Here is a 67986-nt window from a genome sequence, read left to right as displayed (position 1 = left end):
GCTGTTAGTTCTGCTTCTTGTGCAGACTGTTTCGGTGGAAGTGGTTCTGCTTTGAGAGTTTCAGATTCTGACACAACTGCATACCCTGTATGGAAGTTACCTGTGTCATCTGCAAACCTACTACCATCTATAAACAGCTCTAAATCTGGATTTTGAAGTGGTGTTTCGGATACATTGGGTAAGCCTACCGTTTCTTGTAAAATGAGCTCTGTACAATCATGTGTGTCTGTAGGGAAAAAATTTGTGTGTGTATCAGTGTCCTTATTCCCCCCTTCAGACTCGAGAGGTAGCAGTGTAGCTAAATTGAGAGTCTGAAGCCTAGCAAATGTGATAGTAGAGGGGAGCAGCAAAGAACACTGCAGCCGCAAATGTCTGGCCATGGAGATGTGTTTTGGTTGGACCTGGTTTAATATCCCATAAACATCATGTGTAGTTTGAACTGTGAGTGGATACTCTAGGACAATTTCTGATGCTTTGTCCAACAATAGTGAGACAGCAACAACTACACGTACACAGGTTGGCGCTGCTCTAGCTACGGGATCTAACCTTGCTGAAAGATATGCAATTGGTCTTTGTTTCCCTGCATGCTTCTGGGTAAGAACTCCTGTAGCATGGGAATCAACTTCTGCAGCCATAAGCTGAAACGGTTTGGTGTAGTCTGGTAGCCCTAACGCTGGAGCTGAAACAAGGGCATCTTTTAATTGTTGGAACGAAATCTGACCTTCTTTTGTCAACAAATAAGGTTCACTTTTTACACAGTCATACAGTGGTTGCATTAGTTGACTGGCATGTATAATCCATTGTCTACAATGAGACACTATTCCTAAAAATGCTCGTAGCTGTTTATGATTTCTAGGCTCATTCATCTGTCTTATTGCTTCAGTTCTTTGTGGTGTAAGATGCTTTTTACCTTGAGAAATGCAATGACCTAGAAAGACCACTTTGGTCTGACAAACTTGTAGCTTTTGTCTATTCACTTTACACCCTTCTTTTTCTAAAAAAACATAGTAAACTCACAGTGGACCTTTCTGCAGTTTCTAGATCTGGGCAGCAAAGTAGTAGGTCATCCACATACTGCAAAATTACTACCTGTGGTTCGGGTTCAAACCTCTAAAGGACTGTTTGTAGGGCATTTGAATAAAGAGTAGGGGAGTGTATCATTCCCTGTGGAAGGCGTGTCCACGCCAACTGTTTGCCCTTAAATGTAAATGCAAACAAATGCCAACTATCTTGGTGTAAAGGAACCGAGAAAAATGCATTTGAAAGATCTATTACAGTAAATACTTGAGAACTGGCTGGTATCTGTGATAGTAACGTATGAGGATTGGGTACAACTGGGGTGATTGGATCTAGAACTTTGTTTATTTCTCTTAAATCATGTACCATACGATATTTGGGCATAGAACTCTTATCAAGAGTTCTCTTTTTGACTGGATACAGAGGAGTGTTAGCAGGTGATTGTATCTCTACCAAAACTCCTTTCTCTTTATATCCCTCTATCTGTTTTGTAATCGCTAGTTCCTGCTGGGCACTCACAGGGTATTGTCTGAGCTGTGGGAGAACAGTTCCTGGTTGCACAGATAGTTTTACAGGAGAGATATGCAATAGTCCCACATCGGTGTCACCCTGTGCCCACAGTGTTTCTGGGACCATTGAGAGGTCTAGATCTGTGGTGTACTCTTTTTCTTCAGCATAATCCTCAAAAGCCTGAATTCTAACATATTGTTCTAATGTTTCTGCATCATCAGGGATAGTCAGTATAACTGTGCCATCTTCCCTAAAATTGATGTTAGCTTCTAATTTCTTTAGGACATCAGTTCCTAACAAACATGTTGGGGCACCTCTGGCATACAAAAATCTGGATGCAAAACATTTAGGTCCTAATGAGACCTCTAGGGGCACAGTATATGGCAGTGTTCGAATTACCCCATCATAACCCTCAGCAAAAGTTGTTTGTTCTGAAATATCTTCCGGATTCGGAAGAAAATCTTGATTCAAAATTGAGGAAGTTGCACCTGTATCTATCAAAAATGGAATCTCTCTCCCCCCCACATTCACCTGTATCATAGGTCTTCTAGCTGGTAGGGAAGTTTGTAACACATCGAGTCAATCTGAATCTGGTATGGGACCATCTATGATGGTAGATTTCTGCTGGTTGTCCGTTTGGGGAGGGTTATTTCTGGGAACAAATTTGTCTGACTTTATATCTGCCAACTTCTTCCTGCACTCTCTTTGGAAATGACCTGGCTTTTTACAGTAGTGGCAAGGAAAGTTGTGTCTCACTCTTCCTCCTGTATTAGCTTGTGCTATTCTAACAGGCTTACGATTCTCTCTCATATCCATGACTATTCCTAAACATCGTTGTTTCACAATATTTGGTTGTTCAATTGTTCTCCAATCTGGAGTAGAGGATTTAAATTTTTCTCTGATTTTCGGATCTAGCCCCTCTATTAATTGTTTTGTAAAAAGTCTCCTTACTGAAGCATCAGTCAAATCCAATCCTTCATCCCTAAAGCTATTTTCTAATTCTTGACTATATTCTTCAATACTTTGCCCAAATTTCTGCATAATCACACCCGTAGATCCCCTTTCCCTCTGTTTTTCTCTCATGAAAATTATTAATGCCTCTGTGAACTGGGTACCTGATGCTTCTGTCTGTAAGGCACCCCCTTCTGCCACTGGTCTATTGGGCTGTAGGTGTGTCAATAATTCCTGAAAAAGTCCGGGGGACATTTTCATTCTACATAATTCTTCCCCGTCCGCCCAGACCCCAGCATGAGTCTGCATGATTTGTTGTATGTATTGTGCAAATCGGATGGGATATTGAGTGGGATCAGGCGCATTATGCAGGAGGGACATACCTTCAGCAGGGGACCAAGGAAAATACTGTCGGGTCTGGTGATATCTAGTTCCCATTACCCCGTCAGCACCAGGTTCCCTAAAGGGTCTTGGTACTACCCTAACAGGGGCAAGTACAGCGCCATGTCTAGGTGTACCACAGACTAGGCAATCATTTCTCCAATCTGGATTTTGTTGTCCACAGTGTGAACATACCCATCCTCCTACCCCACCAAGATTGGGATACAAGGCTGGAAATTGTTTTCCTCCTTCTGCTCCTCCAGATGGTACAAATGATTGGGCTTTTGGATCTAGGTAAGGTGGTGGGATTATGTCACAACTTTTTCCCTTCCCCATAATCCATTTGGAAGTGTCTGGATCATACTTCCAATTCTCCTCTTTAGCTGTTTTTGAGACCTCTATCATACAGTGTATGATTTCTTCCCACCCATTGTCTTTGATAATTCCACCTCGTTCTTTACTCAGTTTTTCCCATTCAGTGCTAAACATAAGTGCTTCTGAAATTCCCAATTTTTCTCTTACCCTTCTAATCTGACTTCTGACTGTCTTCCCACATCTTTCCTGTATGATATCTGCTGCTTCCACTTGTCCTAAGACGGTTTTTGTCTGTTTATTTCCCATTTTTCTTTTTTTTTTTTTCAATATTAGCTATTTCTACCCCAGGTGACGTTTGGACAATCACTTATCCTAGGTGATGTCTCGTTGCCTTCTCTCCTAGGGAGCTAAAATATTGAAGGGCTGATCTGCTCCATTCTTTCTAATGTGCAGAATGTACATAAGTGCTATTATGCACGCAAACAGACCCAGCAACACCATACAGATCACAAAACTTTCTGTGTCAGTTAGCATACTTGTCCCAGGCTCATGGACCCGCGTCCTGGGCTCATTCTATCAAACCTTATCCAGAAATGAAGGAGGTTAAGCACTTAAATGAGAGTCAAGCATGGGCGGAGGTCTCCCCGAAAGGACGCAACCACATGACCCAGTTAGGCTGACTTCCGTGTATAAGGCTTATACCCCAACTATTTCGGCTTATTTTTCTACGCACTTTTGCTCTTCTTTCACAACATACCACAACCTTCACACTGTTCACACACTGCCAGGGACAGGACTCATAAATCTATACAATATAGTAACCCGAGTTTTATAGGTATCTACTCACTACTAGACTAACCCAGCGTGACACGGCTCATAGAGATCTTTCGGATAATACAAGGCAGATAAAAGAGAACTAATAATGTCTCTTACCTGGCCAGGTTTTTCAGTTCATTTGCCGTCCATTATCCCAGATCTCCATTGTCCGTATCCGCAGGTGAATCTCGAGCAAATACTCTCATCTCGGGTCCCCGTTCGGTGCGCCAAAGAAATGTTAAGTCCTTCTCAGTCCCTGGCTTACTAGAGGTAGGGATCCAGAGTAAATGACATGCAAACAAGGTATTGTGTGATCATATACAGGGGAAGCCCAGGAGCACATCTCTCTCTCTGGGCTTTGCCCTCCCTTTATATAGAAAAGAATTATACTTTTACAGACATGCGCACAAGCGCTCATATTTCACTATCTCTTACATAAACAATCTATACCAGTCTTTATCAGTAGAAAGTTACATCATCTGGAAGGTGAATAAAGGCTGCTATTGAAAGAAGGAATGCACACATGATTACTTCCATAAAAGGAAATGTCAAGTCAGCAGAAATGTATCTTGTTGTAAGCGAGATTTCTCAGGAAGAAGACAAGATGGATTGTTTTAGTTCAGTCTGATCTCCACAGAATAATAGTGGAAAATCAAATTACAGGCTGATCCAACTTCAGTGGAAATGCCTCAAGACTAGACATGAGCGAATATGTTGGCTCCCTCCTCATTTGGCTCGCTAATAGTGCTTACCGAATACTTGGAGCGCTCCCGATTATCAGCTGCATGTGTCACGGCTGTGTGGCAGTCACAACACATGCACGGAGAGCCGGTTGTGACTGACACACAGCCACGACACCTAATTATTGGCAGCGCTCCATGATTCCCGCTGCAGTTATTTGGTGAGCGCTATTAGCGAGCCGAATAAGGAGGGATCCAACAATATTCGCTCATGTCTACTCAAGGCAAGGAAATGATGCTCAGTAGTGTGTGTGGCCTCCACGTGTCTATATGACCTCCCTACAATGTGTGGGCATGGCCCTCATGAGGTGGCCGGTGTTCTAAGGGATCTCCTCCCAGTTGGATCAAAGCATCAATCAACACCTGTGCCTTTATTTACCATTAACTTTAGGATTAGTAATGGCTATGTGTCTTATAGACGTCTCTGCATTACTAACCTGTGGGCTTGATGTCACCTGACAATACAGTTTTCAAAAATTTTGCCAAATTTCCTTTTTTTCACAAACGCAGGTAATATCAAAGAAATTTTTCCACTATCATGAAGTACAATATGTCACGAGAAAACAGTGTCAGAATCATCAGGATCCATTTAATCGTCCCAGCGTTATAGCCTCATAAAGGGACAGTGGTCAGAATTGTAAAAATTGGCCCGGTCATTAACATGCAAACCACCCTCGGGGGTTAAAGGGACTCTGTCACCTGAATTTGGCGGGCTCTGTTTACAGTCCGATGAGTGGTGTTTTCTGTTCTTTCATGCACCCCTTCCTTTCCCGCTGGCCGCAATATTGTCTGCGGGCGAAGCCGAAAAGCATTAGTGCGCATGCACCGGCGCACTATGTCCCGTTAGTACTTCGCTGTGTTCCGGGACTTTTCGGCTTTGCCTGCAGTTGGGCAAAGCATACTGCGCGTGCGCAAGGCAAGATTGCACCGCGCACGCATGTACTACGGAGGAAACCTAATCAAATTCAAGACAATATTGCGGCCAGCGGGAAAGGAAGGGGTGCACGAAAGAACAGAAAACACCGCCCATCGGACCGTAAACAGAGCCTGCCAAATTCAGGTGACAGGTTCCCTTTAAGGAGTTAAGGACCTTTCAACCACCTGGTACCTTTCTACAAGGCCCACCAGGAAACCTGCAATTCAGGGGACTTCATGGGCAACCCAGGTCTGCACCGGCCTAGGGAGGGAGTGAATAAATCAGTCCATGACAACCGGCTCCACCATCTGGGCTGGAGTAGAGCACTCTGGCTGCAACCATTTCTGCACCAGATGCAGTAGGTCAAACATCTGAGAGCAAGGTGGTTTGTCGCCATGATACGCCCAGCAATGAATTCTTTGGGCTCTGACAGTGACACCGGAGCGTGCCGGTATCTTGTTTTTAAATTTGACAAATTCCCAAATATCTTGTAAGGCCAAGTTATAATAAGCCTTCTGGGATTTGCCAGTCAAATAGGAGGCCAGCACCTCCGCCCACTGTTCGGGGGGCAGCTTCTCCCGCTCTGCAACCAGCTCAAACACAGTGAAAAATACCTCTACATCATCACCTGGCATCATTCTCTGCATCGCTCGCCTTACCGCCTTCTGGATATATCTGTCGTCACCTGCACCTGAGCTTGTGTAGTGAGCGTCCAATCTCAACACAAACCGTCTCGGCAAGCAAGCCAATCTGCTGCTGTTGTCGGAACTAATCCTGTTGGTGCTTCTGTTGGAGTTGCTGCTGATGCTGTTGCATCTGCTGGATAAGCAGCTTATTGGTCTCCTCACCCAGCCTATTTTGACATTAATGACCTGGCCGTTTTTTGCAATTCTGACCAGTGTCCTTTTATGAGGTAATAACTCAGGAACGCTTCAACGAATCCTAGCGGTTCTGAGATTTTTTTCGTGACATATTGGGCTTCATGTTCGTGGTAAATTGAGGTCGATAATTTTTGCGTTTATTTGTGAAAAAAATAGAATTTTGGCTAAAATTTTTAAAATTTCGCAATTTTAAAATTTTGAATTTTTATTCTGTTAAACGAGAGAGAGTTATGTGACACAAAATAGTCAATAAATAACATTACCCACATGTCTACTTTACATCAGCACAATTTTGGAAACAAAATTTTTTTTTGCTAGGAAGTTATAAGGGTTAAAAGTTGACCAGCGATTTCTCATTTTTACAGCAAAATTTACAAAACCATTTTTTTTTTAGGGACCACCTCACATTTGAAGTCCGTTTGAGGGGTCTATATAGCTGAAAATACCCAAAAGTGACACCATTCTAAAAACTGCACCCCTCAAGGTACTCAAAACCACATTCAAGAAGCTTATTAACCCTTCAGGTGCTTCATAGCAGCAGAAGCAACATGGAAGGAAAAAAATGAACATTTATCTTTTTAGTTACAAAAATGATCTTTTAGCAACAATTTTTTTTATTTTCCCAAGGGTAAAAAGAAACTGGACACCAAAAGTTATTGTACAATTTGTCCTGAGTACGCCGATACCCCATATGTGGGGGGGAACTACTGTTTGGGCGCACGACAGGGCTCAGAAGGGAAGGAGCGCCATTTGACTTTTGAATGAAAAATTAGCTCCAATCGTTAGCGGACACCATGTCGCATTTGGAGAGCCCCTGTGTGCCTAAACATTGGAGCTCCCCCACACGTGACCCCATTTTGGAAACTAGACCCCCCAAGGAACTTATCTAGATGCATAGTGAGCACTTTGAACCCCCAGGTGCTTCACAAATTGATCCGTAAAAATGAAAAAGTACTTTTTTTTCACAAAAAATTTCTTTTAGCCTCAATTTGTTCATTTCCACATGGGCAACAGGATAAGATGGATCCTAAAATTTATTGGGCAATTTCTCCTGAGTACACTGATACCTCACATGTGGGGGTAAACCACTGTTTGGGCACACGGCCGGGCTTGGAAGGGAAGGAGCGCCATTTGACTTTTTGAATGAAAAATTAGCTCCAATCGTTAGCGGACACCATGTCGCATTTGGAGAGCCCCTGTGTGCCTAAACATTGGAGCTCCCCCACACGTAACCCCAATTTGGAAACTAGACCCCCCAAGGAACTTATCTAGATGCATAGTGAGCACTTTGAACCCCCAGGTGCTTCACAAATTGATCCGTAAAAATGAAAAAGTACTTTTTTTTCACAAAAAATTTCTTTTAGCCTCAATTTGTTCATTTCCACATGGGCAACAGGATAAGATGGATCCTAAAATTTATTGGGCAATTTCTCCTGAGTACACTGATACCTCACATGTGGGGGTAAACCACTGTTTGGGCACACGGCCGGGCTTGGAAGGGAAGGAGCGCCATTTGACTTTTTGAATGAAAAATTAGCTCCAATCGTTAGCGGACACCATGTCGCGTTTGGAGAGCCCCTGTGTGCCTAAACATTTGAGCTCCCCCACATGTGACCCCATTTTGGAAACTAGACCTCCCATGGAACTAACCTAGATGTGCGGTGACCACTTTAAACCCCCAAGTGCTTTACAGAAGTTTATAATGCAGAGCCGTGAAAATAAAAAATCATTTTTCTTTCCTCAAAAATTATTTTTTAGCCCGCAATTTTTTATTTTCACAAGAGTAACAGGAGAAATTGGACCCCAAAAGTTGTTGCCCAGTTTGTCCCGAGTATGCTGATACCCCATATGTGGGGTTAAACCACTGTTTTGGCGCACGTCGGGCTCGGAAGGGAGGGAGCACCATTTGACTTTTTGAACGCAAGATTGGCTGGAATCAATGGTGGCACCATGTTGCGTTTGGAGACCCCTGATGTGCCTAAACAGTGGAAACCCCTCAATTCTAACTTCAACACTAACCCCAACACACCCCTAACCCTTATCCCAACTGTAGCCATAACCCTAACCACAACCCTAACCCCAACACACCCCTAACCATAACCCTAACCACAAGCCTAATCTTAACCCTAATTCCAACCCTAACTCAAAGGCTATGTGCCCACGTTTGCGGATTCATGTGAGATTTTTCCGCCATTTTTGAAAAATCTGCGGGTAAAAGGCACTGCGTTTTACCTGCGGATTTACCGTGGATTTCCAGTGTTTTTTGTGCAGATTTCACCTGCGGATTCCTATTGACGAACAGGTGTAAAACGCTGCGGAATCCGCACAAAGAACTGACATGCTGTGGAAAATACAACTCAGCGTTCCCGCGCGGTATTTTCCACACCATGGGCACAGCGGATTTGGTTTTCCATAGGTTTACGTGGAACTGTAAAGCTGATGGAAAACTGCTACGAATCCGCAGCGGCCAATCCGCTGCGGATCCGCAGCCAAATCCGCACCGTGTGCACATAGCCTAATTCTAAGGGTATGTGCACACGATGCGGAAAATGCTGCGGAAACAGCGTATCCGCCGATGCGGGTCCGCAGCAGTTTCCCATGAGTTTACAAAAAACGCTGCGCACATGCTGCGGAAAAAACTGCGCAGAAACGCAGCGGTTTACATTCCGCACATTTCACTTTCTGCTGATTCCGCAGCGGTTGTACAACTGCTCCAATAGATAACCGCAGTGAAATCCGCAGAAAAACCACGGTAAATCCGCAGCGGTTTTGCACTGCGGATTTATAAAAACCGCTGCGGAAAAATCCACAGATGACCAGAATACGTGTGCACATTCCCTAACCCTTACCCTAGTTCTAACTGTAGAACCCTATGAGGGTGATAAAGGGGGGGGGGGGGGTTCATTTACTTTTTTTTTTTTAATTTTGATCACTGTGATAGGTTTTATCACAGTGATCAAAATGTACATGGAACGAATCTGCCAGCCGGCAGATTCGTCGGGCGCACTGTGAATGCGCCCGCCATTTTGGAAGATGGCGGCGCCCGTAGAGAAGACGGACGGACACCGGGAGCCTCAGTGGGTATAAGGGGGAGGGAGGAATGGGAGGGGGAGATCAGGGCACGGGGGGTGTCAGAGCAAGGGGGGGAGCAGACAGGAGGACGGGGGAGCGGAGTACAGAACGGAGGGGAGCGGACCACAGATCGGAGGGCTGGGGGGGCACATCAGTGTTTCCAGCCATGGCCGATGATATTGCACCATCGGCCATGGCTGGATTGTAATATTTCACCAGTTTTTTAGGTGAAATATTACAAATCTCTCTGATTGGCTGTTGAAAGAGAAACTGCCAATCAGAGAGATCGTAGCCACGGGAGGGGTGAAGCCACCCTCCCCTGGGCTAAAGTACCACTCCCCCTGTCCCTGCAGATCGGGTGAAATTGGAGTTAACCCTCTCACCCGATCTGCAGGGACGCAATCATTCTGTGACACAGCATATGCGTCACAGGTCGGATTGGCACCGACTTTCATGACACATACGCTGCGTCACAGGTCGGGAAGGGGTTAAAGGGAACCTGTCACCCCCAAAATCGAAGGTGAGCTAAGCCCACCGGCATGAGGGGCTTATCTACAGCATTCTGTAATGCTCACAGCTCACCTAACTGCAATCTTTAATCTCTCCATCTCCTCTGGCATTTTCCCCTCCTCCTTCAAACACTATCATTACTCCATTACTAAAGAAACTCACCCTTGACCCATCCTGCACAAACAACTACAGACCGGTCTCCAATCTCCCCTTCATCTCTAAACTCTTGGAGCAACTGATATACTCCCGCCTTACCCGTTACCTCTCCACTCACTCCCTCCTAGACCCTTCAGTCCAGTTTCCGCCCCCTATATTTGACAGAAACTGCACTCATCAAAGTGACCAACGACCTTCTGACAGCAAAACGTAATGGTGACCACTCTCTGCTCATTCTTCTCGATCTTTCTGCAGCTTTCGACACTGTTGACCACCCTCTCCTTCTCTCTAGGCTCCAGTCACTCGGCATTAAGGACACCGCTCTCTCCTGGTTCTCCTCCTATCTTTCTGACCGCTCCTTCAGTGTTCTGTTCTCTGGCTCCACTTCATCTCCTCTTCCTCTCACTCTCGGGGTACCCCAGGGCTGAGTCCTTGGCCCCCTTCTCTTCTCTCTCTACACGGCCCCGATTGGACAGACCATCAGCAGATTTGGCTTTCAGTACCATCTTTATGCCGTTGACACAACTATACACGTCAGCCCCTGACCTTACCCCCGCTGTACTACAGAATGCCAGTGACTGTCTGTCCGCAGTCTCCAACATCTTGTCCGCTATCAATCTGAAACTCAACCTCTCCAAAACTGAACTTCTTCTGCTCCCGCCATCTACTAACCTCCCTAAACCAGACGTTTGCGTCTCCATGGGTGGCACCATAATAACACCCCGGCAGCAGGCGCGCTGTCTGGGTGTTATGTTTGACTCCGATCTCTCCACCTCCCATATACAATCTCTTGCCCGCTCGTGCCGCTTACACCTAAAGAACATCTCTAGAATCTGCCCTTTTCTCACCATGGAAACAACAAAAACCCTCACTATCGCCTTGATCCACTCCCGCCTGGACTACTGTAACGCTCTATTAATTGGCCTCCCCCTTACTCGACTTTCCCCTCTCCAGTCTATCTTTAATGCAGCAGCCAGGGTCGTCCATCTGGCTAGTCATTACTTGGACACGTCCGCTCTTCGCCAGTCAGTACACTGGCTGCCCATTCATTACAGGATACAATTCAAAGTACTTGTTCTCACCCACAAAGCTCTCCACAGTGCGGCACCCCCTTACATCTCCTCCCTCATTTCTGTCTATTGGTCTAGCCTATCACTGCGCTCTGCAAATGTCTTTCGACTAACCTCTGCACTGATCCGTACCTCCCACTCCCGACTCCAAGACTTCTCCCGTGCTGCGCCAATCCTCTGAAATGCTCTACCCTAAGATATTAGGACCATCCACAATTTGCATAGTTTTAGGCGTTCGCTCAAAACACATTTGTTCAGAGCGGCCCATCACATTCAGTAATCAAAGTCAGTGTGTGTGTGTGTGTGTGTGTGTGTGTGTGTGTGTGTGTGTATGTGTATGTGTGTGTGTGTGTAGCCCATTCACTATCTCCATCTATCCCCCACTCCCTGAAGATGGCAGGACCATCATTGTAAATACATCATTGTAAATACACACCTGTACTTTGCATCTCCCCCACCTCATTGTAGATTCTAAGCTCTCACGAGCAGGGTCGTCTTATTTTGCTTTAATTATTGTTAACGTTGTTACTTATGACTGTTGTGTTTGAAACTGTTAAATTGTAAAGCGCTTCGGAATATGTTGGCGCTATATAAAGATTATTATTATTATTATTATTATTATTATTATTATTAATGCTCATATGTAAGGCTCATCTCTGTGCCTAAATATCTAATGTTTAGAAATTATTCCCAGGTAATTTTTTACTACAGAAAGAATGATGTAAATTAAGAAAAAATACCATTGTGAAATGTTCATTTTATTTAAAGAACAATATACATTAGCAGCGATAGAAAAGTTACATATTACAGAACATATAGAAAACTTTTGGCTTTTAAGACACCCTAAAATGAATATTGGCAGATAAACCTGCTGGATTTTACACAAGACACTTGCCGTGTTCCAGAAAATATTTTATCATGAAAAAGCTGCCAAAGAATAAATAGCCTATTTTCTAAAACAGTGGAAATATTCTTGATGAAGCACCCCACAAGTCTACAGAACAAAGTTACACATCATATTAAATATACAGTATCTAAAGGACAGATTGGAACAGATTCAAAAGGAGAAGCTCCGGCAGCACAAGGTTAGTTCTGCCTTTGATTCAAGTTTACAAAAAGTAATAAAAAGGCAATCTGAAGATAAAGGTTGGCATTCCCACACTTTAAAAAGTAGCAGTTTTGCATGAGATTTTGTAAGGCTCTTAAAGCACATTCTGTATCAGTGGAAACAATTTGCATAAAGTTAAAAAAACAACAAAGTTTAGAAATTTTGTTCATAAAATCCACTCTACATTTCAGTGCAAGAGAAGGATGAAATATACACAGGATGAAAAAGAATCTACCTCGAAGAGAACAAAGATCTCCAAGCTAAAGAAAGTATTTACAGTCCAATGTACACTACCAAACTGCTGGTGTAAGAACGCAAAATCTGAGGCGAGACGCCAGATCCGGGTCTTCTAGGATCTGCACATTTTGGTATATGGGCTCCATTCATCTAAACTGGAGCTATAAATTTCAATAGTGTTCAGAAAGTCGTTGCCATCGAATCCCCCAGCAACAAATATATGATTTCCAACAGCCACCACACCAGCATTGCTTCTTGGAGACATCATGCTTGCCACCATTTTCCACTCATTTTTGGTAGGGTCATAGGATTCCACACAGCTTAAAGCACGAGAGCCATCGAAGCCCCCTCCTACGTAGATTTTACCTGTGAAGGGAAGAGACGTAGAGAGCATTAATAAGGTTATTGGGTGCAGTCCCTCACCTAGAAGACCATATGTCCCAAAGACTTTTTCTCATTCGCGCATACACACGTTGTCTGGTTTGGGCATGCCCTTGGAAGAGAACCGGCCCCCTGAAGAAGATCTGAGAGCTCAGGACACTAGCGTATATTTGCTGCCAAGAATGAAATACAAATATGATTTTGAGGAAGGAACTAGGAAAAACCTAGAAGTTATCTTTACCAGGCAGACTCACTCAGCCAAGTAGTATTGGCCCCCTGACAATTCATACTGGCATTTGGCCCACTTATCACAATATTCATGCACAATTTAGACCTCAGTTAAGTACTTACAAGGGAAGGTGATTATCAAAAGAAAAGAGACTGACGTTTTGCACACCAGTCTTGATGAACAGTGCACTGGAGTAAGATGTGACAAATGTAGCAAGAGGCTGCACCCACAAGAAGTTGGCAAAGCCGGCCAGGATAGGTGTACAGATGCCAGCGGTTGGAAAACGTCTCCGCAACATCTTGCAATATTTTAAGCAGATTTATGCCAGAAGTCTGCATTATACAGCTTGTCGAATCAGGGGCTTTAATCTTTGTATAGTCAAAGTAGTCATCTCACCATTAAACACTGCGACTCCAGCCCCACGCCGAGCTACATTCATAGGCGCCACCACAGTCCAGGTGTCATTTTCAGGATTATAGCGCTCCACCGAATTCAGACAGTTCCAGGATTCTGCTCCTCCAATGATGTACATACGATTGTCCAACTCACAGACGGCAGACTGGTGTCTTCCTGCAAGAAAACAGACTCTGCACAATGCGGCTTTTCCTTCTGTAGAAAACACATGCCAGGAAATCTCCTGACGAGTACGACGACTCCCAGCCTGTGGTTACCTAGACATTGTACCCTATATGTTTTTACTGTGTGGAATAGCACAGTCTGCTGCACTACTTCATACAGCCAAAACATGGAGGATCTCATTCATACCGCCGAACAGAGGTATGGGTGCAGACTAGGTGCTTCCCCGCCATATATGATCAACACAAACGCATTAAGCAATTAATTTAGGAGATCAGCGCCAGAAATGTCCGTGTGCAGGTAGACCATACTAACGCTGCCATTTTCCCAAATATGTCTGACACTACTAACCCAACAGATTACCTAGACGCCATAGAAACAATATTAGGACTTGTGCTCTGCTGACATGACTGAGAGCCACCATTGAATGTATTTGCCCCCTGCATGTCTGTTCATGGGCACATTTGTTAATTTGGTTTTCAAAACCCCATCCTCATGCATTTTCTTGCACAATGCAAACCCCCCAGTGCTTCTGCAATTTCTGGACGTGAATTTCCTGTATTTCAAATAAAAAACACATGTACATATGACCAAGATACTCACGAATATTTAGGGGCGCACAACTTTTCCATGATTTGGTTAACGGCTCAAATATGTCAAAGTTTTTGAGTCCCTTCTGGCCATAAGGATCCGAGCCTCCAACAACGTACAGTTTCCCATTAAGGGCACAAACGCCTTAAAAGAAACATAGAAAAACACACAAATATAACACTTCAGCTATGCTTGATATTCAATGCCTGGCCGCAAACAGGTCTAAAGGGAATCTCAGCAGGTGTTTGTGATTTATTCGAAGACTCTAAAGCTGTAAAATGTGAGCGGTAAATAACCTAATTATATATTAAAATCGTTACAGCCACAATTACTCCACAATTAAGTAAAATCGACAGGCAAGTAGGCAAACCAATGAAAATCCACGCCTACTATACAAAAAGTGTCTCTATTGCTTTACATGGATCATAGGTAAGTGGCAGTGATCAGTTTTAAATCAGTGGTCCATAAATAAAACAGTGCGGTTACGCCGTCTAACAACAGATCCATGTATTACACCCATTCACTGACATTAAGAGATAGAAACGGAAACAATATCCAGTCTTGACACTAATGGGTCCTGTGATAACTACTCAGGCTCTGGTTACCCCCAAGACTTCCACCCTAACAAGGACAATCCACAGCTGTCCCTGTATAAATCACCCTGATTTAAGGGATTGGGACGTGGAGCTAATGTTTTCTTTTTTCCTATCCCCTCTCTTTATGCGTTACACAATTTTATTCTGAGAGCAGCATAATGGAGGTGTAGAGACCGATTCCAGCGATGTGTCACTTATTAGGCTGTGGGGTCAATAAAATCAGCAGATCACTGCAGGACTAGGTCTCATGTGCAACCAGTCCAGCTAATCTGTGTTGCCACCCCTAACACTGATTGGCAGCTTCCTGACAATGTACACAGAAAGCTGCCAATCAGGAGTATGGGCGGGGTCTACACTGCTCTGCATTCTGAGCACTGCTACATCTCCAGCAGAGATAACAAGGATTCCAACAAAATTACAGCAAGCAGTACAGTAAGGGATACATCACTGAAATAAGGCTCTCTGCCCCTACATCATGCCGCTCTCAGAATACATAGCAAAAAAACTGGTAGCAGATTCCATTTAAACACATAAAACATGAAACTTCAGGCTACCTGCATTGCAACGATTTGTTCTGAGCTCAGGAACAGGGGTCCATGTGTTGGCTTTAGGGTCGTACTTTTCACCACAGCTTAGATCATCGGAATGACCATTCGATCCTCCAACAACATATAGCTCGCCCTGCAGAGTTGACCAGAACGACATCAATTCATGGTTTTTGTACCAAAAACAGCCGGCTCTATTGAAATGGCTAGTACTTTAGAACATGCCTAGCTGCGGGTTTTTTTGCCTTGAATTAAATATAAATGAATAAAATATAATTTTGCTATAAAGATATAATTTGCACATACCATCAAAACGGCCATTTGAAAGCGGGCTCTAGGCGTCATCATTGGAGACAAAAACGTCCAAGTGTCAGTGTCCGGGTCATAGCACTCCACGGTCCGCAGGCATTCTTCTCTATTGTAGCCACCTAGAGGGGACACAATTGTATCTATACACAATGCAAACTGATGGAAGACGATCCACATAGAAATCAATAACACCTGCTACCTGCTGCTATAAGCTTGCCATTCAATTCAGCAGTCCCCAGGCCCGAGCGGGCATAATGCATAGGTGACATGACCTTGTCATTGGAGTCATCTGGCAGGATTTCAACGCTTAAGCTCTTCATTAACCGAGGAGTACTTGAAGGTGAGTTCAGGGGAGTATGACGGCCATGCAGGAAGATGACGCAGAGCGTGCTGTTCAGGACAGCCAGACATAAGTAGGTCTTTTCTGAAAGAGAAAATATTTCTTAGGTTCCACTTTTCAGCTAACACAAGGTACTAAACATGGTTATCACTGCCATATTTCGTCTGCCCATGGGGAAGCTGTAATTTTTATTAGTACCATTATGGCGCTTAATGGTCACGTAAAACTTCTGTACTGCAGCTGTCAGATTTCCTCTATTAAGGGTCTAATAGGAAAACAAACGCCTTTCATTACACCCCCAGCTGCCGTCATCATCCATCTATGCCCAAGATAACAGTCCTAAATGCTCTTGACATCCAAGTGGTTGAGCTAAGGAGTCCAGAATCGTCTCCGTGTGCACAGAGAGAGGTCCGTCCCCGAGCCCGTCCCATCTCTCCTCCACAGCTTCCATATACACTGGATGTCGGGAAGGGCTAAATGGGCAGATTTCCATGCTCCTAGATGAAGGCTGGGTCTGCCAGGGTGCAGTAACCCCTCGCAGCTCCGGCTGATCCAGAGAACCCCTCTATCTGGCCTTACTGGCACACGGTAAGGGATGGCCTTGACGAATACTTTGTCATCTTAAAAAAATGTGTAAAAATAAAGGGAAAAAAAAAAAAAAAAACGATGGGATGGGCAGTCTGGGCACTTACTGGATTTCTTTTCTGAAGCGATTATTTTCCACTCATGTTTAGGGTTTTGTGCTGGAAAACCAGATGGTGAAAGGGTTCCAGAACTGCTGCTGCTCGGGTGCCTGTTACTTTCACGTGGCAATTTCTTCTACAAAAATCAAATACATAGATGAAATGCAGAGGAAGACCACATCTAGTGCTGATAGGAGTTCATATGCTCTGCGCTTCCAATCTTTACTAGTTAAAGGGAACCCGACAGCCGATACATGCTGCCCAGACAGTGTGTCAGCCGCTGACTATCCCAGCCACGCATGTCGGACCCTGAACATCTGTGGCCGCTAGTCGGCTGGGCGGGACCCCTGCAGCTTCTCCCCGCCCGCTGACAGTGACTGGCAGGTCGCTGCCTATTAGTACACATAGGCAGAGACCTATCAATCCAGGGCAGCAGGTGGGGAAAAGCTGTCAGGGACCCCGCTCTCAGACTGGTGCATAGCCGCCGGGCACTTGGGCACACTATTAACATATGTGGTTATCTGTTACACTGCAGCATGTCCGAGCCAATCATACCTGGCTGGGACAGTACAGCCCACGGCGGATACATGCTGCACACCTATTACCGTCATAGGTTAATAAGCCAGTACACAGAACACTTGTGCCAGCTAAGAACTCACTGCAATGTATCCAATCCTCATGGATAAGCCAGGACATCAGACTAAGCAGGACATCCATACTAAAGGGATTGCCGGTGATCAGAAGCGCTCATCTACCCACAGTACAGGTGAGAACTTATTGATCGGTGGGTCTGACTGCTAGGACTTGTACTTATTGGCAGAACCAGGGACTTTGATCCTATGAGCCCCACAGATCTGACAATCGGTCCAGGTCCCACTGGTTGGACCTTCACTGATCAACAAGTTACTTTCCAGCAGATAGAATAATTGGACAGCCACTTTAAAGCCAGTCTTAGCACAAGACCTTTCTATCTGTTCAATAGCAAGGATGTGAGCGAGCCGACAGAATACAGAAGAGAATGTGTTCATATGACAGGACAGATACTATGCAGTCTGTGTGCCGCAGATTATACATAGGGGTGAAGGACACAGGCACCTGGAGAGAGGGACAGATACTATGCCGTCTGTGTGCCGCAGATTATACATAGGGGTGAAGGACCCAGGCACCTGGAGAGAGGGACAGATACTATGCCGTCTGTGTGCTGCAGATTATACATAGGGGTGAAGGACACACAGACACCTGGAGAGAGGGACAGATACTATGCCGTCTGTGTGCTGCAGATTATACATAGGGGTGAAGGACACAGGCACCTGGAGAGAGGGACAGATACTATGCCGTCTGTGTGCTGCAGATTATACATAGGGGTGAAGGACACAGACACCTGGAGAGAGGGACAGATACTATGCCGTCTGTGTGCCGCAGATTATACATAGGGGTGAAGGACACAGGCACCTGGAGAGAGGGACAGATACTATGCCGTCTGTGTGCCGCAGATTATACATAGGGGTGAAGGACACAGGCACCTGGAGAGAGGGACAGATACTATGCCGTCTGTGTGCCGCAGATTATACATAGGGGTGAAGGACACAGGCACCTGGAGAGAGGGACAGATACTATGCCGTCTGTGTGCTGCAGATTATACATAGGGGTGAAGGACACACAGACACCTGGAGAGAGGGACAGATACTATGCCGTCTGTGTGCCGCAGATTATACATAGGGGTGAAGGACACACAGGCACCTGGAGAGAGGGACAGATACTATGCCGTCTGTGTGCCGCAGATTATACATAGGGGTGAAGGACACACAGACACCTGGAGAGAGGGACAGATACTATGCCGTCTGTGTGCTGCAGATTATACAGTATATAGGGGTGAAGGACACACAGACACCTGGAGAGAGGGACAGATACTATGCCGTCTGTGTGCCGCAGATTATACATAGGGGTGAAGGACACACAGACACCTGGAGAGAGGGACAGATACTATGCCGTCTGTGTGCTGCAGATTATACAGTATATAGGGGTGAAGGACACACAGACACCTGGAGAGAGGGACAGATACTATGCCGTCTGTGTGCTGCAGATTATACATAGGGGTGAAGGACACAGGCACCTGGAGAGAGGGACAGATACTATGCAGTCTGTGTGCTGCAGATTATACATAGGGGTGAAGGACACACAGACACCTGGAGAGAGGGACAGATACTATGCCGTCTGTGTGCCGCAGATTATACATAGGGGTGAAGGACACACAGACACCTGGAGAGAGGGACAGATACTATGCAGTCTGTGTGCTGCAGATTATACATAGGGGTGAAGGACACACAGACACCTGGAGAGAGGGACAGATACTATGCAGTCTGTGTGCCGCAGATTATACATAGGGGTGAAGGACACACAGGCACCTGGAGAGAGGGACAGATACTATGCCGTCTGTGTGCTGCAGATTATACATAGGGGTGAAGGACACAGACACCTGGAGAGAGGGACAGATACTATGCCGTCTGTGTGCTGCAGATTATACATAGGGGTGAAGGACACACAGACATCTGGAGAGAGGGACAGATACTATGCAGTCTGTGTGCCGCAGATTATACATAGGGGTGAAGGACACAGACACCTGGAGAGAGGGACAGATACTATGCCGTCTGTGTGCCGCAGATTATACATAGGGGTGAAGGACACACAGACACCTGGAGAGAGGGACAGATACTATGCCGTCTGTGTGCCGCAGATTACACATAGGGGTGAAGGACACAGACACCTGGAGAGAGGGACAGATACTATGCCGTCTGTGTGCCGCAGATTATACATAGGGGTGAAGGACACAGACACCTGGAGAGAGGGACAGATACTATGCCGTCTGTGTGCCAGAGATTATACATAGGGGTGAAGGACACAGGCACCTGGAGAGAGGGACAGATACTATGCCATCTGTGTGCCAGAGATTATACATAGGGGTGAAGGACACACAGACACCTGGAGAGAGGGACAGATACTATGCCATCTGTGTGCCAGAGATTATACATAGGGGTGAAGGACACACAGACATCTGGAGAGAGGGACAGATACTATGCCGTCTGTGTGCCGCAGATTATACATAGGGGTGAAGGACACACAGACACCTGGAGAGAGGGACAGATACTATGCCGTCTGTGTGCTGCAGATTACACATAGGGGTGAAGGACACAGACACCTGGAGAGAGGGACAGATACTATGCCATCTGTGTGCTGCAGATTATACATAGGGGTGAAGGACACAGACACCTGGAGAGAGGGACAGATACTATGCCATCTGTGTGCTGCAGATTATACATAGGGGTGAAGGACACAGACACCTGGAGAGAGGGACAGATACTATGCCGTCTGTGTGCTGCAGATTACACATAGGGGTGAAGGACACACAGGAACCTGGAGAGAGGGACAGATACTATGCCGTCTGTGTGCCGCAGATTACACATAGGGGTGAAGGACACACAGACATCTGGAGAGAGGGACAGATACTATGCCGTCTGTGTGCTGCAGATTATACATAGGGGTGAAGGACACACAGACATCTGGAGAGAGGGACAGATACTATGCCGTCTGTGTGCTGCAGATTACACATAGGGGTGAAGGACACACAGACACCTGGAGAGAGGGACAGATACTATGCCGTCTGTGTGCCGCAGATTATACATAGGGGTGAAGGACACACAGACATCTGGAGAAAGGGACAGATACTATGCCGTCTGTGTGCCAGAGATTATACATAGGGGTGAAGGACACACAGACATCTGGAGAGAGGGACAGATACTATGCCGTCTGTGTGCCAGAGATTATACATAGGGGTGAAGGACACACAGACATCTGGAGAGAGGGACAGATACTATGCCATCTGTGTGCCGCAGATTACACATAGGGGTGAAGGACACAGACACCTGGAGAGAGGGACAGATACTATGCCATCTGTGTGCCGCAGATTATACATAGGGGTGAAGGACACAGACACCTGGAGAGAGGGACAGATACTATGCCGTCTGTGTGCCGCAGATTATACATAGGGGTGAAGGACACACAGACACCTGGAGAGAGGGACAGATACTATGCCATCTGTGTGCCGCAGATTACACATAGGGGTGAAGGACACAGACACCTGGAGAGAGGGACAGATACTATGCCATCTGTGTGCTGCAGATTATACATAGGGGTGAAGGACATAGACACCTGGAGAGAGGGACAGATACTATGCCGTCTGTGTGCCGCAGATTATACATAGGGGTGAAGGACACACAGACACCTGGAGAGAGGGACAGATACTATGCCATCTGTGTGCCGCAGATTACACATAGGGGTGAAGGACAGATACTATGCCATCTGTGTGCTGCAGATTATACATAGGGGTGAAGGACATAGACACCTGGAGAGAGGGACAGATACTATGCCATCTGTGTGCCGCAGATTATACATAGGGGTGAAGGACACACAGACATCTGGAGAGAGGGACAGATACTATGCCATCTGTGTGCCGCAGATTATACATAGGGGTGAAGGACACAGACACCTGGAGAGAGGGACAGATACTATGCCGTCTGTGTGCCAGAGATTATACATAGGGGTGAAGGACACAGGCACCTGGAGAGAGGGACAGATACTATGCCGTCTGTGTGCTGCAGATTATACAGTATATAGGGGTGAAGGACACAGACACCTGGAGAGAGGGACAGATACTATGCAGTCTGTGTGCCGCAGATTATACATAGGGGTGAAGGACACAGACACCTGGAGAGAGGGACAGATACTATGCAGTCTGTGTGCCGCAGATTATACATAGGGGTGAAGGACACAGACACCTGGAGAAAGGGACAGATACTATGCCGTCTGTGTGCCACAGATTATACATAGGGGTGAAGGACACACAGACACCTGGAGAGAGGGACAGATACTATGCCATCTGTGTGCCGCAGATTATACATAGGGGTGAAGGACACACAGACACCTGGAGAGAGGGACAGATACTATGCCGTCTGTGTGCCGCAGATTATACATAGGGGTGAAGGACACACAGACACCTGGAGAGAGGGACAGATACTATGCCATCTGTGTGCTGCAGATTACACATAGGGGTGAAGGACACAGACACCTGGAGAGAGGGACAGATACTATGCCGTCTGTGTGCCGCAGATTATACATAGGGGTGAAGGACACACAGACATCTGGAGAGAGGGACAGATACTATGCCGTCTGTGTGCCAGAGATTATACATAGGGGTGAAGGACACAGACACCTGGAGAGAGGGACAGATACTATGCCATCTGTGTGCCGCAGATTACACATAGGGGTGAAGGACACACAGACACCTGGAGAGAGGGACAGATACTATGCCGTCTGTGTGCCGCAGATTATACATAGGGGTGAAGGACACACAGACACCTGGAGAGAGGGACAGATACTATGCAGTCTGTGTGCCGCAGATTACACATAGGGGTGAAGGACACAGGCACCTGGAGAGAGGGACAGATACTATGCCGTCTGTGTGCCGCAGATTATACATAGGGGTGAAGGACACACAGACACCTGGAGAGAGGGACAGATACTATGCAGTCTGTGTGCCGCAGATTACACATAGGGGTGAAGGACACAGACACCTGGAGAGAGGGACAGATACTATGCCGTCTGTGTGCCGCAGATTATACATAGGGGTGAAGGACACAGACACCTGGAGAGAGGGACAGATACTATGCCGTCTGTGTGCCGCAGATTACACATAGGGGTGAAGGACACACAGACACCTGGAGAAAGGGACAGATACTATGCCGTCTGTGTGCCGCAGATTATACAGTATATAGGGGTGAAGGACAAAGACACCTGGAGAGAGGGACAGATACTATGCCGTCTGTGTGCCGCAGATTATACATAGGGGTGAAGGACACAGACACCTGGAGAGAGGGACAGATACTATGCCGTCTGTGTGCCGCAGATTACACATAGGGGTGAAGGACACAGGCACCTGGAGAGAGGGACAGATACTATGCCGTCTGTGTGCCGCAGATTATACATAGGGGTGAAGGACACACAGACACCTGGAGAGAGGGACAGATACTATGCAGTCTGTGTGCCGCAGATTACACATAGGGGTGAAGGACACAGACACCTGGAGAGAGGGACAGATACTATGCCGTCTGTGTGCCGCAGATTATACATAGGGGTGAAGGACACACAGACACCTGGAGAGAGGGACAGATACTATGCCGTCTGTGTGCCGCAGATTATACATAGGGGTGAAGGACACACAGACACCTGGAGAGAGGGACAGATACTATGCCGTCTGTGTGCCGCAGATTATACATAGAGGTGAAGGACACAGACACCTGGAGAGAGGGACAGATACTATGCCGTCTGTGTGCTGCAGATTACACATAGAGGTGAAGGACACAGACACCTGGAGAGAGGGACAGATACTATGCAGTCTGTGTGCCGCAGATTACACATAGGGGTGAAGGACACACAGACACCTGGAGAAAGGGACAGATACTATGCCGTCTGTGTGCCGCAGATTATACAGTATATAGGGGTGAAGGACAAAGACACCTGGAGAGAGGGACAGATACTATGCCGTCTGTGTGCCAGAGATTATACATAGGGGTGAAGGACACAGACACCTGGAGAGAGGGACAGATACTATGCCGTCTGTGTGCCGCAGATTATACATAGAGGTGAAGGACACAGACACCTGGAGAGAGGGACAGATACTATGCAGTCTGTGTGCCGCAGATTACACATAGGGGTGAAGGACACACAGACACCTGGAGAAAGGGACAGATACTATGCCGTCTGTGTGCCGCAGATTATACAGTATATAGGGGTGAAGGACAAAGACACCAGGGGAGAGGGACAGATACTATGCCGTCTGTGTGCTGCAGATTATACAGTATATAGGGGTGAAGGACACACAGGCACCTGGAGAGAGGGACAGATACTATGCCGTCTGTGTGCTGCAGATTATACAGTATATAGGGGTGAAGGACAAAGACACCAGGGGAGAGGGACAGATACATGCTGCTGTGGGGGTTGTTATTTAGGTGTCTGTTCACATGCAGAAAAGCACCAAACTATCTCCCCAAGTTCGAGGAGTTGAGTTGTGATATTTTCATATACCGTATAAGGCTTTATCGCCTATTATCTTGCTGTATTAACCCCTTCATGCCACAGCCCTTTTTCGTGTCTGTTTTTCACTCCCCTTCTTCCCAGAACCGTAATTTTTTTTTCCATTAATATGGCCATGTGAGGGTAGTTTCTTGTGAGATGAGTTGTATTTTTGAACGACACCATTGGTTTCACACCATATCAAGTACTCGAAAATGGGTAAAAAAACACCAATGGGGTGAAATTGCAAAAAAAAGTACAATTCTACCCTTTTTTTTTTTTTTAAACCATGTTCACCAAATGCTAAAACTGGCCTGCCATTATGATTCTCCAGGTCATTAAGAGTTCGTAGATAACAAACATGTCTAGGTTTTTTTTTTTATATAAATGGAGAAAAAAGGTTTTGTTTTGTTTTTTTTGTTTTTTTAAATTGTGTCATTTTCCGAGACCCGTAATATCTCCATTTTTCGTGATCTCAGGTTGGGTGAGGGCTTATTTTTTGTGTGCCGAGCTGACGTTTTTCATGTTACCGTTTTGCTGCACATAAGATCTTTTAAAATATGTTGGCGCTATATAAAGATTATTACTATATTATTATTATTGCATTTTAATGCAATGTTGCAGCGACCAAAAAAAAACGTTTTGACATTTTTTCCTGCTACATCGTTTACCGATCGGATTAATTATTTTTATATATTGCTAGATCGGGCGATTCTGAACACGGCGATGCCAAATATGTGTATATTTTCTTTTTAATAGTTTTATTTTAAATGGGGGGTGATTGAAACTTTATTTTTTTTAAATATTAACATTTTTTTTACTTTTCACTTGCTTCAATAGTCTCCATGGGAGACTAGAAGCTGCAATCATCTGCCTGTGTGTAGCAGAAATGCTCACTTGCTATTAGCGCTGACCGCTGGATGGCGCTCACAGCAATCTGGCAATGACAACCACAGGGGTCTCCTGCAGACCCTGGGTTGTCATACTAGCCCATTGGCAACCTGGGTGCCGATGGGCGGGATTAGTGACATGCTTCCAACGCGATCACATTAAATGCCGAAGTCAGAGATTAACATTGGCAGTTAGCTGTGTGGATCGCGATTCCACCTGCAGATGTTAGGGGCACATGTCAGCTGTTCAAAACAGCTGACATGTGCCAGGAGAGATGTGGGCTCACCGCCAGAGCCCACATCAGAGGGAGAGACATGACATGCGCTGTACATGTACGGCGCATGTCGTGAAAGTGTTAAACATAAGTCTCAGTTTCCAGTTACAATGAATGTATCTATATGGCCTCATGGTAGTCAACTAAATTAAATCTGCCGATTTATTTATTTTTTACAAAAAATTATGGCTTTTAGGGATATTTTATGGGAGTAGTGAAATGCCTGCTGCCACAACACCCATGATCTTCAGTGGAGAGAGCTGAATGTATGAATGGTCTCCTGCCTGGAAGCGACTCCTATTCTTCTGATAGTCCAGGAAGAGTAGCCAGTAACTTACCCATCTATGGCATATGCACCATAAGACATTAGCGCCTTAAATTTCAGTGCAGTTTTACGCCGTGCCTATGGGTAATGCCTGTATGTAAGCAAGTTTGAGAAGAAGGAAACTACTATTACGTACTGTAGTCAAACAGGCTTCAGGTTTCTGCACTACCTGGGCGTATTATATACTGCACCAAGACTTGCGTAAGAAGATTGCAGAACTGCATTCTAGCGAGCGGCTCTATAACTTACAGTGACGCTAACACTCCAGGTGAGGGAACTGTACCTGAAACAACTGTATACCATCTTCATCAGCAGAAAAGATGTCATTATTGCCACCAAGGATGTTCCCATCAAGCAGCTTGTGATCAGCTGAGTAATACAAAGTTTGCACCTGTAAAACAATAAAAGATATACCCATATGGATACCGTTCCTTTAACAAAGGTGCAGAATTTCCACTTCCTGCCATCTTCACTTTCTTTACTCTCCAATTTGGAGGGGAAAAAAAACACTTTGGCGGCACAAGTTCTCCCAAAGCCTCAGGTCAGCTTCACTTCTATATCTTCATTGTCCAAAACTCAATAAAAGGGTATGAAGGGAAAAATGATAGAAAAGGATATTCTAGTGCAGGATAATATGATGGGGCACAGAGGAAGAAGAAGAAAACATCAAAAATAGCAATACACAAAGAGCTTAAAATAACGCATCTTAGTACAGAACAGTAAATGTCTACAGATAAAGGAAAAGTTATATCTAAACATAGTTGCAAAAAAGGTTAAAAAAAAGGAAGTCTTACTGGTGTGAAAATATAAATGTATAGGATAGTACTGAAAGCATTGATGCAGGATGTACATCGAGTGAGCAGGAGTGGATACAGGCAAGTTTGTTTTTTTTTTTTGTTTTTTTTACAGGTTATAGTAATTTTACAACAGTTTAACAGAATGGAACTTCTACTTTGTGACGCTGGCATGCAGGAACATGGCAGCAGAAGGGGCGCACACAATTATTTCATGTGGTTGAGAAAAAAATATAAATGATAAAATCCTCTGTATGCAAAGACTGCCCATTAATCTGGTGGGCTCTACACAACCAAGCAGTAAGCCTCACATCCACTCCAAGGACCCCAAACAAATCTCCAACAAGTTATTAGACCATCAGTGAATGGAGCACAAAACTATTCACAGGCGAGAAGAACAATCCGCACTGATGAGGGCCTCTGCCCGAGCGGCTGTACCGCACATTTATACTGGGTACTTCTTTTTCAGCAGCCGGTAAATAGACCCCATAAAACTTGGGAGATGTGGTCAGCCATTGATTGCTTTTTCGCCATTCTATACAGGACTGTTTGCAGGAAAGGTTCTCTACTATAGACGCGCTTTTTCCACAGAATTTGCAGACATTACAGAGAGTCGCAGGCTGTATTGTACATAGGAGACAATCTTATATAGAGAGTGGAAGAGCTGGGGAGTGATTGGTTTTAAGTGTGATTTGACTTGATTGTGCGACTTGTGATTCAGTGACATTGGGTTCAGGGAGTTTAGAAGAGTAATTTGTACTGAATCGCTGTTTGTATTTACTTAGTATTTGTATCTTGTGCAATCCCCATTATGAAAACGTGCTCCATCATTGGCAATGCATCCAGTGTACATCTGGTCCCATGTAGGATATCCTTAACCAGCCATCTAAGGGGGCACACTGTTGTGCGACAGGGATCACCGAACGGTGAGTTGTCTTCCTGGCCCTCGAGTTCGGCACATCGCTGACCAGGTTGACAGATTCCAGGGAGGGGCTGGTGAGAACCCTGCAGTCATGGTGCACATCAACACCAATGACAAGGATAGAGGTATGTGGAAGGTCCTTAAAGAGGATTTCAGGGAATTGGGCTCTAAGCTTAAAGCAAGGACCTTGAAGGTGGCATTTTTTTTTGTAAATACTGCCTGTAACACATGTCATGCCAGAGAGGAAGCAGGAGATTAAGGAGGCGATTATTTGGCTCAGGAACTGGTGTAGGAAGGAGGGTTTTCTGGTGAACTAGGCTGACTTTTCTGTTGGCTACAGAGAAGAAATGAGAAGAACCAGATAAGGAAAGGTGCAGACGCTCTATAGCTCTGGAAATTGGGAGTGCCATGCTCACAGACACAGGTGATCACTTTTGCAATATTCTAATGAAATGTTAAATTGATAGAACAGGCATAGGGAAACAGCATCAGGAATAATTGTGCATCACCCTTCCTACACCGCGCTCCTGCAGAATGCTTCTACACATACAAGGAGTGCTACGTATCTAGGATGTGCCTTTCAATGCTTCAGTATGATTAGAAGCTGCCTCGGATTAGAAAGTTCAGACATTTGTAATCTAACAATGGACTGTGGTACAATGCACACTGATCCTGTAAAAGGAGTAAACACGGTTAAATCATCATCATGGCTCTCTGCCCACAGCGGATTTTCTTAGAAGGGCTAGGGCAGACTGGTGCTTCATTACGTTCTATTAACCTTGCTGTATCTTCGTCATTCTTCAGTCTTGGGTATCCTACTTTTGTTAAATAACCTACGGAAAGATAATCAATGGGGAGGAAAATCTGTTAGAAAGTTTCATCATAATGGAGTCAAGTTCAAGCAAACCTGCAAGAAAACATTAGAAGACTACAGTGATTTAAGACAAACAAAACCCTCAGCACTTACACAAACTGAAAAAGAAGAGAAATTAAAGTATTGTAAAAAAAATAAGAATTCTTCTCACCTTTAAACCTACCAGATCTCTACTGAAAACAGAAAGTCTCTTTATTTTGGGCTCTGATTATCATAAAAGGACAATTTCAATTAGTTTTAAAAAGGTCTGCTACCATGCTACGCGCCTAACACCATTTATGTAGGACTAACCTCATCCATCAGGGATTCCAAACTTTCTCCATGTTCCCATATGCTGCGCTGGACCCAGTTGATTACCTTTGTGTACAATTTGCCATTACTCGGAAGGGAAACATTTTCCTCAATCATTATTTCCAGCTATATGAAAAAAAAAATGGATATGTTATTATAAGAGGAGAGGCCTAAGTAATGGAGTTTGTCATCAGAAAGGATTCCCCTTTCCTCGGATTTTAAAGTGGTCAGAACAGCATAGTCTGGATTTGTTATGCTACTATTCTGATCTCGTCAAATTGGATCAAACAAAAGAAAAAAATCAGTTGTGTTAGAGATTTTAGAGCAACTAAAAAGGAAGATTTTTTTTTTAAATTTGATCATATTTGCTCATAACAGCAATATAATCTCACAGGCAACTTTTCATTATATATCAAGATAAAGAGTCCTCCAGCCATATTCCAGATAAAAATGTTAATATTTATTCAAACAAAATTAAAACATTGACATCCTTAAAGTACATCCAAATATTGTATCATCTTTTCCACCGCGTTTCAGACTGCAAATCAGTCCTTAGTCTTTTAATCCATGAATTAGGACAGAGTTGCAGTCTGAAAAGTGTAGGAAAAGAACATAATATTTGGATGTACCTGAGGATGCCAATTTTTTAGTTCTGTTGGAATAAAGCATACCATTTTACCTAGAATACAGCTGGAGGACAATCCTGATCTTCACTGTGCCACATCGGGCAGCAGTGGTTTCTTCAGCGCTGAGGATTGCTGCAGCCTTATCTAAGGGGAGCGGGTTCCTATGTTACACTTTAACTTTTCCATATATGCATGTTGGCTATGAGAAAACACCACCTAGGATCGATTACTGTGAGTGAGCAACTACTGCCCAGAGAACAGAATACTTACCGTAATTATGTTTATGCATGTTGAGAAACGTTGCTATTGAGAACACAACCAACCAGGAGAGATATTCCCATCTTGTAATATTAGGGTATGTCAACCCTATGATTGGTGAGAATGACAAGGCAGCAGAACTGGTGAACCCCCAGTAAGCTTTCGCTGCGGAGCAGTGCTACGGGATTTCATTTCCAGGTCCAGCAATGTGTCCAATTAAGAAGCTGAACATGATATGCACATTGCATTCAGCTCGCTGCCTGGACTCATCTTACAGATCAGTGAGGTAATGAATAGATGCAGAATGCTCTCCATTATAGAAGGCTGAGTGTCATGGCCACCAAGTAGTCCGCTTGCAAGACAGGGACGCAGTCATTGAGAAAAAAAAAAGATGAGACCTGTGTAGTCTCGAAAGCTTGCAATTTGTTACCATCTTTTCAGTTAGCCATTAAAAGGTATCAACCACTGAGGACTCTCAATTTTAAATATTTTTCTATCTACTGGCTAACACGGTACCAAGATATATATCTTTCCTGTATAAAGTGCATATAATAATGACCTATTGTTCACCTCCCCCAAGCTTAAGGTACCGTCACACTAGACGATATCGCTAGCGATCCGTGACGTTGCAGCGTCCTCGCTAGCGATATCGTCCAGTGTGACAGGCAGCAGCGATCAGGCCCCTGCTGTGCCGTCGCTGGTCGGGGAAGAAAGTCCAGAACTTTATTTGGTCGCTGGACTCCCCGGAGACATTGCTGAATCGGCGTGTGTGACACCGATTCAGCGATGTCTTCACTGGTAACCAGGGTAAACATCGGGTAACTAAGCGCAGGGCCGCGCTTAGTAACCAGATGTTTACCCTGGTTACCATCCTAAAAGTAAAAAAAACAAACACTGCATACTTACCTACAGCCGTCTGTCCTCCAGCGCTGTGCTCTGCACTCCTCCTGTACTGGCTGTGAGCGTCGGTCAGCCGGAAAGCAGAGCGGTGACGTCACCGCTCTGCTTTCCGGCCGCTGTGCTCACACAGACAGTACAGGAGGAGTGCAGAGCACAGCGCTGGAGGACAGACGGCTGTAGGTAAGTATGTAGTGTTTGTTTTTTTTACTTTTAGGATGGTAACCAGGGTAAACATCGGGTTACTAAGCGCGGCCCTGCGCTTAGTTACCCGATGTTTACCCTGGTTACCGGCATCGTTGGTCGCTGGAGAGCAGTCTGTGTGACAGCTCTCCAGCGACCAAACAGCGACGCTGCAGCGATCCGGATCGTTGTCGGTATCGCTGCAGCGTCGCTAAGTGTGACGGTACCTTAAGTCCTTCCCCAGTTAACCATGCTGCAGCTAGGTTATTAGCTACAGTGGTTCCAGTGCTTTAAAATAACCAGGAAAGCTAAAGTGTAAGCCAAGACGTTCAACAAGATCCTATTTAAGACTAAATGTAACATTCACAATCTGAACTCACCTTAAGACGAGGAAGTTTAAGAAAATCATCTTGTTCAGATATTTCAAGAAGATGCTCCTGAATATAAGAATCAATCTTGCTCAGCAGGCGCCAGTCTCCCATGGAGTTCACAAAGTTACGGTAAGATATACAGCTCGGCATATCCATTTTGGATATTAAATAATCTCCACAAACCTATTGGGAAAGGAATAAAATCTTGTATTTAACGTTTTAGTAAATATTTTCACTAGTGGTCGCCAAAATGATGTGTCCCTAGATGAGTAGATTTCATGATATGTTTTCAATCTTATTCCCAGCTGACAGTCCTTCCAGTAAAGATGTTCCAATAATGCGTCATTTCCCATCATTAGTCAGACATTTATATCACACAATGGTGAGACACCGAGCATGCCACTGCTGAAAAAATAATGTCTGCATGGTCAGTCTCTTGAAAAAGTATTCATACCCACAAACTTAAATGGATTATATTGGAATTGTATGTGATATAATTATTTTAAAAATATAACTCTGAAAATTGTGACATGCATTTTATTCAGCCCCCTGTAGTCTGATGCCCCAAATAAAATTGAGTGACCAATTGCCTCCAATTGGACGTTGGAGTTTTTTAGCACAAGGTGGGCAGCCGACGCAGTGTTTCAACACGTCCGCTGCCCAAAGTAAAGTCCCAGGGAGGAGGGGGAGGAGTTATGGCCGGGCATGCGGGGTAAAAAAATGCAGGACACGACGGTCCGCCAAATACCGACGCATCCAGTGCACAACGTATGGAATGTGTGCCATACGTCGCGATGCGTCGGTAATACAAGTCTATATGAAAAAAACGCATCCTGCGGGCAACTTAGCAGGATGCGTTTTTTTCACAGAACGATGCATTGCGACGTCTTCACAAAAACGTAAGTGTGAAAGTAGCCTTAGTCAATTGAGTCCGCCTGTGTGTAATCCATTCTCAGTATAACTACAGCTGCTTCTCCGTGAAGGCCTCAGAGGTTTGAGAACATTAAAAGGGGGATATCCAGGACTAAAAAAAAAAAAAAAAAAAGTGCCTAAGCACTAACAGGCGCATAGTTGCTACCTACCTGCCTGTTGTGCCTGATGCCATTCTCCGCCGGCACAGAGTGGTCGCAGATTTCCACTGACATCAACAGAGCCAGCAGTTTTTTTTCCCTTTTCATAAGGCGGGACTACTGGTGTCATGCTGATTGACAGCTGGCTCCCTGCTGCCTAATTGGGGGAAGTTGCCTGTCAATCAGTATGACCCCAGTAGTCCTGCCTTCTGAATAGGAGGAGAAACTGTTGCTCTATTGACCGGGAGTAACAATCTCCAGCAGTAGATGGTAATGACCAGTGCTGGGAAGAAGAAGCAGGTATTTGCTTCTGTTAGCGACTATAAGTCCCCAATATCCCCTTTAAGGATCAAATAGCTTTAAGAAAACCAAGGAACACACCAGACAAGCCCAATAGGTCAGGGATAAAGATATGGTGAAGAATAAAGCAAGGTTAGGTTATAAAATAAATAGTCTCAGCTCCAAACATCTCACATCAGAGCACTGTTCACTCAACCAAAAATGGAAGGATTTTGGTACAACTGCAAACCTACCAAAACAAGGCCATCCACCTAAACTGACATTACAAGCAAGCAGAGCACTAATTGGAGAAGCAGCCATGATGCCCATGGTTACTGTGGAGGATCTGCAGAGATCCACGGCTCAGGTAAGAGAATCTGTCCACAGGACAACTATGAGGCCACACACACACGCTGAGTTTTTTACCTCAGAATTTGTAAGCCAAAACCAGGACTAAGAATCAGTGAAATGTATAATAGAAACACGTCACCACTTCTGTATTTATCACCCACTCCTGGATTTGGAGCACAAATACTGAGGTAAAATACTGAAAATGTGAACGTGGCCTTAGGCATACATGCCATAATTCTTTATGAAAGAGTGGCAAAAAGAAAGGAATTTTTGAAAGCAAGCCATAAGAACACCCTGTTTGTCTGCAAAAAGCCATGAATGGGACACAGCTAGCATGTGGAAGAAGTTGCTCTGGTCAGAGACCAACGTAAAACTTTTTGGGCTAAACGCAAAATGCGTAGCAGAACTCTACCACTGCACATCACTCTGAAAACATCATCCCCACTGTAAATTACTGTGTTGGCAGCATCCTGCTGTGGGGAAGCTTTTCTTCTGCAGGGACAGGGAAGCTGGTCAGAGTTGATGGGAAGATGAATGGAGCAAAATACAGGACAATCCTGGGAGGAAAATCTGTTAAAGGCTTCAATAGACTTACGACTGGAGTGTAGGCTCATCTTACAGCAGCACAACAACCATAAACATACTTCCAGAGGTGCAATGGAGTGTTTAAGGTCAAAGTATATTCATATATTTGGTTTAAAGTCCAGACCTAAATCCCCTTGAGAATCTTTGGAAAGACTTGAAAATTGCTGTTCAGACGCCTCCATCCAATCTCACTGAGCTAATTTGCATAGAAGAATGGGGAAAAAATTCAGCCTCTGGATGTACAAAGCTGTTAGAGGCATACCCCAAAAGACTTGCAGCAGTAACTGCAGTGAAGGGTGGCCCTATAAAGTATTGACTCAGGGGGCCGAATACAAATGCACGTCCCAATTTTCAAATTTATATATTTTCAAACTAATTAAAAGTTCATGTACTATTTAATTTACACTGCACAGATATTTGTTAAATCACAAAATCCCAATAAAATACATTTAAGCTTGTGGGTGTAAACAGGATTTTTGGTCGCTTACCATAAAACCTGTTTCTCGGAGCCTCCATTGGGGGACACAGGAACCATGGGTGTATGCTGCTGACACTAGGAGGCTGACACTATGCACAAAAAAAAGTTAGCTCCTCCTCTGCAGTGTACACCCCACCGACTGGCATTATACTCTTCAGTTAGTGAGAAAGCAGTAGGAGATAATGAACAAGGTTGAAAACCATAACCACAAACATGAGAACTGTAAACGTGAGAACAGTCAGAGCATAGAACAACAGGAACTGAACAACATGGGAGGGTGCTGTGTCCCCCAATGGAGGCTCCGGGAAACAGATTTTACAGTAAGTAATCAAAAATCCTGTTTTCTCCATCGCCTCTCATTGGGGGACACCGGAACCATGGGAAGTCCAAAAGCAGTCCCTGGGGTGGGAAAAACAGACTTCCATCAGGTCAGAGGACTCACCACTGCCGCCTGCAAGATCCTTCTGCCTAGGCTGGCGTCCACCGAAGCGTAGGTATGGACCTTGTAAAATTTGGCGAACGTGTGGATGGAAGACCAGGTTGCCGCTTTGCAAAGCTGTAGGACGGAAGCCCTGTGGTGCACCGCCCAGGAGGCGCCGACTGCCCGGGTAGAGTGAGCCTTAATCCCAGGAGGGGGCACTGTTCTTGACCCGGTAAGCCTCCAAAATTGCCGATCTGATCCAGCGAGCAATAGTCGCCTTGGAAGCCGGCAGGCTTCTACGCGTGCCATCAGGATTGACTAAAAGCGAATCAGTCTTCCGAAAAGAGGCTGTTCTAGCCAGGTAGATCCTCATCGCCCTGACGGGGTCTAGCTTGTTCAAAGAACGCTCCAGAGGATGAGTCGGAGCTGGACAAAAAGGAAGGTAGGACGATGTCCTCGTTGATGTGAAAGTTGGATACCACCTTCAGAAAAAAAGAAGGCGGAGGCCTCAGGACCACCTTGTCCTGGTGGATAACCAGGAAAGGAGGTCAACAAGACAGGGCTGCCAATTCTGAAACACGCCGGATAGAGGTGATGGCCACAAGAAAGGTCACCTTCCAGGAAAGAAATGACAGGGAAACCTCCCTGAGAGGCTCAAAAGGTGAACCTGCAGAACAAGGTTAAGATCCCATGAATCCATGGGAGCCCTGTAGGGAGGAACAGCATGGGCTACTCTTTGAAGGAAGGTCTTGACCTGTGGCCGAGAAGATAACGTCTTCTGAAAGAGAATGGAGAGCGCAGAAACCTGGCCCTTTAGGGAACTAAGGGCAAGACCCGCATTCAGACCTGCCTGAAGGAAGGTCAAAATAGAGGGAAGAGTAAAAAACAAAGGCAGAACATGGTTGGACTCGCACCAACGGAAGTAAGCCTTCCAGGTACGATAGTAGATCCTGGAAGACGAAGGCTTCCTAGCCTGAATCACCCGATCTGAAAGGTCGGACGCTCTTAGAACTGTGGTCTCAGCCACGCCATCAAACTGAGTGACCGAGAATTCGGGTGGCAGATCAGACCCTGAGACAGCAGATCGGGCCTGTCTGGAAGGCGCCAAGGGGCATCCGCGAGAAGATTGACGATGTCCGCAAACCAAGCTCTCCTGGGCCAATCCGGTGCAATCAGAATGACCGGCACCCCTTCCGCTTTGATCTTTTTCAACAGCTTGGGAAGTAAGGGCAGGGATGGGAACAGATAGGGCAGCACGAACTGCGACCAAGGAATGGCCAGAGCGTCGACGCCCTCCGCGAGGGGGTCGCGAGACCTGGAGACGAACCGAGGAACCTTCCTGTTCATTCGGGACACCGTGAGGTCCATGTCCGGAGTCCCCCATCGAAGACAAATCTGATGGAAAACCTCCGGATGCAAGGACCATTCCCCTGCCGCGAGACCCTCGCGGCTGAGGAAGTCGGCAGCCCAATTGTCCACGCCGGTGATATGCACTGCGGATATCACCAAACCGTCGCCTCTGCCCCGAGGAGGATCTTTGATACCTCGGCCAAGGTGCTCCGAGCAACCAACCCCCCGATGGTTGACATATGCCACCGCCGTGGCATTGTCCGTCTGGATTCGGATTGGTAGACCCCTTAGAATCCTTTCCCAGTGACGAAGGGGCACAAAGATGGCCCGAATCTCGAGGACATTGATCGGCAGAGTTGACTCCTGCGCTGACCAACGACCCTGAACAGTCAGGTGGCGAAACACCGCACCCCAGCTGAGCAGGCTGGCATCCGTCGTCACCACTTGCCAGTGAACTGGAAGGAAAAACCTGCCCTGGGAGATGAGAGGGGACGTCAGCCACCAGTTGAGAGACCGTTTGACTTGGTGAGAGAGTCGAAACGGACGATCCAGGGAAAAGACAGACCTGTCCCACTGTGACAGGATGGCCTGTTGAAGAGGTCGCGAGTGAAATTGGGCGAAGGGAATCGCTTCCAATGTTGCTACCATCCTCCCCAGAACCTTCATGGCCGATCGGAAGGAAGGAAACCGAGGACCCTGGAGCAAGCGTACGTCCCGAAGAAGGATGGATCTCTTGTCTTTGGGAAGTAAGACTTTGGTCTGATGAGTGCCGAAGAGAATGCCCAGAAAAACGATGTGCTGAGAAGGAATAAGGCAGGACTTTTTTCCAGTTGACCAGCCACCCGAAGCTGGCTAGGGTGTTGAGGACAATGGACAGACTTTCGTGAGCTTGAGAAAAGGACGGGGCCTTGATGAGTATGTCGTCGAGGTACGGAAAGAGAACTAGGCCTCTGACCTTCAAGATGGCTATCAGCGCCGCCATAATCTTCGTGAAAACCCTGGGAGCGGTTGCAAGACCGAACGGCAGGGCGACGAACTTAAAATGGTCCTGGAGCACTGCAAAGCACAGGAATCGGTGATGTCCCGGGAATATCGGGACATGGAAGTAAGCAACCTGAATATCTATGGAACACAGAAATTTTTGAGCCTCCATGGAAGCAATTACTGAATGAAGGTATTCCATCCTGAAGTGTCTCAGACGAACTCTCCTGTTCAGCAATTTGAGATCCAGAATGGGACGAACCTTGCCGTCTTTTTTTGGTACCACAAAGAGATTTGAATAGAAACCTGTGAACCGTTCTTTTCCTGGGACGGGAACGATCACCCCGGCTTTGAGGAGAGAAGCGATGGCTGCGAAGAAACCCGGGAGTAGAGCGGGGTCTCTTGGAGGTCGGGATTAGAAGAAACGATCCCGGGGTCGTGAAACGAACTCTATTTTGTATCTTGCGGATACAACTTCCCTGACCCATGCGTCCTCTACTGAGGAGATCCAGACGTCCCTGAAGAGGAAAGGGCCGCCCAGCCTAGGAAGTTGGCTGGGGTTTTGCTGAGAGTCATGCCGATGTGGATCTTCCAGTCCTGGGCCTGGAGGATCTACTCTGGGAGAAGCGAGGACGCCAGGAAGGAGTGGGTCTAAAGGATACCGTCTTCTTCTCTTGACGTGCCTGTGGCCTCTGTTACAGCTGGGAAAAGGAGTTTGACGCCGCAAAGTGACGAAAGGGCCGAAATTGCCGTCTAGGAGGAGAGTGACTAGGTTTGGACTGGGGAAGAAGAGAACTTGTGCCCCCAGTGGCATCCTTAATGATTTGGTTCAGCTTAGAACCAAAGAGACGTGAACCTTGAAAAGGCAGGCTGGTAAGGGACTTTTTAGAAGACAAATCTGCCTACCAGGCCTTGAGCCAAACGGTCCGGCGGATGGCAACAGCATTGCTGGACGCCTGAGCCGCACAAGACGCGGCGTCCAGGGAGGTGGAAACCAGGTATTCACTCGCGTGAGAAATCTGGTTGGCAAGCTCCACCAGCGCCCCGGGTGGAGCTCCGTCCAGGATGCCCCGACGGAGTTGTTTGGCCCATTTGGAAATGGATTTTGAAACCCAAGTGGAAGCAAAAGCCGGGCATAGAGTAGCTGCAGCCGCTTCAAAGGCTGACTTAGCGAAGGATTCTATGACCCTATCGTTAGAATCCTTCAGGGATGCACCGCCGGACAGTGGAAGGACCGTGTTGGTGGACAGCCTGGAAACTGGAGGATCCACCAAAGGAGAAGCAGTCCAATTAGCGGTGAGCTCCGGAGAAAAAGGATATAAAACGCCAAGTCGCTTTCCTCTCTGAAAGAGTCTGGTCAGATTCTCTCTTTCTCTGGTCATGATCTCCCCGAATTCAGGGTGAGGAGCGAAAAACTTGGAAGGTGGTTTAGCCCGTCTAAACGAAACCGCCTGATCTGTGGGTTCCGTAGAGGTATCCTTGATGCCACAGGTCTAATTTATCGCTCCAATGAGATTCTGAACCATATCCCTCATGGTAGCGATTTGGTTAGAATCCAGCTCCGAAATCCCCTCCGAAGGCGCATCAGAGAACGCCTCGCCTGACTCAGGGGAGGAGGATCGGGGGGAAAGTCAACCGCAGAGAAGGACCGTGTGGCGAGATGGAGCAAAAAGAGGACTCAGACCGGCGTTCCTGTCTAGACCTTTTGCGGCTTATAATGGAGGGATCCGACGGAGGCTCCTGCGACCCGCTGGCTACTGCGGGGGTCTGCAGAGGTAATCGATCCAGCACGGACACCAGAGTTTGAGACACTCGAGTTAGATCCGCTACCGATTGTGACAGAGAAGAGGCCCAGCCAGGGGTGGGGGTATCACTCAAGCGGAGCAGCTGGGGGATCCAGGGCAGTGGAAACAATCGGGTTGCTGCAGGTCTGACAGAGTGGGGAGAACTGACCTAAGGGAAGTTTGCAGTTACAGGACGAACATGCAAAGTATTTGACTTATGAGCACGCTTGTGTGCTAGGATCATGGTCCTGCTGAGGGATCTATGAGGATACGGGGTGGCAGTACACACCGTACTCATAGCCCGCATTGTGGGATTACAGTTGTGACTGTTCACCCTGTATCCCTCCGGAAAACCTGAAAGAAAACGACGCACATTGAGGTAGATAAGGGTCTAATGAAAGACCCGTGTCCACCTCCTACTGACACTAAGCTAAACTGAAGAGTATAATGCCAGTCGGTGGGGTGTACACTGCAGAGGAGGAGCTAACTTTTTTTGTGCATAGTGGCAGCAGCATACACCCATGGTTCCTGTGTCCCCCAATGAGAGGCGATAGAGAAATGTGGAAAAGTTAACGGGGTATGAATACAGGAAAGATATATATCTTTGTACCGTCTTAGCCAGTGAATAGAAAAATATTTCTAATTGAGAGTCCCCAGTGGTTGGGGTATGAATACGGTTTCAAGGCACCTTAAGCACCACCAAAAATGACAGTAGCATCTATTTATTCATTTATAGAGTGCTATTAATTCCACAGTGTTTACAGACATTATCATTCCTGACCCCATTGGGGCTCACAATCTAAATTCCCTCTCAGGTGGTCTTTGGAGGGTGGCAGGAAACCGGAGAATCAGGAGGAAACCCACACAAACACGGAGAGCAGATACAAACTCTTTGCAAATGTTGTCCTTGGTGGAATTTAAACCCAGGACGCCAGCGTTGCAGAACAACAGTGCTAACCACTGAGCCACCATTGGAGGTACTCATTGTCTTAGCACATTACTACAGTGAGATGCAAAAGTCTAGACTCAATAAGTGGGAAGTGAAATTGGGGTAAAGAACTGGACAAGCACTAAAGTTGTAAAGCACTGATAATAGCATTACCTGTTTCACACGGTCAACCTTAAGTTTTTTGGCAGCTGAATAAACATCTTTTACCAGATCTGTTTCAGCTTTAAGTCTGAAAAAACATGCAGAAGTTAGACCACTCCATTAGTGGTATACATATTAGCCATTTAGTTAGAATGCACACACAAATCTAATCATTAGGTATTTAAGTAATAGTCACAGAAAAAAATTAATTAATTCTTAGTGTAAATCTGTCAGCAATAATCAAAGTTTTGTTATAGTTTATAATGTACGGCCATGTAGACATCCAGGTAAATTGCATCTTTCTAGTGTGCCTTTCCCGACAATTTTCAGTAGCCTTTTACTTCTAAATGGTCACAGTGATGTACTGTATTTTTCGGACTAAAAGACATCACATTTTTGGAGGAAAAAGTGAGGAAAATGACGTGTGCGTCTTATAGTCTGGATATACCTGCTCTGGCTGTGGATGGGGAGAGCAGCAGGTCACAGGAGGCAGGAGCCGGTGGCTACTTCTAACTCTTGTGCCTGCTGCTAAAGAGAAATTAATATTCAATGCATTCCACGCCCATAGGAGTGAAGAGCAGTGAATATTCATTTCTCTTTAATAGCGGACGCGCTGCTAGCCGCAGCCACTGGCTTCCTGCAGCTGCCGGGTGTTCGCATGTGCTGGCTACTTAAGGGCATGAATATTTACTGCTCTCCACTCCCATAGGTGTGGAATGTAGTGAATATTCATTCCCTTTAGTAGCGCTGCTTACAAGCATAATTTAGCTGCTGGCATTTGAACAGGAAGTTGCAAGGGATCGCAGGAATGTAAGTATAATGATTTATTTTTTTAATGTTTTTCTGATGGGGGCCATGCCTACCAGACTAGGAATGAGGGGGACCATGCCTACCAGACTAGGGATGGGGGGACAAGCCTACCAGACTAGGGATGAGGGGGACCATGCCTGCCAGACTAGGGATGAGGGGGACCATGCCTGCCAGACTAGGGATGAGGGGGGACCATGCCTGCCAGACTAGGGATGAGGGGGACATGCCTACCAGACTAGGGATGAGGGGGACCATGCCTACCAGACTAGGGATGAGGGGGACCATGCCTACCAGACTAGGGATGAGGGGGACCATGCCTACCAGACTAGGGATGAGGGGGACCATGCCTACCAGACTAGGGATGAGGGGGACCATGCCTACCAGACTAGGGATGAGGGGGACCATGCCTGCTAGACTAGGTATGAGGGGGACCATGTCTACCAGACTAGGGATGAGGGGGACCATGCCTACCAGACTAGGGATGAGGGGGACCATGCCTACCAGACTAGGGATGAGGGGGACCATGCCTACCAGACTAGGGATGAGGGGGACCAAGCCTACCAGACTAGGGATGAGGGGGACCAAGCCTACCAGACTAGGGATGGGGGGACAAGCCTACCAGACTAGGGATGGGGGGACCATGCCTACCAGACTAGGGATGAGGGGGACCATGCCTACCAGACTAGGGATGAGGTGGACCATGCCTACCAGACTAGGGATGAGGGGGACCATGCCTGCTAGACTAGGGATGAGGGGGACCATGCCTACCAGACTAGGGATGAGGGTGACCATACATGCTAGACTAGGGATGAGGGGGACCATGCCTACCAGACTAGGGATGAGGGGACCATGCCAGCCAGACTAGGGATGAGGGGGACCATGCCTGCTAGACTAGGGATGAGGGGGACCATGCCTACCAGACTAGGGATGAGGGGGACCATGCCTACCAGACTAGGGATGAGGGGGACCATGCCTACCAGACTAGGGATGAGGGGACAAGCCTACCAGACTAGGGATGGGGGGGACCATGCCTACCAGACTAGGGATGAGGGGGACCATGCCTACCAGACTAGGGATGAGGTGGACCATGCCTGCTAGACTAGGGATGAGGGGGACCATGCCTGCTAGACTAGGGATGAGGGGGACCATGCCTGCTAGACTAGGGATGAGGGGGACCATGCCTACCAGACTAGGGATGAGGGGGACCATGCCTGCTAGACTAGGGATGAGGGGGACCATGCCTACCAGACTAGGGATGAGGGGGACCATACATGCTAGACTAGGGATGAGGGGGACCATGCCTACCAGACTAGGGATGAGGGGGACCATACATGCTAGACTAGGGATGAGGGGGACCATGCCTGCTAGACTAGGGATGAGGGGGACCATGCCTACCAGACTAGGGATGAGGGTGACCATACATGCTAGACTAGGGATGAGGGGGACCATGCCTACCAGACTAGGGATGAGGGGACCATGCCAGCCAGACTAGGGATGAGGGGGACCATGCCTGCTAGACTAGGGATGAGGGGGACCATGCCTACCAGACTAGGGATGAGGGGGACCATGCCTACCAGACTAGGGATGAGGGGGACCATGCCTTCCAGACTAGGGATGAGGGGGACCATGCCTTCCAGACTAGGGATGAGGGGGACCATGCCTGCCAGACTAGGGATAAGGGGGACCATGCCTGCCAGACTAGGGATAAGGGGGACCATGCCTGCCAGACTAGGGATGAGGGGGACCATGCCTGCTAGACTAGGGATGAAGGGGACCATGCCTGCCAGGATAGGGATGAGGGGGGGGGGGCATGCGTACCAGGATAGGGAATATTAGTACAGAATTGACCACATTTTTTGCTTCAATTTTTTTTTCCCAATTTCCTTTTCTAAAACCTAAGTGCGTCTTATAGTCCGAAAAATACAGTATTTTCCTTGTCAGAGACAAGAGGAGTGGCTCTTGGGTGAGAGCAGGTACTGATGATGCACTGTGTGGCCATCTCCGGGAGTCCCCATACATCGGGACACCTGGCCCTCTCGAAACTAGTAGAAGAGTTAGCTACTCTCATGCATGTTCACTATAGTTTACAGTAGTGAAACATTTTTGTTTTTAGTAACTACAATGGAGAGAGCTTCATGCATGATATCTTGCTATGTGGCATGCAAGCAGGGGAGAAGACCACCATACTCCTGATAGGTGGGACACCTGGAAATGGAACAGGCACCCACAAGACATTTATGGCATATTTGTCAACAAGTCATGAATGTTTCAGGTGGTAACACCCCTTTAAGTTTTATTGTAATGGCTTAAGCTGAAAATTGGACAAGAAAAGGTTATACAAGTGTCCGGCGCTTTTGTCTGAATGAGTCCAAAAGGTTGGAGCTGCATTGATGGTTTTGACTGGGGATGAGCGGACCAGTGGAAGTGAGGGTTCTACAGAACTTTAGTCCAAAGTTCGGTTCAGGTACCAGAGCTCTACCCAAATTCCATAAAAGACAATGGGGACCCGAACTTTGGTTTTGTAAAATGATCGTAGCAAGTGCTAGGGGGCTGCCAAAGAAAGCAGATTACTCCCACAGCACTCCGAACATGGACTTCTTCCCGACGTCTGTTTTAGTGTCCGGTACGAACCGCTAATTTTACAGTTCAGGATCATTCAGCTCTAGTTCTGACTAATCAAGATCAGTGTAACTCAGCCGATCAACCAATAAACCAGCGAGATTGTGAGCTTCAAGGACTGAACAAGGCACAGCATCTAATAAGATATTTATCAGTAGATCCGTAGAGAAACAATTAATACACCGATTAAAACTAATAACTTTGCCATGTTTCACCAAGATGCTGATGCCGCAGATATATCCAATATTGGGCCATTGAGTCGGTAGGGACGACACTGGGCTCAATGTGGCAATATGTCAAGAATAAGGGTATGTGCACACGATGCAGATTTAGTGCAGAACTGCAGCAGATTTTTCTGCAGCAGAAACGCTGCAGAACTGCACTGTGATCACAGTACAATGTAAATCAATGTGAAAAAAAAAAGCTGTGCACATGGTGCAGAAAAATCTGCGCAGAAACGCTGCAGATTTCAAAGAAGTGCCTGTCACTTCTTTTGTGCAGTTCTGCAGCGTTTCTGCACCCCTCCATAATAGAAATCTGCAGGTGCGTTTTTGATGCGTTTTTTATGCGTTTTTTGTGCAGATTTGTGCTCAAAAACGCATCAAAAACGCACCTGCAGATTCTGCCAGGAGATGCAGATTTAGTGCAGAACTGCAGCAGATTTTTCTGCACCAAATCTGCATCGTGTGCACACAGCCTAAAACTAAACATCAACATTTTGGATGAATATTATTTCTTTAATAGAGCCTTTTTACGGCCATACTTACTGTGAAGTGTATGCATAATTTAACAACACCTCCACCGCCTCGGGGTTCAGATCATCAAGTCTTACATGAGACATTCCATGTGTCTCGCTGTCATTATTGAAGATTTCAAACAAAAAGGGACTGCAGCAAGCAAGAACCGCTCGGTGTGCCAGCATCTCATGGCCACAAACCTGGAAATAGAAAAAAGTAAGCAAAGCGAGATCAGAAGACGGGCGCATTAAAAGAGACCACGGACTAAAATGAGAAGTGCTGAAAATTAAGGCCTGAGCATTACACTAACTGGTCGGGTGCTACGAATATCATAGGAAAGGCAAAAAGGGCGCTGTGTAGAGGTGTAGTTATTTAGTGACGGGCGAACGTGCTCGGATAATGTGTTTTCCGAGAATCTTGGGCGTGTTTGGATACTATGTCCGAGTCCCTGCGGCTGCATCATTGGAAGCTGTTCAATAGCAGCACATGTGGGGATTGCCCGTTTGTTAGGGAACATGCAGCCGCAGGGACTCGAACATATTATCCGGGCACACCCAAGATACTCGGAGAACACATTATCTGATCGCGTTCGCTCATCACCAGTGGTTATACAAACCGTACGCTAGAAGTCTGGTAATTTGGTAAGTAGGAAAATACCTGGAGCTTCACATCGCAAAATTGTCCACTTTTCCGTAAGGCATTCAATTTGGCTACTGATGATTCTATGAACTGCTCATCCTCAAAACTGAGATAGCCGTTTGGAACCATTTTTTTTTTTCAGTCTGGGGCTGTAAAACAGACGTTACATTGGAACAAAATTCTGAAATGATGATTCACTGTACAAACAATGAAATCCACAGTATAACCATTGGAAAAGGAGCACAGAGGAAGGTAGAAATGCCTGATTTCAGAGGTGCTGCAGCCTGGCCCTGCGGGGGCTCTAGCTCTTGAGAAAAAGGCCACATGGACACACCCTGGGCCTTAAATGAGCTGTCGGCCCTATGATACTCATGACATTTCTTGGAGTTACAGCATCATTATCAAATCAGTGGGAGTCTAGCACCCGGCACCCCTATTGATCACTGGTTTTCTGCTCTGGCCAGATGTAAGCAGTGAGCAAAGCCAGGACAGCACAGCTCCGTCCACTTCGTAAAGCCCCTCGCAATGCAATATACCGCAGTCATCCTGCCCTTTGTTCTCCGGCTCGGACTACACTGCCGTCACCTAGATCTCTCCTCTTTGTCTCTTCCTGTCCCCTCCATCTCTTCTCTCTGTTACAAGTCATACAAGACTACAGAGATTAGGGTTTTTTGTCTTACAGCAGGGTCTCCATGTTGTAGAAACAGAGCAAGGGTGTGGTCTTATCGCCACACAATTACTGGCACAAACCCATCTTCTTGTGGACAAACATTTCTTTGGTCCAGGACACAACATAAACAATATGAAAGTCAACTTCATATCACAAAATACCAAAGAGTCTGGGAACATAAATTTAGGACTTTGATGCCTTCCACACAGGACTCGAAGCATCACAAGGTTTTATGACTTACTACAAAATCTGAGGACTCTGCTCCAGAGACAGTGAGGGCACCAGACCTCTGATCTTACATGGATATTAGGACAATAAAGCTTTTACACCTCTAAGCTAAGGAGGGATTCCCTCTTGGAGCCGTTTATTTTTGAATGTCCATTTATTATCCCTAGTCTCTGCTCTTTTTGTGTGTATAGTTGTGTGTCTTCAGATACTTTATACCATGCCTGATGGAGACCTATATGGTCTGGAAAGCTTTCCTTGTAACATCACTTATCTTCGTTAGTCACTTTAACTACAAGATTACTATTTTGATTCTTACATAGAGCAATCTATTGTGTTTGGGGGGCTGCCCTCCCATTATAACTGCACTAAGGGCAAAGACATAGCTTGTATAGTACCGGCAGACCACTCAACATAAGCAACACTCACTGAAAGTGAAGTGAGGAGGCACCACATGACTAGGATTACATGATGGTACTTGATGAATTCATGTGTCATGCATCGGTCATCTCAAGGAGTCCCAGAAAAGGCCTGCCACCTCCAAGGCATGTGCTTGCTTCTGCACTCATCTACCATTGTTAGGAGATGGTGATCAACAGATATCCGTCACAGATGGGAATTACTCTGGCCTTTGGGAGTTCCAACCTGTTCATGTGTTCTCCAACCCCCCAAAAAATAAATTAAAAAATCCACCCTTGGCATATACTCCATGGCTAGTGAAAGTTCCAGCTGAGACTGCTGGTGGCCACCATCAGGTCTGAGACCATGAACGAGCAGGGAATGCACCTCCATGTAGATCTGCTTCTCCTGGTTTATAACAAACTGGCACAAAACAGTATGTGGGTACAGAAAAATAATTGAATCACCTACCTTTAAAGAATAGATGAAAATAACTGAGCAGAAGCTAAATTCTGGGACACATCAATCATAAATGCATTCCTGTGAGGTTATCAAATCGTAATGTCTCAAAGGTAAAAGAGGTGGAACCTAAAAAAAAAAAAATTCCCATCAGTAAAGTGGTTATGTGCAGGAACCATGGTTGTCCCAAGCACCGCGATTACGGGATTCTGCAGGCGACATTAGTCGTGGCAGCAGTGCCTGATGTGGGCCAGCCCCCTCCACACGGGGCAGTCATTAGGTCCCGGGGGAATAACGTGTACACGTCCATGGGCGAAGTGATGGAATAATGCGGTGGGTACCCGACAGGATTACTGGGAAGGCGCTCAGCACACGGGAGTCAAATTTCGGCAGCTCTTAGCAGGAAAGACGCAGCTGAAAAAAAAATACGGTATGCGTCTTTGATTTGAGTGTCGTCAATGGTGAAAAGCGCAGCGAGAACTGACACGCTGCAATGTGCAGGACACTTCAGGTTTCTCACTCACTTTGCTGGAATTAGGATTGCGTTAGGTTTATCGAGAAAATGTGCAAGGAAAAAACCACACCAAATCTGCAACATGTGCACACAGCCCAATCGCCATAACAGTATGTTAGAAATCAGAGGTTGTCTAACAGTGATACTCAGCGGGGGATTTGGAAGAGTCTTTCATTTAATAACCTCACTAAAAGGGAATCTTTCACCAGCATGATGTAGGGGCAGAGGCCCTGACTCAAGCAATGTGTCACTTACCAGGTTCTTTGCTGCAGCTTTGATAAAATCCCTTTTTATCTGCTACAGATCTAGCAGTTCTCTAAGGGTACCGTCACACAGTGGCACTTTGATCGCTAGGACGGCACGATCCGTGACGTTCCAGCGATATCCTTACGATCTCGCTGTGTCTGACACGCTACTGCGATCAGGGACCCCGCTGAGAATCGTACGTCGTAGCAGATCGTCTGAAACTTTATTTCGTCGCTGGCTCTCCCGCTGACATCGCTGAATCGGCGTGTGTGACGCTGATTCAGCGATGTCTTCACTGGTAACCAGGGTAAACATCGGGTTACTAAGCGCAGGGCCGCGCTTAGTAACCCGATGTTTACCCTGGTTACCAGCCTAAACGTAAAAAAAACAAACACTACATACTTACCTACCGCTGTCTGTCCTCCGGCGCTGTACTTTCCAGGGGACTTCGGGATCGTTGGTCGCTGGAGAGCAGTCTGTGTGACAGCTCTCCAGCGACCAAACAGCGACGCTGCAGCGATCGACATCATTGTCGTATCGCTGCAGCGTCGTTTCAGTGTGACGCTACCCCAAGGCTATGTGCACACTTTGCGGATTCTCTGTGGATCCGCAGCGTTTTTTGCGGTGCAGAAACGCTGCAGATCCGCAATTGATTTACAGAACAATGTAAATCAATGAGAAAAAAAAAATGCTGCACACTTTGCGGAAACGCTGCGGTTTAAAAGAAGTAGCATGTCACTTATTTTTTGTGAATCTGCAGCGTTTTTTAACCCATTCCATTATAGAAAAATGCAGGGATAAAAAACGCAGCAAAAACGCAAGAAAACCACAGCAAAGACGCACAAAAAAAAGCAACAAATCCGCAGGTGCGTTTTCTGCCAGGAGAGGCAGAATCCGCACCAGAAATTCCCAAGCCTAATCCGCAACGTGTGCACATAGCGTGAATGCTGAGCTCTGCATAACCCCGCCCACACCACTGATTGCCAGCTTTCTACCTATGCACAGAGTACACAAATCTGCCAATAAAAGGATCTACATGGCCGTATGGCTTAAAAATATTTAACTTTATTTCACATGACAATTAATAAAACATTGCCCCTTCTGACATACGTTTCTGGACGATGCCCTTAGTCATAGAATGTGCAGCTTAATGCCTATGCACAGAGTACACAAATATGCAAATCAGAGGTGGGGAAAGGTTATACAAAGCACAAGGGAATGGGGAACAACCTGGCAGCAGGTTTACTAGTCCTCTAGTGATAATCTGCTGATAGAACAGTAATTTTATCAGAACTACAGCAAGCAGCCCAGAAAGTGACATAACTGGAATCAGGGTCTCTGTCTCTACATTCTGCTGCTCTCAGATTAGGTGGCAAAAACCTGGTGAGAGATTCTCCTTAATTACTAGGAGCAGGGTGAGGTCTCAAGGACTTGGCACGCCCCAGCATAACATTAGCATCATGTCATGCTTCACTTTCCCTACGGAGTCAAACTTTTGCTTCCAGGTTTCTGCACAAATTAAAGGGGTTGTTCCGTCCTCAAATAAAGTCTCCAGTTACTGTGGAGAGCAGGTGGTCACGTGACCTGAAGTGTGCGCTCTGCCTCCACGTGCTGACTAGATGTACCAAGAGAGGCCAGGCAGGCACGTCTAGTAGGAATGTGTCTGGAAGTATGCAGACCGTCTACGTGCGGTCACCAACACGCGCCCCGCAAGCTGTACGGATTCAGTAGACTGGGCAGCCCCTGTCAGGGCTCTTTCACAAATATTTGTTCATTATTTTTGCTAATAGATGAATGAGGCTTCTTTTCACAAAACTCAATAAATTAAAAAAAGAAAAGTTGTGGATGAAACCTGTCAATGCAAGTCAATGGCTGTATGGAGGGAAGAAAAATAAATAAATGGATGACACATTGATGTAATCCGGGTCTGTGCAGAGCAGACAGCTCTGTAGTCAGCAGCGCAATGTACCAGTAAAATTCCACTTCACAGAAACTTCCCACACGGCTGGAAAGCAGAAGAGGCCGACATCAGGTGGCTGAACGGCGGGGGTCACCGCGTCCTGTGACATGAATAGAAAGCACAAATATTATGAGTGGAAATCTCCGGGCCACACCTGGCTGACTGCCGAGCTCCACTTATAAACTAGCTGCCACCAGATGAGATGGGATCTGAGGGCCCGGAGCTGCCGGCACAGCTAGGCCACAGGTACGGGAAACAAGAAGAACAGCCTGTGACCTTGAGCAAAGGACACAGCCCGAAGGCTAATGGCAGACGTGAGCTACAACACATGCTGCTCCTCCAGCGAGGGCACACAAACGCCTCCTGTCAGCTGGGAGCCTTCTCACTCATGTCACTCCACACAGCGCCATTATACCAGCGCCAGGCCCTGTCATGGCGGGCGAGGGACCACTCATTACGTGCTTTGTAGGCTCAGAGTGGGACAGTCACACGGCAGGGTCACAAGGGTCATCCAGAAAAGTGCGATCATATTATTGTCATCCATATACAATCCGTGTTTTACTCAGCAGCCATTAATCATTTACAGGAGCATTCACTGTCTCCTATGTCACAGAAATGCAATGTGTCCGTAATATCAGATACTAAACTGCAGCTCTGGAGGAAAAATAATGCATACGGTCTTTTTTTGCACACAAATTTGGTATATATACAGTATATATAATTGGTCCAAGCACGGTCTATAGTTAGTACTCTGACAAACTACTGCCGTGTGAATGAGCCCTTACACTGCGTAAAACAACCATATATTAGTAGAATTTGTGTGTTCCTCCCAGGAGGAGACCGCGTGGCATCCAGATCAATTGATCTACTAATCAGCCGAGCTACGCTGGAGTTAAGGTCTCCATGACACCCATTCATTTGTGGGGGACTTTCTGCTGATTTAGAGGACACTCGCATGGTGGGACCTAAAAAGGGGTTATTCCTGTCTAAGCCATAAAAAGCCGATATGGGAAAAAAAAACTCTTTAAAAGAGTTTCCCAGGTTTACTATGGCGGTAATGTATCCTAAATCTGATATTGATGACCCATCACCAGCAGACGCATGATACAAACAGTTAATGGTGCTGAATAGCACAGCTCCATTCAGTGGCTGTCTAGAGGTATTGCAACTTGTCTCCTATTGAAATGAATGGGAGCCGAGCTGCAGTACATGGCAATGGCTATTCCACAGTAATCAGAGCTGTGTGGTTTGGCTCCAGTCAGCCTCTACTGAAGCTGAACGGTGGGGGTGTTGGACCACAACCAATAAGATGCTGGCAGACCATCAATATCTTAAACCTGGGAATCCCCTTTAACTGAGTGCAGCACCGTGCTAAGCTTTAGGCTATGTGCACACGTTGCGGATTAGGCTTAGGCCATGTTCACACTATGCGGTTTTTACTGCGGAACCGCGGCGATTTTGCCGCTGCGGGTCCGCAGCTGTTTTCCATGCAGGGTACAGTACAATGTTACCCTATGGAAAACAGAAACCGCAGTGCACATGATGCGGAAAAACCCGAAAAAAACCGCGCAGAATTGCTGCGGAAAAAAAGAAGGACCATGTCACTTCTTTGTGCAGAATCGCAGCGATTCTGCACCCATAGAAATGCATTGATCCGCTTACTTCCCGCATGGGGCTGTGCCCACCATGCGGAAAGTAATGCGGATAATGTGCGGGTTATACCCGGGGTGGAGGAGAGGAGACTCTGCTCTAGGCCCCGGGAACCATATTTGTATTAAAAAAAAAAAAAAAGAATTAAAATAAAAAATCATGTATACTCACCCTCGGAAGTCTCAGCGCTGCACGCAGCCGTCCGGTCTTAGGTTTGCTATGCGACCAGGACCTTCGGTGATGTCGCGGTCACATGACCGTGACGTCACCGAAGGTCCTGGTCGCACAGCATCTTTGGAACCGGACCGCCGCCTGCAGCGCCCAGGAGATCGGGACGTCAGAGGGTGAGTATATCATGATTTTATTATTTTTAACACTACTATTGATGCTGCATATTGCTGCATATGCAGCATCAATAGTAAGGGTAAAATCCCGCAGCGGAACCCGCAGCGGAACCCGCAGGACAAATCGCGATAAATCTGCAGGAATAACCGCAGCGGGTTTGCCCTGCAGATTTATCAAATCCGCTGCGGGAAAACCCGCGGGACAAAAAGGAACGTGTGAATGTGGCCTTAGGAATTTCTGGTGCGGATTCTGCCTCTCCTGGCAGAAAACACACCTGTGAATTTGCTGCGTTTTTTGTGCGGTTCCGCAGCGTTTTTGCTGCATTTTCTTGCAGATTTGCTGCATTTTTTACCCCTGCGGTTTTCTATAATGGAATGGGTACAAAAACGCTGCAGATTCACAAAAAAGTGACATGCTCCTTCTTTTAAACCGCAGCGGATTTTCCTCAAAGTGTGCACAGCATTTTTGTTTCTCATTGATTTACATTGTACTGTAACTCAATTGCGGATCTGCAGGGGTTCTGCACCGCAAAAACCACTGCGGATCCGCAGAGAATCCGCAACGTGTGCACATACCCTTAAAGGGGTTGTCCCACAATTAAAAAAGTGTTGTCTAATCAATAGATAATAGAAAATTAAGCATTTTCAATTAGATGTATATAATAATGTTGCTGTGTAGAGATAAACTGATAATGTGCCTAAGTAGCTATAAGCAAAGGATGTCTGAGCCTAAATCACACGTGTGCAATACAAGGAGCACAGTGGCTAGACGTTACTTAACTGACGGAAGCCATGTGAATGTCTGGCCACTGAGCTGGTTGTACTGCCCTGGAGTGATTTATTGAGGTGAGCGCAAAAGGTTCTCTGCTGCAGCACAAACCATGACTACTTACATGAAAAATATTTAGAATTGAGAGTCCTCAGTGGTTGATACCTTTTAATGGCTAACTGAAAAGATGGTAACAAATTGCAAGCTTTCGAGACTACACAGGTCTCTTCATCAGGCAAAGACTTAAAAGAAACTCTGAAGAATCACATTTATGCACAACATAGCACAGAAAACAAACAAACAATAAAAAACAAACTATGAATAAGACAGGTGACATGAAGCAGAATTACCATGAGTGATAAACAGTTATGTCCATAAATATTGGACCAGTTCTTAGATAAGGAATGTTTTATTGTCCTCTGATTGGGGTCTGGTTCTGTTGTGACGACCCCTCAGTCTGAGGGGCAAGTTCCTTAGTTGATGTAAAAAGACATAAATCCATGCGACACATTCATTCCTCCACTAAGACTGTCAAAGGTCGTCATCAGTTTATATTCCCATACTCTTCTGTCTCTCTTGGATTTGAAGCTACCTTTCAACACAAGTAATTTCATGCCCATAATGTTATGATTTGGGAGACAAAAGTGTATTGCCACAGGTAGATCCATTCTTTTTTCTCTTATTGTGTGGCGGTGAGAATTCATTGTTGTTCTCAGTTTCTGCCCTGTCTCCCCTACATAGAGACCCCCAGTTGGGCATTTAGTACAAATAAATATGTACAACACATTAGAAGTGTCACAGCTGGAAATACCTGGTATCTTGTAGTCCTGATGTGAATTGGGGATCTTTATCTTGTCCGTGGTCATTATAAATGGACAGGTTTTACATTTTTCTGATTGCAAGGAAAGGTACCTGCAGCTGTTGGAGAGGACAGGGAGCTCTTGACAATGATGCTTCTTAGATTTGGGGGCTGCCTAAAACACAGTAGTGTTCTAGACCCCCACTACTGTGTTTTAGGCAGCCCCCAAAAGTGAATTCTCACCGCCACACAGTAAGTGAAAAAGAATGGATCTACCTGTGTCAATACATTTTTGTCTCCCAAATCATAACATTATGTACATGAAATTACTTGTGTTAGGCCGGGGTCACACTAGAACGTAATACAGCCGAGTGCAATGCGATTAAAAAAAAAAAAAAAAAAAAAAAAATCGCATTGCACTCGGACCAATGTTACCATATGGGGCCGCTCCCACCAGCCGACTTTTTGTCGGCCGTTTTCCTCGGTCCGAGACAATCTCAGCATGCTGCAATTGTCTCAGACCGAGGAAAGCTCTCGGCTCATTCGCACCCCATATAAGCCTATGGGTGCGAGTGAGACAGCGCACACCACTCTGATATCATCCGAGTGATGTGCGCTATACGCGGACCCCAGCAATGGAGGAGATGGAGAAATTCATTTCTCAGCCTCCTCCGCAGCTGTGCTCCGATCCTCCCTGTGCGAGAGAATCGGAGCACAGACACATGACACTCGGCTCCTGCTCTGCTGCGAGCAGGAGCCGAGTGTCATTAGCATGTTGCATCCGAAGCTCTCGCATCGGATGCAATACGCCAGTGTGACGCCAGCCTAAAAAGGTAGCTTCAAATCTAAGAGAGACAGAAGAGTATGGGAATATAAACTGATGACGACCTTTGACAGCCTTAGTGGAGGAATGAATGTGTCGCACGGATTTATGTCTTTTTACATCAACTAACTTGCCCCTCAGACTATGAGGGGTCATCACAACAGAACCAGACCCCAATCAGAGGACAATAAAACATTCCTTATCTAAGAACTGGCCCAATATTTATGGACATAACGGTTTATCACTCATGGTAAGGCTACTTTTACACTAGCGTTTTCTGCAATCTGTCACAATGCGTCGTTTTGCAAAAAAACCGCATCCTGCAAAAGTGCTTGCAGGATGCATTTTTTCCCCATAGACTTGTATTGACGACGCATTGCAACGGATTGCTTTGGCGGACCGTCGTTTTTTGCTCCTGACGGACCGCTTTTTCCGACCGCGCATGCGCGGCCGGAACTCCGCCCCCACCTCCCCGCCCCTCACAATGGGGCAGCGGATGCGCCGGAGAAATGCATCCGCTGCCTCCGTTGTGCAGTCCGTTAAACGCTAGCGTCGGAATCTCTGCCCGACGCATTGCGATGGGGAGACTCCGACGCTAGTGTGAAAGTAGCCTAATTCTGCTTCATGTCACCTGTCTTATCCATAGTTTTTTTGTTTGTTTGTTTTCTGTGCCATGTTGTGCATAAATATGTGATTCTTCAGAATTTCTTTTTTTTTTATATATATAGCGCTAACATATTCCGCAGCGCTTTACAGGTTTAATTTCTTTTAGTCTTTGCCTGATGAAGAGACCTGTGTAGTCTCGAAAGCTTGCAATTTGTTACCATCTTTTCAGTTAGCCATTAAAAGGTATCAACCACTGAGGACTCTCAATTCTAAATATTTTTCTATCTACTGGCTAACACGGTACCAAGATATATATCTTTCCTGTACTTAAGGTACCTTCACAGTTCACACTAAACAACTTTCCAACGAGAACGACAAGGATCCGTGACGTTGCAGCGTCCTGGATAGCGATCTTGTTGTGTATGACACGCAGCAGCGATCTGGATCCCGCTGTGGTATCGCTGGTCGGAGCTAGAAGTCCAGAACTTTATTTGGTCGTCAGGTCGGCGTGTATCGTCATGTTTGACAGCAAAAGCAACGATGCCTGCAATGTTTTACATGGAGCTAACAACCAGCTACAACAATAAGTGAGTCACCGTTACGTCACTGGATCGCTCCTGCATCATTCTGGAGTTGCTGTGTTTGACGTCTCTACAGCGACCTAAACAGCGACGCTGCAGCGATCGGCTCGTTGTCTATATCGCTGCAGCGTCGCTTAATGTGACGGTACCTTTACATGAAAGAACCAGGCCCGGAGGAGTGAGGTCATAGGCATGGGGCAGCCCTTGTCCATGCCACCAGTGGAGAATATTCACTTATCTTCCTATGGGATCAATACAAACAGCAGCTAAAGCTCTGCTACAGAGGCATTGCACAGGATACAGCAGAGCAGCCACCATTATCAGTTTATCTCTGCACAAAACATCCAGTTGTGAAAAGGCTTAGCTTACTAATATCTATTGATCAGACAGCACTTTTGTTCCTGTGACAGCCTCTTTAACAGATGAACTTGAAAAGCCAAACTGGTTACACACATTATCTGTCTTCAGCTTTCAGGACAGCTGATCCAAACTGATCCGGTGTTCACCGGTGCGCAGGAGCCGCTCACCCCCAACACAAACTGGGAGTGTTCTACCATGAGGCTGGTGCACAGCTGACGAACATGGACCAAGTGTACTTATTCTAATTTGGTCTACAATCATATCTATATCTATCTATCTATATATATCTCTTGAGAAGGTTCCTGTTGGGACAGAAACGTGACCTTCTGGGCTGATTAAATAGCTCCTTTTCACTACAAAGCGTGTGCTGCCTCCAATTTCTCTGGATTTTTATATATCTATAGATACATAGATAGACACACCTACTGATCTAGATTGATATCACCCCTGGCAGCATCCCTCTCTGCCTGTAGGGGTACATGGGATGTTATAGAAGGAGTTTACCGATTGGGACTTCGTCTCTATACACCAGAGCTGATATGGCCATTGTGTGATCATATGTATGGCCGTGAGACAAGCACCCTGGGGTCCCAGCTAAGACACATTTCTAAAATGTTGGGGTCAATGACAACACTTAGGTGCCTTATATAAGTAACACCAAAAACTGCAACAGAAGCGCGAGATCAGTCACATGACCGACATGAAGTGGATTCTTCTCTAAACTTTAATGGACATTTTCCAGAATAACAGGTTAGGAGCGGCTGTGCCAGAGGAAACCGGTTCTCTGCATCCGTGGGGATTCCTAAATACTCACCCTACTAATATCTTGTGGTCTATGGAAAGAATCCTATTATCATCGATTAGCTCTCTGCAAAGTGGGGTACAGTTGTAAGATTGGGGGCTTCATTAACTACCCCTTAATGAGGAGAGCCTGATAATACACCTTGGGATTACAGAATCAACTGTCAGAGGATCAGTATCCCCCACAAAGTAGTACAGCAATCTGCAGACATTATTAACCCCTTATGGATATGTCGAGCGTAAGCTGAGCCTGCTCTGTACCTGGCAGGTGCCGGCTGTGTTATACAGATGACACTGCTATAACTGCACTGATGTAACCCCTTAGATACTGCAGTCAAAATCAAATGTTGCATCCAAATGGTTAGAAGTGGAATGAAGGTCATTAAAAATAATTAGACCGCCATTATGATTATAGACTCGCAAAGTAAGTACACAGGCCTCATAAGATCTAATTCTACGGAATCATGCTGGTAACAGATCCTCTTGCTCAGAAACTTTGGTGTCAGGTCTGTGAGGATGGAGCACACATGTCCTTACTACGATTAGCCCCGAAGTGCAGTCCTGCAACGCAAGCCGTGATACTGGCCTCATCACTACAGCACATGGGCCATGGAGGGCCGGGCCACAATCAGAGACAACAGCCGTGATACTGGCTTCATCACTACAGCACATGGGCCATGGAGGGCCGGGCCACAATCAGAGACAACAGCCGTGATACTGGCTTCATCACTACAGCACATGGGCCATGGAGGGCCGGGCCACAATCAGAGACAACAGCCGTGATACTGGCTTCATCACTACAGCACATGGGCCATGGAGGGCCGGGCCACAATCAGAGACAACAGCCGTGATACTGGCTTCATCACTACAGCACATGGGCCATGGGGGGCCGGGCCCAAATCAGAAACAACAGCCGTGATACTGGCTTCATCACTACAGCACATGGGCCATGGAGGGCCGGGCCACAATCAGAGACAACAGCCGTGATACTGGCTTCATCACTACAGCACATGGGCCATGGAGGGCCGGGCCACAATCAGAGACAACAGCCGTGATACTGGCTTCATCACTACAGCACATGGGCCATGGAGGGCCGGGCCCAAATCAGAAACAACAGCCGTGATACTGGCTTCATCACTACAGCACATGGGCCATGGAGGGCCGGGCCCAAATCAGAAACAACAGCCGTGATACTGGCTTCATCACTACAGCACATGGGCCATGGAGGGCCGGGCCACAATCAGAAACAACAGCCGTGATACTGGCTTCATCACTACAGCACATGGGCCATGGAGGGCCGGGCCCAAATCAGAAACAACAGCCGTGATACTGGCTTCATCACTACAGCACATGGGCCATGGAGGGCCGGGCCACAATCAGAGACAACAGCCGTGATACTGGCTTCATCACTACAGCACATGGGCCATGGAGGGCCGGGCCCAAATCAGAAACAACAGCCGTGATACTGGCTTCATCACTACAGCACATGGGCCATGGAGGGCCGGGCCCAAATCAGAAACAACAGCCGTGATACTGGCTTCATCACTACAGCACATGGGCCATGGAGGGCCGGGCCACAATCAGAGACAACAGCCGTGATACTGGCTTCATCACTACAGCACATGGGCCATGGAGGGCCGGGCCCAAATCAGAAACAACAGCCGTGATACTGGCTTCATCACTACAGCACATGGGCCATGGAGGGCCGGGCCACAATCAGAAACAACAGCCGTGATACTGGCCTCATCACTACAGCACATGGGCCATGGAGGGCCGGGCCACAATCAGAGACAACAGCCGTGATACTGGCTTCATCACTACAGCACATGGGCCATGGAGGGCCGGGCCACAATCAGAGACAACAGCCGTGATACTGGCTTCATCACTACAGCACATGGGCCATGGAGGGCCGGGCCACAATCAGAGACAACAGCCGTGATACTAAAAGAAAGAACCTGGCACTCAACTTAATGCTCGTGAGATTTTAATGGTAGTAGCCAAAAAACGTTTCGGTCCTATATCTGGGCCTTCATCAGTTACGTACTATGATGAAAAAGTGAATGACTGTAGTGTCATATAAGGCACAGCATGGTCTGCATCTGGTATTTGCGCAGATAGGTTTAGGCACACAGATTGGACTTATTCACGCTGATAGGTGCTGTGCTGTGTCCAGACACGGAATCCCCGCTTGTCTCACAAGACTGGCCTCATCACTACAGCACATGGGCCATGGAGGGCCGGGCCACAATCAGAGACAACAGTGCCCACTGCAACTGCGCCCTCAGCAAACCAGGGATTGAGCCACCCAATGTACCCACAAGACACTGATGGCCAATGTCAACTCTGCTTCACAATAGTGTGAATATTCTAATGAAGAATAGTGTATCCACAATATATATGATACAGTAAGTATGTAGGATACATGTATACACAATCAGACCTATCACAGCACAGGAAAGTGAGGATTTCACAGTCACCATGTGGACAGAAAAATCCACCCACCATGTCATCAAAATCTCCATCATCGGCGTCATGTGGTGCAACTGACCCACTCTGCAGTGTTCACAGTGTATTTTATCTGATGGATGACACAGTAATCGGCTACTGACTGCTGGGGGCGCTGCAACTCAAACGCCCACCGATCGGATAATGATTACCCATTCCATGGATAGATCAGCAATATGTGGGGGCTCAGCAGCCCTATAAACATACAGTTCTGGGTGACATGTTTCTGCATGACGGCGTTCACACGCAACTGTAACGGATACAGATCAGTGAGCCTATGGGTGATGGATCCAATACACAGCGGCATCAGGCACCCAGCAGCTACAGTGACACCTCAAACATCCTCTGCCGGGGACCCCCGCGGGCCAACATCCTCTGCGGGGACCCCCGCGGGCCAACATCCTCTGCGGGGACCCCCGCGGGCCAACATCCTCTGCCGGGGACCCCCGCGGGCCAGCATCCTCTGCCGGGGACCCCCGCGGGCCAACATCCTCTGCCGGGGACCCCCGCGGGGCAACATCCCCTGCCGGGGACCCCCGCGGGCCAACATCCCCTGCCGGGGACCCCCGCGGGCCAACATCCTCTGCCGGGGACCCCCGCGGGCCAACATCCTCTGCCGGGGACCCCCGCGGGGCAACATCCCCTGCCGGGGACCCCCGCGGGGCAACATCCTCTGCCGGGGACCCCCGCGGGCCAACATCCTCTGCGGGGACCCCCGCGGGCCAACATCCTCTGCGGGGACCCCCGCGGGCCAACATCCTCTGCGGGGACCCCCGCGGGCCAACATCCTCTGCCGGGGACCCCCGCGGGCCAACATCCTCTGCGGGGACCCCCGCGGGCCAACATCCTCTGCCGGGGACCCCCGCGGGCCAACATCCCCTGCCGGGGACCCCCGCGGGCCAACATCCCCTGCCGGGGACCCCCGCGGGGCAACATCCCCTGCCGGGGACCCCCGCGGGGCAACATCCCCTGCCGGGGACCCCCGCGGGGCAACATCCCCTGCCGGGGACCCCCGCGGGGCAACATCCCCTGCCGGGGACCCCCGCGGGGCAACATCCCCTGCCGGGGACCCCCGCGGGGCAACATCCCCTGCCGGGGACCCCCGCGGGGCAACATCCCCTGCCGGGGACCCCCGCGGGGCAACATCCCCTGCCGGGGACCCCCGCGGGGCAACATCCTCTGCCGGGGACCCCCGCGGGGCAACATCCTCTGCGGGGACCCCCGCGGGCCAACATCCTCTGCCGGGGACCCCCGCGGGGCAACATCCTCCGCGGGGACCCCCGCGGGGCAACATCCTCTGCCGGGGACCCCCGCGGGGCAACATCCTCTGCGGGGACCCCCGCGGGCCAACATCCTCTGCCGGGGACCCCCGCGGGGCAACATCCTCCGCGGGGACCCCCTGTCCTCTGCGTTACATGTACTGATGCAGGAACGATCCCTATGCTACAGTAGTTACAAGATAACAATGAGCAATTAGCTGTAGAGCGCTGCGGAATATGTTGGCGCCATACAGAAGTAGAATTGTAGTGAGTGCGGGCGGTGTACGGACACAGTATAGCACCACGGTACAGACATAGCGGCGATCCAGGGCGTCGCTGAGGAATAGGGACGTGTAGGGAGCAGTGTGAACAAGGAGACACTGAGAAGCGTCTGAGAAATGGGAGGAGGATCCGGGTGATGACAGAGGATGTGCGGCGGACACGGGGCAGATGAGACACGGCGGGAACCGGGACAGATACATGGACAAGAGCCGCGACGGAGCAGAGAGAGGCGAATAACGAGCACAAGATGCCCCGAGCACCGGGGATGCACGTACCTGAGCGGGGAAGGCTGCACGGCCGGAGGAGACAGCGGGACCGCCTGACTGACGCTACAGGCAGGAAACACTTACTGGAAGTGACGGAAAAGCGTCACCAGGGGGCGTGGCGTGCAGGGAGGCGGGAGACGGTGAAGGAAGCGGTCACTAGGGGGCAGTGCGAGTGCGGTCATTGGAGGGTGTATAAACACGCTAGGGGTCCGGGGACAGTGTATGCATCACTGGGGCGGTGTATACAGTCGCTAGGGGGCAGAGTATGTGGTCACTGGGGTGTATATGGTCGCTAGGGGGCAGAGTATGTGGTCACTGGGGTGTATATGGTCGCTAGGGGGGAGAGTATGTGGTCACTGGGGTGTATATGGTCGCTAGGGGGGAGAGTATGTGGTCACTGGGGTGTATATGGTCGCTAGGGGGCAGAGTATGTGGTCACTGGGGTGTATATGGTCGCTAGGGGGCAGAGTATGTGGTCACTGGGGTGTATATGGTCGCTAGGGGGCAGAGTATGTGGTCACTGGGGTGTATATGGTCGCTAGGGGGGAGAGTATGTGGTCACTGGGGTGTATATGGTCGCTAGGGGGGAGAGTATGTGGTCACTGGGGTGTATATGGTCGCTAGGGGGCAGAGTATGTGGTCACTGGGGTGTATATGGTCGCTAGGGGGCAGAGTATGTGGTCACTGGGATGTATATGGTCGCTAGGGGGGAGAGTATGTGGTCACTGGGGTGTATATGGTCGCTAGGGGGCAGAGTATGTGGTCACTGGGATGTATATGGTCGCTAGGGGGCAGAGTATGTGGTCACTGGGGTGTATATGGTCGCTAGGGGGCAGAGTATGTGGTCACTGGGGTGTATATGGTCGCTAGGGGGCAGAGTATGTGGTCACTGGGGTGTATATGGTCGCTAGGGGGCAGAGTATGTGGTCACTGGGGTGTATATGGTCGCTAGGGGGCAGAGTATGTGGTCACTGGGGTGTATATGGACGCTAGGGGGCAGAGTATGTGGTCATTGGGGGGTGTATATGGTCACTAGGGGCAGTGTATATGGTCATGGGGGGTGTAGACCACTTGGGGGCAACGTATGTGGTCACTAGGGGGTATATACAGTCTCTAGGGGGCAGTATATGTGTTCACGGGGGTGTATAAATAAGATCCCTGGGGCAGTGTATGCGGTCACTGGGGTGTGTATACAGTCCCTAGGGGGCAGTCTATGCCAGTGATGGCTAACCTTTTAAAGACCGAGTGTCCAAACTACAATCCAAAACCCACTTATTTATCGCAAAGTGCCCTGATTAGATTAGAAAAACATTAGCAGTCTATGATATAGAGCTTGTACTTTTTCAACGCAGAATTGGCTGGAATTGAGATCAGACGCCATGTCACGTTTGGAGAGCCTCTGATGTGCCTAAACAGTGGAAACCCCCCAATTCTACCTGAAACCCTAACCCTATCACACCCCTAACCCTAATCCCAACCGTAAATGTAATCCAAACCCTAACTTTAGCCCCAACCCTAATCCCAACCATAACCCTAACCACACCTCTAAATCTAATCCCAACCGTAAATGTAATCCAAACCCTAACTTTAGCCCCAACCCTAATCCCAACCATAACCCTAACCACACCTCTAAATCTAATCCCAACCGTAAATGTAATCCAAACCCTAACTTTAGCCCCAACCCTAACCCTAATCCCAACCATAACCCTAACCACACCCCTAACCCTAATCCAACCCTGCTCCCAACCATAAATGTAATCCAAACCCTAACTTTAGCCCCAACCTTAACCGCAACCCTAACTTTAGCCCCAACCCTAACTTTAGCCCCAACAATAACTTTAGCCCCAACCCTAACTTTAGCCCCAGCCCTAACCTAATGGCAAGAAAATGGAAATCTTTTTTTTATTTTTCCCTAACTAAGGCGGTGATAATGGGGGGTTTGATTTACTTTTTATAGCCTTTTTTATGATTGGCAGCTGTCACACACTAAAATATGCTTTTTATTGCAAAAAATATTTTTGGCGTTACCACATTCTGAGAGCTATAATTTTTCCATATTTTGGTTCAGAGTCATATGAGGTCTTGTTTTTGGGGGACGAGTTGACGTTTTTATTGGTACCATTTTCAGGCACGTGACATTTTTTGATCGCTTTTTATTCCAATTTTTGTGAGGTAGAATGAACACAAACCAGCTATTCATGAATTTCTTTTGGGGGAGGCGTTTATACTGTTCCGCGTTTGGTAAAATGGATAAAGCAGTTTTATTCTTCGGGTCAGTACGATTACAGCGATACCTCATTTATATCATTTTTGTAATGTTTTGTCGGTTTTATACGATAAAAACTTTTATATATAAAATAATTATTTTTGCATCGCTTTATTCCGAGGACTATAACCTTTTAATTCTTTCATTGATGACGCTGTATGGTGGCTCGTTTTTTGCGGGACAAGATGACGTTTTCAGCGGTACCATGGTTATTTATATCCGTCTTTTTGATCGCGTGTTATTCCACTTTTTGTTTTGCGGTATGATAATAATGCGTCGTTTTTTTTATTCTTCTTTTTTTACGGTGTTCACTGAAGGGGTTAACTAGTGGGACAGTTTTATAGGTCGGGTCGTTACGGATGCGGCGATACTAAATATGTGTACTTTTATTGTTTTTTTATTTAGGTAAAGAAATGTATTTATTGGAACAATATATTTTTTTTTCTTTATTTAGGAATTATTTTTTTTTACACATGTAAACATTTTTTTTTTACCTTTTTAACTTATTGTTTCTTTGTCCCTTTGTTGTTTGTAACTTTCCCAGTGTTGTATTAGTGCAGCAGTGGGACCAGTGCTCTCACCTGCCAGTTCCCTACATAGGGATTAGAGCAGGGCAAGTGAGGGACTAGATATCCTGGTCGGCGACGGGTTGAAAGAACCCGTATAGGGATGGTAGCAAGATCAGGGCACAGCCTCAGGTGAGTGCAGGAGGTGCCCATTCCCCGTTCCCTACCGACAGGGCCCACCGTTGTTAAAGTGTCCCCGGTGTACCCTTGTGTGTTTCGCCGTTTTGTGACCACTCACCCGCCAGGTCGTGTCACACCAGGACAGTCACAGCGTGACATTATAACCAACCATCCCATTTTTTTTTTCTGGTGAGCAATGGCTCAAATGCAGGCCTTTGCCCAACTGCTTCAGACTCTGACCGATGAGTTTAAGGTGCTTCGTGGTGAGGTGGTGCTGCAGCAGTTGGTGGGGTTTGGGGCTTCGCCCAGGTACATGCTCATCCAGAACCCAAGATATCTCTTCCTGAAAGGTTTTCTGGAGGGAGAGATACATTTTTGTTTTTTCGGGAAGCCTGTAAACTATACTTCAGGCTCCGCCCTCGTTCATCAGGGAGTGAGGAACAGCGTGTGGGGATTATAACCTCCCTTCTTAAGGGTGATCCTCAATCCTTTCTCCCTGCCGGCCGGTTCTCCATCTTCACGGTCAGTGGACGAGTTTTTTGCGGCCTTGGCGCTTGTGTATGGGGACCCTGATGGCGTCTCCCTGGCAGAATCCCGACAGCGTAAAATCAAGCAGGGGGCTCAGCCGGCTGAGGATTACTGCTCAGAGTTTAGGAGATGGGCAACTGACACACAGTGGAATGACCCTGCCCATAGGAGCCATTTTAGGCAGGATCTGTCTCCAAGGTTGCAGGATGCTCTTGTGCAGTATGCCGCCCCCAGGTCATTGGAGGCCGCCATGTCCCTTGCCATCCGGGTAGATAGACGCTTGAGGGAGAGACATACACCTAATGTGTCTCCGGTAGTTTTTGCTAGGGAGGGGGACACACCTGAGCAGGTGGATGAACCCATGCAGGTGGGAAGAGTTGTTTCCCAAATGGGGTTGCCTGCGGTTCACCGTAGTGTGGGGGCATGTTTTTACTGTGGGCAAACTGGTCATTTTATCGGTGTCTGCACAGCTCGCGCCAAAATACCTGTACCACCTAAGAAACCTCATTCCCCTGGTCGTGTGGAGGGAGGCGACCAGGGAGTGTATATTTCCTCCATATCTTCTCAGTGTAACATGTCAGCTGAAGTAGTGGTTGGCAGGGTCACTGAGTGTATACCGGTGCTTGTGGACAGTGGAGCAGGTGTCAATCTGGTGGATGCTCATTTTGTCCAGACCCATGGCCTGAGGTGTAGAACACTAACTAAACCCCTAAGTGTCCAGGCCATTGACTCCGTACCACTCAGCCAGGGGTGGGTGACCCAAGTCGTGGATGATATACACCTGCGTATAGGGACTCGTCATGAGGAGTTCCTGTCGTGCTACGTCTTGGGGGGAATACCAACACCCTTCGTTTTAGGACTCCCTTGGTTGAAAAAACACAACCCAGTCATAGATTGGCGGTCAAGGGAAGTGGTCAGCTGAGATCAGTTGTGTGAGGGCTGCTGCACAGGGGCAACTGTCTCTGCCGTCCTTCTACAACCTACCCCTTCCTCTCCAGTGGGGGCAGCAGAGATGCTGCCAGAGAGTAGGGGCAAGATTCAACCCTCACTACATGCTAACCTAGTGTGTCAGAGACCTCTTAGGAGGAGGGGTCAGAGGAGGGTAGTGGTTCCCTCTGAGCATAATGGGGGTGTGAGTTTGGTGACACAGGGGGATGCCTCTGTCAATTCCTCTAAGAATTCACCATCTTGTGGCAGACACATGCATGGAAATAAACGTTCAGGTCCGGACCTGGGTGTGAATGAATATGTATGGGTTTCCACCAAAAACATCAGGTGGCAGTGTGCAACTGGGTCCTGGAGTTCCAGGGTGATTGGGCCATATCGGGTGTCAGCCATTCTCAGCCCAGGGACTTATCAGTTGGAGTTACCCCCAGTTATGCATGTACACAACTCATTCCCCAGGTCGGCCCTCTGGAGGTATGTGGCGCCTCCGGAGCCTTCATTGGTGGCATTTTCATCAGGCCACGGTTGCTGTAAACCTGAGAGTCAGGTGACTGACGAGGTGAACGTTCTTGGATCGAGGCGTCCTCACCATAGGTTGTTATGTGGTGAGGTCCAGTGTTGAGTGTCCAGAGACCCCTCATTGAAAGGGGGGTACTGTCACGATCCATGTTTGGATCTGTGGCAGATCTGGTTTCCTTCAGATTAAAACCTTTTCCTTTCAGGTCATCGGGGGTTAATGCAGTTTTTCCCCGGTGGCCGCTGGTGTAATTGCATTGCAGCTTGTTCTGCTGTTGTGGGATGTGACCACTCCCACCTTCCTTTAAAAGGTCATCTGATGCATCAGCTGACTGTTTGTTTTACAGGTCCTTTGGATACCAACCTTGCTGGAATAGGAGCTTGCTGAGTGCTGTTGTTCTACAGCTGAATACTTATTCCTGGTGCCTTACTCTGCTGTGTGGTGCATTGCAGCAGAGAAAGCTAAGTGTGGTGTTATTGTTTCTTTGTCCCTTTGTTGTTTGTAACTTTCCCAGTGTTGTATTAGTGCAGCAGTGGGACCAGTGCTCTCACCTGCCAGTTCACTACATAGGGATTAGAGCAGGGCAAGTGAGGGACTAGGTATCCTGGTTGGCGACGGGTTGAAATAACCCATATAGGGACAGTAGCAAGATCAGGGCACATCCTCAGGTGAGTGCAGGAGGTGCCCATTCCCTACCGACAGGGCCCACCGTTGTTAAAGTGTCCCCGATGTACCCTTGCGTGTTTTGCCGTTTTGTGACCGATCACCCGCCAGGTCGTGTCACACCAGGACAGTCACAGCGTGACATTATAACCAACCATCCCATTTTTTTTTTCTGGTGAGCAATGGCTCAAATGCAGGCCTTTGCCCAACTGCTTCAGACTCTGACCGATGAGTTTAAGGTGCTTCGTGGTGAGGTGGTGCTGCAGCAGTTGGTGGGGTTTGGGGCTTCGCCCAGGTACATGCTCATCCAGAACCCAAGATATCTCTTCCTGAAAGGTTTTCTGGAGGGAGAGATACATTTTTGTTTTTTCGGGAAGCCTGTAAACTATACTTCAGGCTCCGCCCTCGTTCATCAGGGAGTGAGGAACAGCGTGTGGGGATTATAACCTCCCTTCTTAAGGGTGATCCTCAATCCTTTCTCCCTGCCGGCCGGTTCTCCATCTTCACGGTCAGTGGACGAGTTTTTTGCGGCCTTGGCGCTTGTGTATGGGGACCCTGATGGCGTCTCCCTGGCAGAATCCCGACAGCGTAAAATCAAGCAGGGGGCTCAGCCGGCTGAGGATTACTGCTCAGAGTTTAGGAGATGGGCAACTGACACACAGTGGAATGACCCTGCCCATAGGAGCCATTTTAGGCAGGATCTGTCTCCAAGGTTGCAGGATGCTGTTGTGCAGTATGCCGCCCCCAGGTCATTGGAGGCCGCCATGTCCCTTGCCATCCGGGTAGATAGACGCTTGAGGGAGAGACATACACCTAATGTGTCTCCGGTAGTTTTTGCTAGGGAGGGGGACACACCTGAGCAGGTGGATGAACCCATGCAGGTGGGAAGAGTTGTTTCCCAAATGGGGTTGCCTGCGGTTCACCGTAGTGTGGGGGCATGTTTTTACTGTGGGCAAACTGGTCATTTTATCGGTGTCTGCACAGCTCGCGCCAAAATACCTGTACCACCTAAGAAACCTCATTCCCCTGGTCGTGTGGAGGGAGGCGACCAGGGAGTGTATATTTCCTCCATATCTTCTCAGTGTAACATGTCAGCTGAAGTAGTGGTTGGCAGGGTCACTGAGTGTATACCGGTGCTTGTGGACAGTGGAGCAGGTGTCAATCTGGTGGATGCTCATTTTGTCCAGACCCATGGCCTGAGGTGTAGAACACTAACTAAACCCCTAAGTGTCCAGGCCATTGACTCCGTACCACTCAGCCAGGGGTGGGTGACCCAAGTCGTGGATGATATACACCTGCGTATAGGGACTCGTCATGAGGAGTTCCTGTCGTGCTACGTCTTGGGGGGAATACCAACACCCTTCGTTTTAGGACTCCCTTGGTTGAAAAAACACAACCCAGTCATAGATTGGCGGTCAAGGGAAGTGGTCAGCTGAGATCAGTTGTGTGAGGGCTGCTGCACAGGGGCAACTGTCTCTGCCGTCCTTCTACAACCTACCCCTTCCTCTCCAGTGGGGGCAGCAGAGATGCTGCCAGAGAGTAGGGGCAAGATTCAACCCTCACTACATGCTAACCTAGTGTGTCAGAGACCTCTTAGGAGGAGGGGTCAGAGGAGGGTAGTGGTTCCCTCTGAGCATAATGGGGGTGTGAGTTTGGTGACACAGGGGGATGCCTCTGTCAATTCCTCTAAGAATTCACCATCTTGTGGCAGACACATGCATGGAAATAAACGTTCAGGTCCGGACCTGGGTGTGAATGAATATGTATGGGTTTCCACCAAAAACATCAGGTGGCAGTGTGCAACTGGGTCCTGGAGTTCCAGGGTGATTGGGCCATATCGGGTGTCAGCCATTCTCAGCCCAGGGACTTATCAGTTGGAGTTACCCCCAGTTATGCATGTACACAACTCATTCCCCAGGTCGGCCCTCTGGAGGTATGTGGCGCCTCCGGAGCCTTCATTGGTGGCATTTTCATCAGGCCACGGTTGCTGTAAACCTGAGAGTCAGGTGACTGACGAGGTGAACGTTCTTGGATCGAGGCGTCCTCACCATAGGTTGTTATGTGGTGAGGTCCAGTGTTGAGTGTCCAGAGACCCCTCATTGAAAGGGGGGTACTGTCACGATCCATGTTTGGATCTGTGGCAGATCTGGTTTCCTTCAGATTAAAACCTTTTCCTTTCAGGTCATCGGGGGTTAATGCAGTTTTTCCCCGGTGGCCGCTGGTGTAATTGCATTGCAGCTTGTTCTGCTGTTGTGGGATGTGACCACTCCCACCTTCCTTTAAAAGGTCATCTGATGCATCAGCTGACTGTTTGTTTTACAGGTCCTTTGGATACCAACCTTGCTGGAATAGGAGCTTGCTGAGTGCTGTTGTTCTACAGCTGAATACTTATTCCTGGTGCCTTACTCTGCTGTGTGGTGCATTGCAGCAGAGAAAGCTAAGTGTGGTGTTATTGTTTCTTTGTCCCTTTGTTGTTTGTAACTTTCCCAGTGTTGTATTAGTGCAGCAGTGGGACCAGTGCTCTCACCTGCCAGTTCACTACATAGGGATTAGAGCAGGGCAAGTGAGGGACTAGGTATCCTGGTTGGCGACGGGTTGAAATAACCCATATAGGGACAGTAGCAAGATCAGGGCACATCCTCAGGTGAGTGCAGGAGGTGCCCATTCCCTACCGACAGGGCCCACCGTTGTTAAAGTGTCCCCGATGTACCCTTGCGTGTTTTGCCGTTTTGTGACCGATCACCCGCCAGGTCGTGTCACACCAGGACAGTCACAGCGTGACATTATAACCAACCATCCCATTTTTTTTTTCTGGTGAGCAATGGCTCAAATGCAGGCCTTTGCCCAACTGCTTCAGACTCTGACCGATGAGTTTAAGGTGCTTCGTGGTGAGGTGGTGCTGCAGCAG

The 67986-nt window shown here is 47.4% G+C and overlaps 1 protein-coding gene across 1 annotated transcript; it reads right to left on the bottom strand.

The window, feature by feature from the left end:
- Nucleotides 1-12072: 12072 nt before the first annotated feature.
- IVNS1ABP (influenza virus NS1A binding protein) lies at nucleotides 12073-59564 on the bottom strand. The gene is made up of 15 exons (XM_069737276.1): nucleotides 59483-59564; nucleotides 45721-45837; nucleotides 43974-44104; nucleotides 43347-43516; nucleotides 39163-39238; nucleotides 30771-30944; nucleotides 28427-28552; nucleotides 25829-25936; nucleotides 16940-17066; nucleotides 16107-16331; nucleotides 15905-16026; nucleotides 15608-15734; nucleotides 14470-14601; nucleotides 13687-13860; nucleotides 12073-13046 (listed from the first exon to the last, which is right to left on the bottom strand). Exons 3-15 carry the CDS (start codon nucleotides 44082-44084, stop codon nucleotides 12793-12795), a joined length of 1926 nt encoding a protein of 641 aa, XP_069593377.1. The 5' UTR covers nucleotides 44085-44104; nucleotides 45721-45837; nucleotides 59483-59564; the 3' UTR covers nucleotides 12073-12792.
- Between the last annotated feature and the right edge of the window lie 8422 nt (nucleotides 59565-67986).

Source organism: Ranitomeya imitator, chromosome 8, assembly GCF_032444005.1.
Source record: "Ranitomeya imitator isolate aRanImi1 chromosome 8, aRanImi1.pri, whole genome shotgun sequence".
NCBI classification, from domain to species: domain Eukaryota; kingdom Metazoa; phylum Chordata; class Amphibia; order Anura; family Dendrobatidae; genus Ranitomeya; species Ranitomeya imitator.
This window is presented reverse-complemented; position numbering and strand designations above follow the sequence as displayed.

Coding starts and splice junctions, on each gene's coding strand:
- IVNS1ABP (XM_069737276.1), bottom strand. CDS start 44,084: ATGGTTCCAAACGGCTATCTCAGTTTTGAGGATGAGCAGTTCATAGAA. Junction 28,553..30,770: donor TTAAACTTCCTCGTCTTAAG/GTGAGTTCAGAT, acceptor TTTTTCATATAG/CTGGAAATAATGATTGAGGA. Junction 16,332..16,939: donor CGCTTCAGAAAAGAAATCCA/GTAAGTGCCCAG, acceptor TTTCTCTTTCAG/AAAAGACCTACTTATGTCTG.